General features: G+C 48.2%; 1 protein-coding gene and 2 non-coding genes across 3 annotated transcripts; 2 read left to right on the top strand and 1 right to left on the bottom strand.

The window, feature by feature from the left end:
- The first annotated feature begins 779 nt into the window (after positions 1–779).
- On the top strand, positions 780–35,118 carry RCSD1 (RCSD domain containing 1). Its single transcript, XM_009491231.2, has 7 exons — positions 780–905; positions 25,698–25,805; positions 28,235–28,324; positions 29,685–29,756; positions 31,094–31,297; positions 32,165–32,810; positions 33,673–35,118. Exons 1-6 carry the CDS (start codon positions 900–902, stop codon positions 32,795–32,797), a joined length of 1,113 nt encoding a protein of 370 aa, XP_009489506.2. The 5' UTR covers positions 780–899; the 3' UTR covers positions 32,798–32,810; positions 33,673–35,118.
- A 4,181-nt stretch (positions 35,119–39,299) lies between these two features.
- TRNAP-CGG (transfer RNA proline (anticodon CGG)) lies at positions 39,300–39,371 on the top strand. Its single transcript has one exon. It is a non-coding gene; the product is annotated as a tRNA-Pro (tRNA).
- Positions 39,372–39,850: 479 nt separating this feature from the next.
- On the bottom strand, positions 39,851–39,922 carry TRNAP-AGG (transfer RNA proline (anticodon AGG)). Its single transcript has one exon. It is a non-coding gene; the product is annotated as a tRNA-Pro (tRNA).
- Positions 39,923–60,601: the final 20,679 nt, after the last annotated feature.

The raw sequence follows: 60,601 nt of genomic DNA, 5'->3' as shown, positions 1-60,601 counted from the left end.
AAGGAGCTAGTCCTGCTTACAGCTAGCCAGTGACACCTTGCATGGGGTCCCTCTGCTTGTGCCCAGATTTGTGCAGCGCCCTTCCCAGTGGAGCCCTGCTCTCTCATTGGGGAATCACCCAGCGGCAGGGTAGTGCTGCTGCTATTACTGTCATCCCTGCGAGTCCCAGCCGTGCACCAAGACACCAAAGCATTAAATTCTGTTCAAACGCACTAATCACCCGCTCTCTGCTCCTCTTCTGCCCCCCTAACCACTCTGAAGACAGCCCACTGCTGATTGCAATGACATTAAAGTGTGAAGCAAGAAGGGAAGCTGCAGTTAGAGGAAAAAAGATCCTCCTCGCAAATAAACATCAAGGGAGAGATCCTGCAGACTTGGAGAGGGACGAGCAACAGGGGAGAGAGCCAGGCAGAGACACCGGGGGAGCAACTGCAAGCAATGGAGAGAAACAGAGGCAAAATGGGGCAAGGGAGGAAAAAAATAGACATAAGGTGATAGAAAATATGAAGGGGAGAAAGAAAGGAAGGGGCAAAATACACACATGGTATCCCCAGTTTTGGGCACAGCAGCAGAGTTCGCTGCTTGTTGTCTCATGAGCCCAGCACTCCGGGAAGGACAGTATCTCTTTAGATTTGTGTCTAAATTTAAACCCTGATTGCCTTGCCTCCCCCTCCTCTCCCCTCCCTCCCTTCCTCTCACCCACCCGCCCTTCTTCCTTGTTTGTAGTGCAGGGCCACTCGCTGGGCTCTGTCAGTTTTCAAGCTGAGCAGGAGCTTGGATATTACATACCCTCCACAGCAGCGCGATTTTGCTCTGGCTCGGCTGAAGTTTTCCCACAGATAAGAGGGAAAGGGGTGGGGAAGAAAGAGTGCCCCGAGGACACCTCTCTCTTGCAGGACATGGAGGTAAAGAAAACTTTTATTTCCACTAGCTTGTGACTGGCTCCTCGATCTGCGTTAGCTCCACCTTGCAAAGCAACTTCTCACTAAAGACAGCTCAAAATATCTCTTCGCTGAGGTTCAGATAAATGTCTTTTTCCCCCCACCCCAGCCCCTGCCGTGCACCTCTGAATATTTTGCAGGTTTTAGTCCAGATTTGGAAAGCAGGGGGGTGGTATGGGGAGAAATTACATCTGTGAAAGGAGAAAGAGGAAGGACTGCCATTTACTTTTTTAGTCTCTGAGGCGGGAAAGAGAGTTACATTTTAAGAGGTATCATTTTAAAAGGAGGTTTTAAAAAAACAGTAAAAATAGGGACACAAGGAGAAGTGAACAAACAATACAGGATTCGCAGGCTCCTTGGGCTTGATTCCTACCCAACCCATGCAGCAGCAGCTGTGATTTGGACCCTAAGCAGTGTGTGTCCCCGTTCCACGTGGATCGTGCGGTCTCACTTTCGTTATTGATAGAGCATTTGGGTTCAGGAAAGAGGAGCCGAGAACCTTGAGTTGCTTCAGTGAGGTAAATGGCTAGCACATCCCCAGAGGGTTTCCTGTGCCTTTCTCCATGCTGTGCTTCAGGAGAGTCAGAGTTCTTGTCTCTGGGTGGGCACATGGCTGGTGGACAGGGGTGTAGAAGCAGGAGTCAGGCTTCCCTGGCGTTGAAGTCCAAGCCTTCTCCTGTGTAGCACCCTCTTGGGCAAGGCAGTTCACCTCCCCTTGCATCTTTTCCCATTCATATGAAATGGGAGCGATGGTGCTTGCTTCCCTCATGTCAGACCAGATTCACTAGCTTTTCAAACAGCTTTTTAAGTGGCAGAGGTAAAAAAATACTTATTTTTAGGAGGGGCATGGGAGACAGAAAGGCGATTACAACATTGGCAAAACCTCAAATGACGAAAGAGGACTTTTGGTATTTCTCTCAGCTAAACACAGATCTCACTAAACACTTGATATTATCTTCCCAGAGAAGCTTTTTTCTGTGTCGGTGCAGCCCCAACAGCAGGGGACATGCAACAAAGCCAGGGAACAGTGTGCTTGAGGCACCACTACGATTTTTCTTTGAAGATTTCCAGTGCATAGCTCAGCTGGGCAGTTCTGATAATGCCTAGGTGCTAACATCGCAGTCCCTGTTATCTATGCTGGCCTGCCCTAGGGGCGAGGGTAGAGAACAGGCATGTTCATTACAAGAAAGGTCCTCAACAGACTATCTAAACAGATTTTGGTGTGGAGAAGGACCAAGCAGTGGTCAAACCAACTCGGCACAGACTACATGTGGCATGACGAATAGATAGCTTTATAAAGGTTTCTAGGTTTGATAGAGCCTGGATTGGAACTGTTAATGCTTGTTTTATTCTTTTTTGCTATATAGTATCCTGTGATGTCTTAGAGGGGAAGGGGAGTTGAGCTCTTAATTTAACTGCTGTGCACAGGAAGCCACATGTGGAGCAAAGAATATATGAGGGCTGAAGCATATGTTTTGTCATGTCGAGGACACTCTCTCCCACCCCCTCTCCTCTCCACACACAGAGGACTACACCCCTCGAGTATTTTCTGTTGTTTGCCACAGCGGTGTTTCAGAATAGAAAGGGACGGACCTGCCACTTCCTTCTGGGAGACACATGTGACACATACGGCAGGTCTGATGGTCAGGAAGCTTCTCTGAAATATTTGACCTAAGACTTTCTGGCTCTTGATTCTGTTCCTTTACCTCTGTTTCCCACTGTTTCCCCATGTTACTGCGTTTTCTGATCATCTGTAGATTGTTGCATCTGTTCTTATTTTTAAAACGTCTCAACTCCCAAGACATTTTTTAAGCAGTGCACTTGGTCTTCCCTTCCTGCCCCAACCCTCCAAAAAGGTGGTTAATATCCCAAAGGTAAGAAGATATTAGACCAAAATAGAGCCAACAGTAAAGACTTGAGTTCCCACCTGCCAATCCTCTGCTCTGTTTCATCCTGAGACCTTTTCACAGGCAGAGTGAGCAGGACCCAGAGACTCGCTACAGTCTTTTGTTTTAAAAAACAGACTTAATGGTCCTGTGCAACAGGAACGAGAAGTTCTGTCATTTCCCCATTTGCTTCATCAGTGGCAGGCAGAGCTGCTCTGTGCTTTGCTGCTGGCATAACTGGCAAGCTCTTTGCTCTAGTGAGACACATGAGGATTACCAGCATTAGGGAAAAAAGGGCAGAGGGCTGACCTCGGCAGCTGATTTCCATCACATCTCTGGCAGGAAGCCCCTATTTTTTAAAAACCCACAGAAGGAAGATAGTTGGGATCGCTTTCTTAGAGTGGTTAGTGTGGTTTTGTTGCTCCTTGGGAGCTAGTACCTACAGTCTTAGCCATTCTGCTGTCAGGAACGTGCCATGTTGAAAGCAGTAACTGTAACCTTTTAAGATCACGAAGAGGGAGAAAAAGGCAGCAAAACCCTGTTCTTGCAGTTCATGTAGTTTTGTGAGTCTGCTCATCTTCAGAGGTTTTTTGTGAAGACCCAGCTTCTTGATGCAAGATAGATTTGAGAAGCAGTTTTCTTTCCAGTGTTATGACTGATGAAAAGGACTTGAAATCATGAAGCTTTATATCACAGACTGTTAACATGAGGAGTTCATATTAAAAATGTGTAAAGCTGTCACTCCTGAAAGCTAAGGCACTTGTAAAAAAGCAGCCACTAAACCTTCTTTGCACTCATGGTACAAAAAGGATCAGAAATTACTGTGTTGGTTTGTTAGTTTACATCCTCAGATTTGGTTCAAGCTGTCTAATTCCCACAGCTGTACCAAACCTTGCTGCAGATGTTGTGAGTTAAGGCATCCACTGAAAGTGCTTGTGGCTTTCTGCAACCCATATTCAACATCAGCCAGGGCATTCCTCATCCCAGCCTCTCTGTAGGAGCTTGGGAACGTGGAGATGTTGAACTTTGCTCACCCAGCGTGGGGAAGCAATCCAAGACTGAGTTTCACTGTGGTGGCTCCCTATGGTGCGACGGGTTCCCTAAGCTGCAAAGGTGCAGCAACCAGGTTTATTTTGGGAAGGCTCCCCTCTTCTTTGTGCCTACCAACAGATTTAATTTCTTTATGCGACATCTCTTTTCTGCAACTAGCTGCTGCTAGACCTTCATTTTGCCTGTTTCTACACTGGCTCAGCAGAGGGAAAGCTTTTCCAGGGCTGAGAGCAGTTCTCTGCTCACTTCACCGCTTCCCTTCTGGGCAACCTACTGGACACGGCTCCAGCCGCAGGCCCTGTGCTCTCCCTACACTATGATGTCCTCACCTGGGACATTTGGGGAGTGATGGGGCCACTGCTTTTTTCAGTAAAGCTCCCTGCTGTGTCAGGTGAGGATACCACAAAGAGGCCCTGGGTCCTGCCCCGCTCCTCTAGCGAGCAGCAGAGCAGCGTGGAGCAAATTCTTCTGAGGCCTCCGTTGCCCATCTCACTGGGAGCCTGTAGAAACCTCCTGGGATTCAAACATGTTGCCTCTGTCACAGGCAAGGTCAGAAGCCATTGCTTCCTTTGTGCTGTGGTCAGCCAGACATCGTAGCTGAGCACATTTCCAGGTCTAGTATCCCAACTGCTGCATTCTTCCCGGAGCCATGGGGAATGATGCCCTTGTCCAAACTACAGGGCAGCTTGCTTTCAGCATAGGCACTTACCCTGTCCCTAGGAAATCTGCACTAAGGATATGTGCCCTGTCATGCAAGAGGACTGAAGTGGAGGAGGCAGAGGAAAGGGTCAGTGCAGCCGAGAGGGCTGAGATTGGTAACCTTGATGGTCCTCAGAGCAGCAGGACAGTAAGCCATGCAGAGGTGAGCTGGGCTGAGTGAAGTTTCTGTCCACCCTTGCAGCTGTGAAGCCAAGATTAAGTACAGGCATTACGCCATGGTTAGCTCTGCCAGGAAACAATTTCCCTTTCTCAGGAAGCTCTGCTGCTTGGCTTTCATTCCAAAAGTTAAAACATTCATTTTCCACTCTTCTTTTTTCTTTTTTCTTTTTGCTTAATAGAACATTTTAACCTCAAATACACTTGTTTTCAGCGTTTCCTCCCAAACTCATCAAAATGACACATTCACGCAGAGTGTCTGTGTAGATAAAGGGAAGGCTATTTAAATACACTAGGAGAGGTACCGTATGACCCCATTTTACTCCTCAGGGCTGGGCAGATTTAGGACCTGCCTGACAATAAAGATCATGTCTGCAGCAGAGGATCCTGGAAGGGATCAGTTTTGCCAGACATCTGCATCCCAGTGACTGGATGAGGCCTCTCTCTTGAAGGACAGAAAGGAACAAACCCAAACGCCATGGGCTGTGTTGTGACCCTTACTTGTACTTAGCAGAGAAATGGTTTGCAGAATTAAACCTTTTGCTGTGTTGCTGGAGAAGAGATGATTCTTCTGAGCCCCTCCTCTCCCTCACTCCCCATTTTAACCTTTGGGAATCTGTATATCCCAGGTCATGGCGATAGCATTTTGGAAAAGCTTTCTGTCCTGTGTTCCACAGTGTAATTGGCAGGACATGTTACTGTTGAGCAGCATATTATGCATGCCTTCTCTGATACATTCCCAGGATCTGCTTATCTGAAGAACAGGGGAAAACATCAGCATTGCTTTATCACTAGGTGCTGCTAGGAAATTCTGCTGGTTTTTGTCATGGAAATGACCAAGCCCATACAAATTAGGGGTGGTTTTCCTCTCTGTTTCCAAGTGGTTGGTTAAGAGTTGTAGAGAGGTGGATGCTCCTTTTCCTAAAACACCAGCTCTACAGCATGAGTTTGGGATCTGAGATGGCAGCTGTACCCAGCAGCAAGAGAACCTGTTTGGAGGACTCATCTGTTTTACTGGTGAAGTCTTCTTGCTAGGTGTTGTAATACTACAGAAACACAGCTTGTCTTGGTGACTTATAGACAATTATATGACTTTAGCAGTTTGCAACATGGCATGCATAAGGATGAATTTGGTCTAGAGTCAGGAGATCTGTTGTGTAAGGAGAAGTTACTATTACACACTCACTGCACAGTTGCTTCACACCTAGTTATTGTCAGAGGCACAGGGCACTTTATTCTTACGGAGTCGCACGTAAGCACGGATTTAAGTCTCACTTCATCCAAGCCACAGCATATCCGGCTATGAGTCTTATGCCAGAAACGCTTTTACATTAACATCAACTCTGAGGCATATCTTTATGATATCTTATTGCCAGTATATGGGTCCCGGTAACGTACTGACAAGGACGAAGCCCATTAGTGCCAAATGAAGTTTTCACCTGTTAGAAAGAAAAAAAGACGTCAGACCGAATTCTTGTCAGGTATGAGCACATCACTTGCTAAAAACAAAGAGCCAGACCTCACCTGCCAGATTGGCAGCTGGTATAGATGCATGGCCTTTTTCTTTTGTTCTTCAGCATCAAATTTAAAAGAGCTCAAAACCCGCACAGCAGGCAGCAAGGCGGTAAGCTTGTTTTTGCATCCAAGTGTCCTTATGCAAATAAACCTGTTTATGCTTTGTAACAAGATGCGCACAGTGTTTTGGTCACTAGTGGCCAATCTGCAGAGGATGTTGATTTACTGCTGCCAGCTTCAACAAAGTCACTGTTCGTCTCAGGCTTCTCAAGTTCACGCTCTCAGCATGGTTGGACTGCAAGTCAAATTGGGTGTTAGGTATGGCATGCAGTTGTGCTTTTCTGAGCATCTTGAAGTACTTCACAAAATATAATACCTTTCCCTCACTCTATCACTGAACCAAGCTACGTGCTGCTTCTTAAGGCAAGAAATATATTGCTCACATAGATCGCAGCTTTTCAAGCACAGAGAATGGACACATGCAGTTTGGAAAGCCTTGCTATCTAAAGGATGCAGACCAACAACTTGGTGTTCAGAGAAAGACACAAAAATGCAAAGGCAAGGGAAAGCTGACTTAGAAGAATGGAGTTAAACAAGTCAGTGTGGCTTTGCAGTGAGACAGAGGACAGTAGTCTAAAACTTTTAACACAGAGATAACAGAACTAGTGCATCATAAAAGCAGTGCACCTAGGAATAATGGGATCCAATTAAAAGGGAAGATGTGTATCTCACCAAATAGCAGGAAGGACTTCTAGCAGAGAGGTCTCACAGGGTTTGGAATAGTGTAGTGGAAACCAAATGAAGTGGAAACATCTTTCCTGTGAAAGATTAAAAAATAGACTGGACAGAGCATTAGAAAGGTAACAGCAGGAGCGATGTCCTATTGCATTCAAGCAATCGTATTGATGGGGCCACCAGAGGGGCAGGACCACGCTGTTTCTGCAGTCCTTCCACGTGTGGAGCTGCTAGCAGAAGCTAGTGGCTAGTCAGCATCAGGCCCCAAAAGCGTTCATGATTCTGTCCTGCTACACCACATTGTTCAAGCTCTGCAAACTTCTGCCTCTGGGAAACTTAAGTCAAAATAAATTGGCATCATATCTGCAAGAGTCTGGGGACTGTTCTTCTGTTGCCTGTGTAAAACACAAAACCAATTTTGTTTGTATTCTTTCTTCCTGTTTTAAGAATAGGTTTCTTTATCCTTTAAAACTGTGTACTGTGACAGCAGTCATGGGTTATTCAAGTCAGTTGTCTTCAAATACCTTTCTGCTGAGTGCCATGTTCCCCTGATGTAAGTTCAAATGAAACAGGTCCACTTTGTTCCTCCCTTTTCATATACACACACTTGAGCTTGTGTGCCAGGTTTCCTGGGAATTTCACCCCTTGGGCCCTGCAGCTAGCATGTGTTTAACTTGTGAAACGTGCACAATACAATGTGGTTTCCTGCTTAGCCTTTACAAAGCACACAGAGTTGTCAACACTGTCCCTCCATGAAAACCCAGTGTTTTCATTCCCAGTTTCAAGGTATTCATTCCCAGTTAGAGGCAGAGGGACTGTCCACGCAAACAAGTACAGGCATGCACACCAGTCCTCTAGACAGCAGAGAGTGGAAGAAAAGGGAGGGATTGCTGAATACACTGGAGCGTGAGGTGGCAGGAGACGTAAAGGTAACAAGTCAGGCAGGTCACCCATACAGAAAGGAAACAGTCTTAGCACCTTCTCTTTCAACTCCCAGCTCAATACAAAGCTGCCTTTTCCACTCATATCAGGACTGCTAATCTCATGTAGTATCAAGTCCTGCTCTGTACAGGTCAAGAAGCCTTTGCCCACAGCCACCAAGGAATTTCTTCTCGGTCCTTCTCCTCCTGCCCTTTGGATGCACCGAGCATGGGACTCACCTTCCTTGACTCTGCCCTCCCACCCCAGTCCCCTGCCCTTGGCACTGGCACCTCACACTACTCCAGTTTGGACCTCAAGCGCCTGATGTGGGTGACCCACCAGCGATGCTCCCTGTGCCAGGGCCCGCAGGGCTTTGCTCAGGAGTGTTGATGCTCAGGCTCCAGTCTTACAGGGTCCATCCCCTGCAGCTTCACACTCTGATCCAGCAAACTGAAGCCTGCATCATCTATAGCAGCTCTTTGAGCCTCTGGAGCGGGCACCAGTTTAGGCCGTAGATTCTCAAAGGCCAAAGCTGGAAGCCTTTTCTTTTTGTAGCCCATGAGAAAGAAAAGCTATCAAGTAATGAAGATGTCATACTTCATTTCTTCTGCCTCTGCTCTGCAACTCAAAAGTTGCCAGATCATCCTCTTGTAAGTTGAATATAATTTTTCTTCTCAACACCTTTCATTTTAAAGGTCCGTGAATTCAGTGACATGCTGGCCAGAGCTTCCTAGTGCCTATTTACTCACTGAGCAAGTGGCGTGCAGGCACTGAGCCCACGCTTCCTGTACACCTGGTTCCGGTGGCCCAGCTTTAACCTGGAGAAACTGTGCCTGAGGTTGAAGGAACTTAGTCCGCCTTCTTGCCACAGAAGGAATATGTTAAGAGCTTCAATCAGCCATCAGAAAAAAGAAATAGAGCACTGAAGTAGGTAGGGTGCTTCAAACCTCTTGCAAACATTGGGTTTCTCCTTTACAGAGTCATTGCGAGAATTTTATAAGCAGGATAACTCAGAAACAGAGATAATTATCTTTCTCAGATAAAATCCATGTCAAAGGCTAAGCTGCAGCTCGAGAATTACTTGTGTGCATTTTTCTTAGGGTATATAGTAGTCGTTTACCTATGGAAATCACTAAATTCCTAATGCATCGTGAGAGCTGTTCCAGACTGGGCTGAAAATTCTGACAAGCATTTTCAAACATAACTGCAAATTACAGCTGCCTGGATTTGTTTGCCCAGTGTTGAGCCTGGTTTTCAAGGGTCTCGCAAACTGGAGACTCCAGATGGAGCCGAAGGGAGGGCAGCTGCCGAGAAAGCAGCCTCAGTGCCGCTGGGGCTGCTGAGCCTGCACGGTCCGGCTAAAAAGACATCTCTGTGGATATAGCTTAGCATTCACACCTCAAGCTGGCTGCTAGCTACGTGCTTACTATCACTTTCCTCTGCTCCATATGTGCGTATCTTTTTCGACTAAATTCCTGGCTCAGATAAATATGAACCTCCTTCTCTGACCTGCCTGTATCCAGTGTAGACCTAATTTAATAGCAATGTGTTACAAAGATAGCACAGTCCTAACTGATGAGTCCTGGAAGCTGCAGCAGTTGGGAGCTCTGTGTAGGCTCATTTACCCTTCTGATTTTCTGTTCCGAGCATGATAAATGAAGAGGAGTTCAATCCCTGCTGCTACAGCTAGACTGTCTCTAGTGCTGAGTTTAAATGGGGAGGTACCACAGTCTACTCAAAGCATTTAACTGAAGTATTTTGAATTGTCCCTCCTTTGACAGTTCAGTGACTTCAGTTTCTAATTTGACCTTCTGAATAGCTTCAGATTAGATAATTAATGAAGACTGCATATGCACCTGCTTAAAGTTCATCCTCTTTAACCATTCTGTCAGTCCAAGAGCGGTCCCTTCCTCATCCCACCTGAAGCATCTTGCATCTGAGCCTCCTCCTGTTGAAGTTCATCTTATTTCAGACCTCTACTAAAAGCAGGGCTTTTTTCCTCACCCCATGTGAGGCAAGCAAGGGAGAAGCTAAACTGAATAGCAGATGGAAGGTGATTCATTGGGCTGAGACCTTTCCTACTACAGGGGCTGTTCCATGCGCTCCATTTCCTTCAGAGCAGCTGCCCAAGCATCTCCGTGTCTGTGGGTGAGAGCAGGGTGCAGCCTCGCATCGTGTCTACAGCTACAGGGCTATGCAAGTGGCTTAAAGCAACACTGTGATTCATGTGGTTTAAGATAATGTTTTTCTGCAGGGCACATTTTAACAAAAAAAAAAAAAAGCTGTTAATCTCAAAGGCCTGTGTCAGATAACTGTGGTTCATGCATTCTTCTCCGCGCTTTCAAGTAGTATGCACGCATGCCCAGCCTTTCTGGCCATCTCTCTCCCTTGTGCCTCAGTCGAGGAGACTGGGCTCGCATGAGATGGGATGCACTTGCCCCACAGACTGCATTTCTTCCCCTCTCCCTGCGGGCAGCCTGGGAGGTTTTGCTGTTGTTCCTCCATTAGCTCACCCCTCATCCTTCTAGAGTAGCAAGAACTCCCCAGAACAAGGCCTGGAAGTACACACAGAGAGGCACCAATTAATTTGGAGAAAGTTGACAGGCTGTGTACAGTTCCCAGGCCATTAAGAAAAACAGACATCTGAGAGGGGAAACATTGGGAAGCTGAGAAGGATCCTGGGGAAAGCCCCGGCCAGGAACAGAGCTCTGTACAAGCAGCTGGTGCAAACAGCGTGCTAGGAAAGCAGCTACATCTTATGGTGGCCATCACTGCTCTTCTTCAGAACTACCATCTCACCCCTCCACCCATGGAAGCATTTGCTAGTAGTGTGAGTATCTCAAGGACAAATCCCAGATATTGGTTGTACAAGCTGCTAGAGACACACGGGAAGCAATACGCTCCAGTCCAGCCAGACCGCTGGCTTCATAACAGCTGTTGTCAGCTGTAGATTAAGACATCAGCATCACTCTACCAGGGATAGAGGTCAGCCCTTGGCTCCAAAGGAGCTATTCCACATCTGGAGTGTTTCTGGATTCCTAAAACAACACAACCTCATCAACTTACCTATTCAATAGATAATTTCTGAGAAATAACCCCTTTCTTTCCCCCACATGCCTTTCCCGTATATTATCTGTATTTTAGATATCTGCAGTAGCTCATGTCTGGTTGTATCAACCAAGTTCTCAGACAGCATTTGTTGCTAGAGGGCACCCATCAGATGGAGAGGAGTTAATGACAGGACTATGTATCCTGCCTGACACACCACAAAAGCCAGAGTTCTTCCTGAACTAAGTTGAATGCTGTATAGGTGTTCATCTAACTTAAGTTTGGAGAAATGAAAAGTGGTACTGCTTGAAACAGAGTGGGGATCTTCAGTTATTTAGGAAAGTAGTGCATTGGCTCTCAGATGACACTGAAATGTGCTGCCAAGTTAATGCCTACTAGCCTCCTTCCCTGTGACCTTCTTTGAGAGAGGAGCTGAGGGTTGTATTTGATGGGGCATTTCAGAGTAAGGGACCTTGTTTTCAGCATCCCAATCTAAATTTTCATAACCTTGAGTAACAGGAACACTCAGTGTATCTGCTGCAGGATTCTGGCTCACTGGCAGCACTCATGTTTTAGAGGCACAGAGTATTTCCCCCAAAACAATTAGAGTTATTGTAAACTTGAAGGAAGAAGACTGCAGAGGTGTCACTGGTGTTCACCTGGAGCAAGGGAAGAGCTCTGCAACATCAACATTGTTCTTTTAAGGTCAAATGCTCATTATAACAAGCAAAAAAATGAAAATAATTTTTGAAACTGTTCATTCCAGACAAATACAGACAGTATTTTTAAAACAGACAGATTCACTCAAAGGAATTAGCAGGACACTAAGTTCCCAGGACTTCACAAAGGGAGGGGACATGTTAATCTAGTCTTCTAGTGTAGTCAGACTTAGTAATTGCAGAGATCTTTGTTAAACTAGTTGCATCTTTGTATCTCAGTGCTTAAGGTTACTGATGGCTCAGCTCCAGTTTGCAGTGTACAGGGTACTGATGGGTAGTAGTTAGACAGTCTGAAATACATCACCACCTATGGTAGCCACATAGTAAACTATCAACTTTTGAATCTCGCTGTATTTCTTGTTTGTTTGGTTTTTTTTTTTTCCTTGAAGCTGTAGCATCTTAAATATTCCAGCCTCCTTTAAAAAGGCATGTCTTGCCCTCATCACAGCAAAGTCCTGAATGGAGACACTAGTGCACCTCAAAGACTCAGAAGGGAGAACCCTGTGTGGTATGTCTGGGCTTGAAACCCAGCACAGATGAGTTTTTGAAGCTGGTGCTGTTTCAGGTGACAGGAAGACCCGTCTTGCAAGGAGCTGCTCCAGAGAAAGGCTGCCATACTGCTTGTATGGGCACAGCCTCTGTGCCTTTCATTATTTTTCCACCTGTGTGGCTGGATATGACCGCATTCAGCCAGATATCAACTTTATCCAAAAGCCTTTTCCTGCTGCCTGAAATTATTTCCATGTTGGCTGCTTGGCCTGTCTGCAAGCAGCTGTGCTGGGCTGGTAATGAGGCAATTACGTACGCATGGCCCTTTTACAGGAAAGGCCGAGGCCATTTCTCCTTGAATTGATTGGACTCGTTAATGAGGCTTACCTGTTTTCCCTGCTCTCTCAGCCAGGCCAGTCATCCTGTCTGTAGGGAACTGGCCTGGTTGGCAATGTAGATTTTTGCCTCTGCACTTAGGCCTCCTACCCTTTCCTTTTCACTGTCTGCAAGCAAATGTTGTCATGTATCTTAAAAAGCTAGTAATCTTGACGATCACAATCTCTTCTTACTGTACATGGCACAGCTTCTTCTCCCCTGTAGTCTCAGGTCTCACTGGTACTTAACAGCCTTTTATTTCACCTTCCTACCTCTCATCCCAGCCTCCTGTCTTCTCATTGCAATAGGAGTCACCTTGCCTTTCAGGTATCTTTTGGACCTTTCCTCTTGAATAGTCTGTCTTCTGGCACTAAATCTTGTTTCGGTTGTTCTATTGTTGCTACTTTGAATATCTTTGAGCTTCTCCTTCCTCTTATATTGTTGACTTAGTGGTCTAGGGAAACCGTCATCTAAGTCTGCTTGCTGAGCCTACGCATGTTACTGTGCATAGACAATTGTTAGGGTACAGCTCTGCAGCTGCAGGCAGGAAGGGTAAGCTGAGCAAACAGGGGATGCATGTGACTGACATGTGAAATCTATTGTCTCACTAGCAAAGCGTCTTTAAGACACCCTTATAATCATGCTGGATATTATAAATTTTTAAAAAATCTTTAGAAACCAGAGTGAAATCCCAATAAGAAGATAGTTCACTGGGAGGGAATCAGTCCTTCGTGGGTGCTGGATTTCCTTAGGACTTGCTTAGGAAGAGTTTTGTGCTAACAGGTCATCTCAGTTAATATGTGCCCGAAGTACCCTGTACCACACAAAATCCAGATGGCTGCTTCTCACAGATACAGAGGTGAAATGCAGATACCTGGTCTGGGTACATGTTCATGCAGAGCTGTGACTGGGCTAATGATCCCTTTGGTGTGAGCACAGCACCAAACGAATGCATCCAGTTTCATGCCATCATGAGAAGTCGTGCAACACTGTGACTACGGAGCTCAGATCCCTTACTACAGGTTTCCTTGGGCTGCTCTGCATTACAGCATAGCTATCCTCAGATGTGTTGTAGAGAACCAGTGTGCCACAGAGGAGCAAGTGTCAAGGTGGAGCTTGTGAAGCCCCCGGACTAAAATTCTGTCCTGGATTTTGAGTAGCTGAGGGCAAGTTATTGTGTTCTAGATCAACTACAGGACTAATGCAGAACTGTAACACTGCAATCCACATCTTCAGCCTGGAAAAACCCCTTGTAATCACTGCCTGACTCTGCTGGCTCCTTTGCTTCACTAGGCATCCGCCTGCTCGACATTAAAATTCAACCAGTGCCCGGGGTTGCTGCTTCTGCACAAGCCTGGGATTGCCCCGCCTGACCTGTCCATGGGTGGTCTGCTGACCAGACCAAGCTGGCACTAGAAATTAGGCATTTCCCTGTTACATTTCCTCTGCGCCACATCCTCATCGCTCCTCTCCTCAGGGAGAATACTCTGAGCATGGTGAACACAAGCAAACAGGATCAGGCATCTCACAAAAAGCACTTCTCACAGAAAAGGAGACAGTGATACCCATGTGTTGCTGGAGGTTTCTGCAATCACCTCAGTCAAGGACTCCCAAAACACTATAGATGCACACATAATAATTGGTTTACATTTTAGACGGTCTGCCACCTCCTTCCCTGAGCAGCAAGTCATGGCTGAACAGCCAGACGCCTTATCCTGCACAGGGCACAGCAGAGCCAAGAGCTACTCGCATCTCCATAGGGGACGGGCTGAGGTTACATACGTGCTGCCCCTGCACAGGCACGCTGCCCAGCAGAGACCAGGTGCTCAGTTCGCTGCCTCTTTTGGTAACGATGGCGCTTGATCAAACCATTCTTGGCAGCCTTTGACAGACGCGATAAGACACTTGCTCAGGAAGTTGGTGGCCTGGGGTCCATTCTGTTCTCAGGGGGTGTGGGCTTCAAACCCTTTGGCCTGTCTAGCAGAGGTGATTTTTAATCCAGTCCTTAGGGCGAGCACTTGCCAGCCTGCCTCGTGAAGCCATGCCAACACGGAGCAAAGGATTCAAGGTTCCCTGAGGCAGAGGGGAGCTCACGCACCTGCCTGGTGATCCAAGTGCTCTCCTGATGGATAAAACCTTGGCTTCCCTTTGGGACCAGTTCTGTGGGGTACGCAGCAGTGTCTCCATAGACATTAAAATGCACAAGCCCATACGTTGCCCTCTCAGCAGAGGCTCCTGTGAAGGTTTGAGGTAATGCTGCTGTAATGAATCATCCCGTGCAGTGTTGGGAGCATGTAGGCGCTAGGCAATTGCCAAATATTGTCACTGTTAAAAGGGAGACTCAAGATCTTAGTTGTACCTTTCACAGTGATACTTGCTTGTTTTGCTAATCTCACCAGACAGTGCTTAGCAAGCACAGGCCAGGCACTCCTGAGAGCTGCATACCATGGCACAAAGAAAAGAACAACTTGTCATAAATCCAGCCTCAAAAATTTTCAACATCAGCCAAAGACTAGTGCGAGGTGGCTGGCATACCCTTCTTATATATAAGGGCCTATATAAGGGCCTTTCCAGCCTGGACTGTTGATGTTAGGACATGTTACTGACGAACTCCATGGAGGCAAACAGGAGGCTGCTTTCTCCACTTTGGGCCCGGGAGGCTGTGAGGACAGCAGCAGCAGTAGTCCCACCTCATCAAGTTAAACTGAGACTTCATGCAGTTACTCTGCTGAGGAGAGATGCCTTTTGGAAGATGTGGAGAAAGCTGGCATTGGTACCGCCCGTCTGTCATGAAAAACAATGCTACGTAACACAGCATCGCACACACTTTGCTAGCAGAAATGCGTCAAGAGCAAAGGGAGGGACTTCTCAGAGGGGAGGTTAAAAGTTATTATCTCATCTTATTTTCATTGTAGTCACTCTCTGAAACAGAAAGGAGATAGTGTATTCACCACTTCTAATTTCCTGATGTCTACAGATGCTTCCTGTAATTCTGTTGTGAAGGATACAGCTCCTCGCCTGCATGTCTGGCACTGGCTGCTCTCTGCTGCCTGTCTCCTCCTGCCCGGCAGTGCCTGGCTCTACTGACAGAGGCAGCCACAGCATCACTGGGGACAATGGAGAGACGCACCTGCACTTGCAGTGCTCTTGAACCACACCACCCAATTCCAGCCACCACCCAGTAGTCCCTGTTGCCCAGCCTGATTAGGGTGTTTTTTTACTCATGATAACCTTTTGCCTTGATGTTCAGGAGCTCTAGGCAGTCCTGACATTACTTGGAAGGAAGTACCAGAGAAGGACCCTGTGCAAGCTTCTGATCCAAACAGGCAGCAACGCTTTCTTGAGAAAAGTCTCACTCCAACCACTGTGCTAACTATCCAGGCCCTTTTACACATAGGCATGGGTAGCTCGAACCACTGAAAGAAAAGGAAAACCAGCAGGAGTTTCCCCTCTGCTTTTAGGAGGCAAGGGGGAGAGTACATGAACCATTTGTTTACAGTATAGTGGACAAGTTCAACACTGTCCCTTCCTTTGAAAAGCATTTGTCTCTTTATTAGTTTCTGGCTACATGATATCTCCCACATCCACCCAATTTCTGAATCTTGCTTTTGTGAGCCTTTAAATTTGGCAGATTTGAGTCTCTGTAGTTTGAAATTACTGCACTGTATTTGGGAGCTGCTTGCTGTCTTCTGGATGAAAGCTACTCATCATTGCTGAGCTGGAATATCCTTATATTACCCTTTGAGCAGTGCTTGACCCTGAGTGCCAAGATGGCAGCAGTTCACAAGGGAACTCTCAGAAGAAGAAAATCAAGACCAGACCACTGCAAGTCTTGACAAAAATGTTGCCCTAAAGCAAACTCTTTCCAAAGACAGGGAAATGTTACATATTTTTACATACTTTATGTAAAGTTGAGTTTTCCTGCCTCTTCTCCTAAAAACAAACAAACATGCAACCCTCCTTTGAAGTCCACATTCCTCATACTATTATGCACTGTGTTATAGTCAGAGCCCCTTCCTCTTCATCACCCTCATTCTAGCTATGCAATAGCCTTGCAATTGAGTTCAGATACACACTCAAACATTCATTCATCTGTGGTGCGATAAGCGTTGACCTGGGTACCACTCTGAGGAGGGATGTTGTACTTCTCAGAGTTGTTCTTGTGGCTAACTTATTCACAGACTTCAAGAGACAGGCCAGCAGTGATTTACACTCAGGCAAGAAGCTTGCTCTCCACTGAAAACGTTACAAAAAGGAAGAGCTTAAGAGGACACCTGACATCTGTGTTCCTGCAACGTGCATTTCGGTAGTTCTAGTCAAATCTTTGTTAGGGCTGCTGTGGGAGCTCCTGTTTTCATTAAGACTAGAACTGAAGAAAGCTGCTAGAGATCACTGGCGTCTAACAGCACTGACTGCCTTGAAGGTAGCATGTGTAATCAGGAGTCCTTACCTCCTCCTGCCTGTCCGCAAAACTTCCATGTCTAGTAGTTTTCGACTCTTTTTGGACATTTCTTAATTAGTGAGCACTCCCTCATCTGAAGGAAACCAGAATCTACAGCTACGTAGAGATACGTACAGAAGAGATGTGTACCTGAGTTAGGGGAGTCTTAAGCCCATCTTGTGGGCCCAGGAGCTCAGACTGGTCCCAAACCTAATCTGAGCTCCCGTTTTCACAGAGTGTTCAGAAATCTGGAGCCCAAACTCCAGCGTTCACAATATATTCCATAGGCTGCAGATTGCTTTCCCTGGAGCTGCAAGATTGAAGATTGAATCTGAAGATTGAATCTGATTGAACCAGATGCGGAGGCCACTCTGCACTGGCTGAGGCTTGACTTTAACGTAGAAAAAGGTTTATCTTGGAAGTGCAATGGTTCTGCACAGTTGTGCACAATCTCATGTGAGACTGACAGAGGCTTACCACTAATTCCTTTTGTTGCAAGTCAAACTAGAAACCTGTTTTCATGACCTTTAAAATGCCAGTCCCGGCAAACAACAGCCAAGGGTTTTGCAGAGCGTGCTGCGATCATCATTATACAGCTCAACATACCCTTATACTCTTTCACAGCTGGATGGTATGTCCTGATATCAGCCCCAGAATTCTCTTTGAATCTTTCAAATGGAAATCTTACTATCTTTGCTCAGCTTTCTGTTGTGTTTCACTGCTGCATCTTGGCCATGGGGGACCCATGACAGTTTGAGGCCAGTTATTCCTCTTTGCCCAGCCACCTGATGGCAGCTTGGAGGAACAGGGTGAGGACTCTGTGCACGCTGCCATTCATAAAGCTCGCAAAATTCTCATATGGGATGTGAAATGGATGTCTTTTAGTTTCTGGTAAAGGTTGATCAAAAAAAACCATAACAGAAAGAGAGAAGTAGAAAAAATACTATTTCTTTTCTAGCATTTAGGATACATCTGAAAGATCTGTGAGGTATTCTGGTCTTGTCCTCTCCTGGAAAGTAACTGCGATAAAGCTCTGATACACAAAAGTTCACAGAGCTAGCCTAGCCCCGAAGGCGCAGAACTGGCTCACACGGTAGCTTTTGCTCTGGTGGAGCACAGCATGGTAGTTATCAGTCCTGTTCCATAGCGAATGGTAGGAAATGCAGGCAGGAGCCTCGGCCTTGCATCGCAGGGTGCTACGGGCTACGTTGACACAATGGTGGACAGGCCTGGCTATAAGGTGTCACAGAGCCACAGCTGCAGCCACTTCTAGCTGGGGCTTCTGCCAATAATTAAAATTTACCACAACCAGACAAGGAGCAGCTTCACTGCCAGATAAGATGCCAAGTGAATAAATAAACCACATAAATGCCTCCTGAAACAGAGAGCTGGAAGGCCTCCAGTGAGAATGATTTGTAAAGAAGGGTAAAGAGAGAGATGGGAAGAAGGATGCTTCGCTGGGACAGAGGAGGGTCAGTGTAGCAAGAAGAGGTTTGTTTATTCAGGGCTTATATCTTGGGATGTGTTGCTTCTTGAGCCAGGGGCCCAGCGCGCTGCTGAGCTCCAGTCGGAACAAGCATCATGAGATTTCCTTCTAGGGATGTAAAAAATGGGCCAAGGCGAGTGTGGGCCCACCCACTTCCTGGGCAATCTGTGCTCAGCCTGCGTCGATGTTTTCGTGGATCATGAGGAGAATGAGCAGGCTCAGATTGTGGGTAGCAGCCTCTCCTGATTTTTGCTGCCCAGTTCCTCATGCTCTGATTCAGGTATTTTCCCACCCAGTTTGCTCCTTTGGGGGAGTTTGTGTTTTAAATCTACCCTGCTAACTTACCTCTCCCTTCCCAGTCCGAACAATGTTCCCCTTTCAATATGATCCTGATGCCACTGATGTACTCACATGGACACAGATAAACAAACTGGTTCAGGTTATGTTGGCAGGAGAGTGCAAACCAAGACTCCTCTAAATGGCAGATGCAGAGGCATGGCTTTGAAAGAAACTACAGACTACATATTAGAGATATTTTTCCATCAGTAACTTGGGTCCAATCCTAATCAAAAACTATTCTTGAGCTTTTTTTAGTTCATTTAAAGAGGAGTTCCTTATAAGCTGCCCATCTCATCTTATCTGCACTTACAAAATGTGAGAGCCAAAATAACTAGTGCCTGTAAGAAGAGGTTGAAAATGAAATTCAGTTACCTATTTCCGGCCATTGAACAAGACAGAAAGAGTGGCAGATTTGCCCACCCAGTTTAGTGAACCTAAACTTGTCCATTCTGTGCTATTCTCTGCTTTAAGGCTAAGACCCAGACCCAGGGACCCATTCCAGCTTTCTTTAGATTATATTCCTTGAACAATACATGAACCTAGGTAGGACTGGTCTGACACGCAGGCTGGTAATGAGGTGCATTCATGATGCATTCTCCAGAGCATAAATTCATGTCATCTCCAGATAGACAGGAACTGTACCTCAGGTGAATAGTCAGCAGCCTTTTGCCTCCAGCTGGCCTCAGTGGTCGAATAGAAGATGGGGCAAGGAGAAGGGATTAGCTCTTGCCTATGGAAATGGTCACCCCAAGTTGGTGGGGCAGTATGGGAGGAGCTAGTACTGTCATCACTTCTGCCGTGCTTGATTTGCAAGCGAGTAGGACATTTCTAGTTCATCAAACGCCATCTCTGCAGGGGAGTCTTTTCAGGAGAGAGGCTACAGCACCTCACTGCAAGGGTAGGAGACATTGACACCCCTCCTCCAGTCCCCGGGGAGCCCTGCAAGGAGGCACATTCCCTGCTACAGCTTAACGTGCCATTCCCAAAATGCTGCTTTCTGTGTCAGAAACAGATACTTCAGAAGTTTAAGAACGGCTCTTTTCAGCCAAGCTGATTGCAAGTGAGTTCAGTTATGCTGAAAAACAGGCACCTCTATCAGATTAAGGCTGTACTGCTCCCTGCGTGAGCTGAGAGAGTTACCCCATTGTATGTGGTATAAGCTTTCCCATGCAGGCAAGGCTTATGACCGGCTGGCTCCTCAAATCCTGCAGCTACCTTACTGAAAAATGAGAAGGGTAGGTGTCACGTCTGGGAAGGCTTTGCACAGAGAGCATGTCATTTGCCTTTGGAGGGCTGAGCCAGGCAGCAAAGAGGGGGTCTCAAGAGGCTCCGTTCCCTCCTGAAATCCAGTGTCTTGGTGAGGGTTGATGCTTTAATTTCGAAGGAAACCACAGCACTGCTTCCCAGAGTTTCTTCTGGCCTCCAGGCAGAGTGTGATGATGGTTTATTTTGACTTAAGTAGTTTCCTCCCCAGAGATGCGTCCCCCATCCCTTCCTTAGCTGAGCAGGCCCTACAGGTGTAGAGCTTTGCCTCTGCCATGCAGTGAGGAAAACCTGCTCCCCAGCCACCCGTGTGGCGGCTGCTGTTTGAAGTGGGGCTTCTGGAGATCTCTGACACGGTATTTGTGGAGCTGTTGTGGTGCTTAATGGAAACTTATTCCGAATCACTTGGCTGCTGGTAATGTGCTCCCCAGGACGGCTCGCAGGGGCTCCCTGGGTTCACAGCCTGCACTCGGCTGTGTCTCAGGTGGGAGGCAACAGATGTGCAAGGTGAAATACCAGTGCCAGGACCAGAACAGTCTTTACCAGCAGGCATGCAAAAATATGATTTTTCTGTCATATCAACCCTCTGAACAGGAGGACACATAAGGATGCAATTTCCTCAGCCTCTGGCCAGAGCGGTTAAAGGGAAGTTCTCACCCCTGGGCTGCAGTCTGCTCCTGCTACCCCTCCATCCCCTCCCGCCACAGCAGTGCAAGCGCCTGTCGGGCTGTACTGTGAACTCGATTGCTGAAATGATCTGGGTTAAAAATAACCTTGTAAAGAGTTAAGGGACCTATTTTTAGCCCAGATCATTTCAGTGATCTAGTTTACAGCACAGCCCCACAAACACACTGGTGCAAGGGAGGGGGGAAGGGGGGAAGGAAAGGTCAAGGGAGAATGAGCAGTTAGAAACATAAGCTGTCTTTCTGCCAAAACCAGGAACTTATGAAAGTGCACCCCAAAAGCACTGACCCTCTCTTGTTTTCATCTAGCATACTGACAACTGCCTTCTTGTGGCACGGTGTTGAGAGCTGGGTGCTGAGGTTCACTATTTCTGGATCCTGTTTGTGTAATGAAGACACTAGCCCTGAGCCTCGGATGCCTTATTGTGTCTGCCTCTGATACTCTATATTCATCGTTATTTTTGCCATATTTGCTTTTGCTGAGGTAGATTGTATGTGCAGCAATGAAAAAACCCATGAGAGTTACAGGGGAGCTTTGCAGAGCTTGTGCGAGCGCAGTGTATGGGAAGATGGCCGGCACGATGGACTGGTGTGAGAATGGGCTGCAGGGAATCATTCCTGCGAAGCTCTTTAGAAGCAAGGGAGGGATGTGGAGGTCAAGGACTGGCCTCAAAACCATGTCTAGATGCAGCTAAATGAGAATGGTGTGGAAAATGCACAGGACCAAACCCCAAAATTGTGTAACTGTCACGGACTTCATAGCTGCTGAGTACTCCAGCCTTGCAAAGTGCTGTGAAGGGCTTGCATCTCGGATAAAAGGTGCTCTATCTGGCCAAAATATCCCACCTGCAAAAGCAGGCAAGTCAGAGGATTCATAGAGGAGGGAAGGAGAGTAGGGCAGTACAGATCTCTGCTGTTTTCAGCTGGTATTTAAGTGCTGCTTAAGCCAAAACGCTCCACTGTATGGCAGCTAATAGACCTTTGCTCTTTTCATCAGCCAAACCAGGTGCACAAATCCAAACCTGAACTTCTCCTTCAGTATCTGCTTCTGACCCCCACTGGCACCCTTTCAGACTAGCTTTTCCAGTAGCATATTATGGACAGTGACAAAACTGGTGGGACACCAGTCCCGTGAGATGGAGTCATGATAGCTTTCAATTGCAAGGGAGTGGGTCATGACCAAAACTGCTCGCTGAGGGCTGTTGGAGCCAGTTTTGCACCTCTCCTAGCAGGACATTCAAATTCATCCCCAAAGCCACCCCTGGCTTTCCAGTTTTCCCCAGGAGTCTTTGCAGTTTTGATTTCATAAGAAACTTGTTGTCTTCAGTGACACTCCTTACCTGTAGCTTAAATCCATGATCCTTAAGAAAAGCTCTGTCTGAGTACCCAAATGGGATGCACAAAGAAACTCTTCAATCTCTTTACCTCTTTTCTGTGGGCCTTTAATATGCACTTTCTCTCACCTGGTGCCCACGGTGGGTCCATGGGGTGTAGCAGAATTGGCAAATGTCACTGAGCCAGGTAATGACACTGCTGTCCTGAGGGGCCCCCTCTGTGAGACGTTATTACTCCCACATCAAGGAGCCTTACTGGTCCTCGCATTTTCTGGTACATTAAATCACCAGTGAAGTTGGGATTGTTCTTCTCCAGTGCTGCCAAAGGGACCAGGTTCAGTTTTAAAAGCAGATGAAGAAAGATGGGGTTGAAAACCATTTTCAAATTTACTCAATTTTATAAATTTATTTGGAAGAGGAAAGTGAAATCCCTTACAGAGAACTTGCTAGTTGCACTTCCTCTTTCGCAGACAGTGCCATGCTTACATTGATGGTATAATTAAATTCCTGTTTTGCTGCTCTGTCTGATATTTTTCAGCATATGCAATGCTTAGACACTTATTTTTATGGAATAGTAAAAGACCTCAGAGTAGGAGTCACCAAATTACTGATGGACTAAGTCTTTTACCTTAGCTTGCTGGTTTTAGCCCATGCAGGCTCACCCTGCTTCTCTTCTGAAAAGGAAAAGAATCAGCAGTTGGCTGCAAAGACCACAAAATTAACATCTGAGTAATTTCACCTTTTTTGCCAAAAAAGACCAGACCTGCTCCTCTTCATCATTCATAAAAGTGGTGGGCTATGTCGCTGAGACAGGAAAAATGACCAGGAATGGGAGAGGTTGCATTAATATCATGGGGCAGGAGAGAGTCATCACTGAGCTCTTGGGTGAGAGGAGCAGACACGTGTCCTAGTCATGGAAGGGGCTGAGGGCTGGTACATGCTCTGCGGTGAGAGTGAGAAAGTGAGGCTTCCCACCTTCCTTCCAGTGGGAGGGAGACTGCCAGTCCAGCCCCTGGAAGTCAGGGTGACTGTGTTCTCCTTGCAGTGCAAGGAAGGGAACTTTTTGCATCTGAGTGCCCCAGTACGGCGCTTTCCCTTGACTAGAAGACATAGAGCCTGGCGCACCAGCTGGGAAAAGAAAAAGAAAGCTGTAGAAAAAGCTGGATACAGGACAGCAGTGTAATTGCCAGAAAGGATCTGAGAAAGGACTTTTCCTGTTGCAAAATGCGTAGCGTAATCAGAGAGTCTGCAGCTGGCAGTTTCGGGAGGACACAGCCCATGGGCTACTTGTGCTAATCTTAGAAAGGCATGTTCACTGCTTCCTGGGCCCCGGCCGGCGAGCTTCACGCCGGCAAGAGCCACGTTACAATCAATGCCTGCTACCAGCAAAACAAGAAACGCATGGAATCATTCCAGTGTCACAGCTTTGATGAAATGCAAAGAAAGGGAGCTGTGTTTTCAGACTGTAACTAAAAAAAAAAAAAAGAGAAAAAGAAAGAAAAAACACAACCACCCCAAAACAAGAGGTCAAAGAGGCCAAGAGGAAGTGCTTCTGGGTAAAGGTGAAGGGCTGTGAAAGAAGCTGTTGGAGAAAAAGGGACTATGAGGGAGGCAACCCTTCTACGACAGACACTGAGCACCTGCAGCTCCTCAGCCTCAACTGAGGGCTCAGCTCAGGTGTCCGTTCTGCCATACCCAGTTATCCTGGGAGCTGGTACGCTGAGCCAAGCCTCCCAATCCATCCTGCCTTCCCCAGGTTCATTCTTTGTTCTCTTCTCTTTCCAGCCTGCCCTCCCTTCACGGCAGGGAGCCAGCCTGCAGCTGGGAACCGCTCTCCCTCCCCACTTAGCCCAGCCATCATTTTTTGTGCACAGCAGGTTGCCCTGCTGATCTGCTTACCTCACCGTTTCTTCCGTTCCCCTTATCTGCCACTTCCCCTGCCTGCAAATACTCTAATGAAGGCAGAAAACATGGGGGCAAGGTGCTAGAAGTTCACTGAGAGGAGACAGCTTAATATGGCTTTTGTGGCTGGATGCAGGAAGGCTGGTCTGAAGTGTGAGGGAAGTTTAACGGGGGAGATGTAGGCAGGATCCTGGAAACAGGGAATAGCAGACATCTACCGGGGCTTGTGGGCCTGGGAGAAGGAAGATAGCATTTATTGGGAGCATTTATTTACAGCTTTCTGAGAAAGGGAAAGGCCCTTTTCCACAATGCAAACAGGCCTTAGCCATGCTGCTCTCTACCAGGCATTTCGGAGTAGAAAGTGCTGCAAGCTGCGGATGTTGAGATGATCCTTAATGTAACCTCCTCGATCTGCATTTAATCTAGAAACTAGGAGTCTAAAGAAATTCCTTCTTTAATATGATTTCAAGTTTCCACAGCTATTTCTCCAGCCCCTGTAATGTGGTGACCCAAAGGAAATGGTCCATGTGTGGGCCAGATTGGTGTTTTGAGGGCCTTTCACCTCCAGCAATGCTGAAGGAGTGGTTGTGTTAACAAGACAGCAGATCTGTCCCAGGCAGAGTGGCCTAAAGGGAGAAGGAAGGGCTCTGCTGGAGCCTTTGGAGAAACAGAAAGGTATTCCTCGAGCAATGACCTTTGGGGAAACTTTCTGACTGAGAAGCAGAGGAGTATTGAGGCAGAAGGGTGAGGAGTGTGGTGCTGGTCATGCGTTCATGGTGGTGGTACAGGAAGCGGAGGTATGAGGTTCCTTGCTGATGGTTCGTAGCCTGGTTTGTTGTTTTGAGGTTTCCGCCTCGAACAAAACAAGGATTGTTGGTTAGTTGTTCATTTGTTCTCAGTTCTTCTGGTTTGGTTTTCCCTGGCATCAGATACTAGAGATGAAGAACAAAGGTTTCCTTTCATCAGCTTTGATTTCAAGGTGTTCTACTCATATTGCTTGATACACACACAGCAAAGAAAACAAGGTAAATGTGGGATGGCACCAGGGCTGTGTGCTGTGGGAAGAGCCGCAGCACCCCATCTCCAACAAGCCTCCCGCTCCTCAGCCTGTTGTCAACCCAGGGGAGGGGAAGCTTCTCTCAGCCCTGGTATTTCCTCCCTCCCCCCACCCGCCTGAGTATTTCACTGCCAAAAAAGCAGAACAGCACAGGGACATCCCCAAGCAGATGTCGGCTTCCTGCGAGGACAAGGAATGGCTTCTTGCAGCAGAACCGCTGGAAAAGGAAGGGCGCTGGTGACCAGGGCAGTGAAAAAGGGATGGGAGGGCTGAGAAGATGTATGGGAACGTCCTTTACTGCCCTGCTCCATCTGCTCACTGTGAGGAAAAGATGGGGAGCAGACACTTGGCTTGAAATACTTAGTTTGCTTCCAGTGAAAAATATTGAGTGTAGGCTCTTCAGCTAGAGCTGAAAGGCTCTGCATGAATTACTAGTTTTCTGGGATATTTGAAAATGCTGCTAGGTCCTGTCTTCCCAAACCTTTTGCTCTCAGACTGGATGATTGATGCCAGATGTGAGAAACTCTGCTTTAAGTCCCTGCTTACTCCTGAACTTTATAACACATACGTAGGCTTCTCTCTAGCCTGCTTGCTTTTCCTAGCCTTTGCTCATAACTTGTTGTTCCTGCTTTGTCAGAACAGGCCAGCAGAGACCAACTCAGAGGTGGACAAGTCAGCATCACCCTCAGTGGCTGAGCTAGCAGGGAAATTCAAAGAGCAAGCAGCCAATATCACTGGAAAAGAGGTAAGGAGCTCTGCAGCCACCAGCAGGTAATCAAGTGGGAAATGAGGCACTCGCCTCTGCCTGTAGAAGTTAGAGCATCAGTGATCTGAGCATGAATCCACCTTGATTTTGAAACTTCGCAAAGGCTTTGTCTCCTAGTGCAATGCAAGCTGTGACAGTATCTTCCATGCACTGCCGACTTGTGGATGAGTGTTTTGGTAGAGCCATGCCTCAGGACAAGTAGACACTGTAACTCAGACACTGTAAAGCTTGGTAGGGTACACATATATACCTAACAGTTGCAGACAGCAATGCACGTACTATCTGGGCTGGCTTTTGTGGGCAGAGGGCAACAATGAATAATGAAATAGCTAATATTGAGCCACAGAAAAAGAAAGCAAACAATAGATTATGCAGTGTAGAAGCCAGTGGCATGTCACCAGCACCTTGTTCAGAAAAGGACAAGGTTTCTTCCAGGTAATTCCTTCTGTATGGGTCTGAGAGAGAAAGCTGTCTCTTTACTTGCCTTCATTACCTCTTCTCAATGACATTTCAGACTCTGTGCCTATCTCTAGCATGCTGAAATTTTATTGAAAGCCCACTATGCCAAGCATTACCTCACAAGCTGTCTTTCACCAGATAAGCAAAATACTAGAGTACCTCTCTTAGGAAGAAAGGAAGGCCAGAGTGTTTATGGATGGAGATTGACATTTTAGGAAAGCTCCTTGTATCATTTATGCACTTTCTTAGATGGATAAATGTTTACTGGTGGCCCTCTTCACTCAGTGGGTGCCCCTTTAAAACTGAACTGCTTCCTTCTGCTGCTCAGCTGATTTCAGCATGCAGGGCTGGCACGCCACCGTCTATCAGAGGTTAGCACTCCCATAGCTGAGCCCCAGGATGGGAATAGACAATCTCTTCCCAAGCACTTTTTTTTTTTTTCCCTCTAGTCACCAGTGCACCACTCCCTCCGTCCCATTACAGTCATTTCCTCTCTTTAAGGTATGGGATTTAATTGCACTAAGTCCCTCACCCTTCAGAAGGCAGCAAGTTCCCAGACCTCTCTTGTGTTATCTGCAGACCTCTGCTGCTCCCAAGCCAAGGCAGTGTGGAAGGGCCTCACAGTGGGGGGAAACTCATTTTCTCCAGAGACAGAGGAGGACAAAGTTTCCTGTCTTTTCTCTCCAAGCCATCTGTCACTTCCCCACCGGCTTTCTCAAGCTGGCTTCAGATTAATGGCTGAGTGGATGGTCTTTAACCCTTGCTTGATCCATGCCAACAAAGGAGAACCTATCAACCAGGGAACCTCTGATACATTCACTGTGGCACAGCACAGCATTTCATGGTCACAAAATGGTGAGGTTTCAGTAAGACCTGATAATATTACTTCCTAGCACAACATAAGGATAAGGGCAGGGCTGCCCTTGGCTCCTTAGAGACACAGCATTGCCGTGGCTGGGTGCAGCAATACCAGAAGTTAAGTGACATCAAATCTACGGGTCCTCCAAGGCAGCCAACTCTACAGAGGGCAAAAACACCATAATCCAACTTTTCACATGCCTGCCTGTTAGAAGGTAACAAAAATATCCAAATATTATATTGTGGATATTATGCAAGATCCACAATATTATCAGTCTTTTGTCTGTTAACACATAAAAAGTGTGTTAACAGCTTGGCAGGAGACTACAAACTTGGCATAAAAATAGAGACAGCTTGGCTCCAAGACCAGAGCAATAGTTATAAAGGAGCAACTCCATAGGTGCTGTGCTATGCGTCTCTTGCTTCCTAGTGAGCACTCTTGTACTTCTGAGAGCCCGTGGATGTTCAGAAGGAACCAGTGTCCCTGCTGTTAAGTTGCCTTTTTCCTTCTCCCCTGGAGAATCTGTTTCTTAGTCAAATTAAAGGTTACAGCTGAGGACTTGTCTCTGCGAGCTGCTCTTCTTCATTAGAAAGAAACGAATGGGGCTGTAGGGCATGTTGCAAAAGTCAGAATTCCCCTTTTTGCCCCTAAAATATATCAGATGCAAAATAGGAAAATCACGAATGAGGTAGGCAGCTGAGACTCATTAAAAGGAAATTCTGGTAATAAGACAGGAAAGAGAACAATAACAAGCTATTCCAGTGTGAGGGGGTTTCCAGCAGGATGCTTTGAAGAGAAGAGTGTCCTTTGCACAAAGCCTGAAGTGTCATGGTTTATGCTGCAGGAAGAGATACAGACTACTTTTCCAACACTAGGACTGGGCTTGAGATGCTGCAAGCACACCTAGCATGCTGGCCACATGCCCATATGCTAATATCTTGTGCCACCTTTGGATGACTCCTTTGGGCAAGCTGAGCCCTGCCATCTAAGCAGGTCATTTACAGAGCATGCCCTTTGGTGCTTGAATTTCACTTCCTTTTTTAAAAAAACTGATTTCCCTGCTGATGAGTTTGTTGTTTTCTTCTCTTAGGTACCACCACATAAGCCAACTCGGAGGAAACCACCATGCTCCCTTCCATTGTATTCCCACAAAACTGAGACAAGTGACAATGGTGAGCAAGTAAGTATCAATTTAATAGGGGCACAAGGTCTCTCCTCTCTGCAATCTGTTCTCTCCTGAGACATGAGCTTGGAGGTAGCAGAGAGGTCAGGTTGTGCAGCAAAAGACATCAATCATGCAGCATCAAACCTTCCCCTGCTCACACACACGTGCTGACTCAGAGTCAGCTCCACGCTGTTTCCCACTCCTGTAGCATGGATACAGGTCCCATGTCTACTGCTTTTGTTCTTACCCTTAGAGCACTGACGGATCCACCCAGTTACCACCTTTCAAGTCTTTTTCAAGTGTTTTAAAGCAGAAACTGCTGGCATTTATTAGATTTGAACAGCGCTTAGCACAGGGAGCATCCATGCTGTTTGTTGCCTTCAGATGAACTCTAGAGGTTTGAGTATAATGGTGTAATAGTTCTGCTCTTGAGATTTTTCCTTCTTCAGAAAAAGGGAATAATTAATCCAGAGTGAAGAGGGGTTTTGTCAGCAATACCCACAGAATATTGTCTTGAGGTGTCCTCCATACAGCACCCTTGAATGAGCAGGTCCCGGTAACCTGGCTGCTACTCACTAAAGTTTATACTCAGGCCCTTTCCAGTCACTTCTATCCTTCTGTATTTCAGGGTATGAGGTCTACCCACCAAATTTCACATTGTCACCTGCCCTTAACAAGGGGGTTATTCTTTGTCCTTCTTTTCTGACAGCTCCACGCGTTTGCTGCCTCCATGCCAAAGGAGCACAAGCTTTAAAATCTTAGGTTCCTTCCTTTTCCTTTGGACCTGAAAAAGCAATATGCCCCTTCTCAAAGCAATGCTCTCCCTTTCTCAAACTGTTTTCAGCCTTTCATAGCTCTACCTTTCCAGCCACTTAGGCCTTTCCTGCCCATGCTAATTGGATACCCTTTAGCTCTGTTAGTCAAGTGGTGGCAGAAAGTCTTTCCTGTCACAAAAAGTTCACAATGTCTGCCAACATTAAGGCTTATACCTTTTAAGAGGTAGAATTTTAATCTTTCTGGTCCTGAAATAATACCAGGGGAAACTGTGTCATAGGTTAGATACCATAGTGAAGGCCATGTAGCAGCAGGGCCATTACACACCACCTAACTCAGATACTTCAGCCAGAAAGCAGACAATCACCCTTTCTTGCAGAGGAAGGATACATGTATGTAGAGCCCTAAGATGGCTGGATAACAAAAGGGGAGCAGGGTCAGGAAAGAAGAAAGCAAACTTTTGTGAGGACAATATATGAGACTTCATTTGCTCCCTTACTTGCACTTTCTGCTTATCTCTTCCAAGTTTTCTGCCTTCATTGCATTTCCTCTTTTTCACCTACTTTACTGTGACTTTTTCATGTTTCATTTTATTTTGCAGAAGCGGTCTCCAAATGCTTGCCCCATCCCCAAGGTCAAGGTGAAAAGCTCTCCCATGATTGAAAAGTTGCAGGTAGGTCCTGGAAGAGCCCACATGGCTGCCCCAGCAAATTAAAACTGATTGGCATTTATCATAGCTACTTCCCTTGCGGAGCAGCCACAGGGGAAGGGTATCCAGGAGCCAAGGGTGACAGCTAGGTAAGCAGGGCAGTGGCCTCACCGATGAGGGCCCAGTCCCACAATACACAAACAAGGAAGGCAGAGCAGATCTGGTAATGGTAACCAGCGTCAGAAACAGTCCAGCGATCCTCAGGCACGTCCATAGGCAGGTCAGTGCATGGGTCAGGATCATTTGGATCTGGCGGGGTATATGGCTGGGCCTAGTCGTGGCAGCAGCACAGCTCAGATAGGGAGCAGGGGCAGGAGCCTCAGTTTAAATGCAGCTCGCAAGAGAAAGTGAGGGAAGCCCTGGCTGAGACTTCTACCAGCTCTTTCTTCAAAGCACTCTAAATCAGAGTCACCTGCACCCTACCGGGGAGCTGGCCCTGAGCTCAGGCAGCTACAATCCTGGCAGTGGGGAGTGTGCTCCAGGCTCTGGCACTCCCCTGCGCATGCCTAGAAGCTCTGCGCTTCCCTTGCCTCGATTCCCCCAGTTATGTACAAACACACCCAGTGCTTCTTGCCCTTTTTGTATCTCTCCGTGGTGCCTGATTCATGCCGCTGAGGGCAGCTCAGCACTCGATAGCCCGTTGACACAGTGCCCTGCCGCTGCCAGCTGCCTCTCCTGGCGGCACGTGCGACTCCAGAGCTCAATGCCTCCTGGGTGCCCTGACACAACATAAGCCTGTTCATAGCCCTGTCCCTCTGAATGCATCCAAGGACATTTGCCTACAAGAGCTTCTCAGTGAACAGGCCAGCAGGAAGAGTTTTATCACAGTTAATCACAAGCTTGCTTTTTCCATGGTCTTCTCACTCCTCATGACTGCACAGATCGTTCAGAAGACCTGCAGACCAGGCTTGAAAATGTGAGGTCTGCTTGGGCACGCACGGGGATGGTTTAAAACTCGAAGTGATTGCTGGTTGCTTGTTCAGACTTTCTCCCGGCTCAGCCACTGTAGACTGTGCTGGCTTGGCTGGGTCACTGGAAAATCCCAAAAGGCCTCAGGATGACAAAAGGACACGTCCTGAGATCCAGCTGCTGGGGAAGGGCAAATGTCCAGTCATAACTTCTCTGCCCGGACTTGTTTGTTGACAGTGTCACCAGGAGAGACCCGTAACCAGAAGGTATGTGGGTTGTGACAGCAGAGATGTGGCAGCTCCCGTGGCAAGAGCAAGGGTTCCTCCGTGTGGTCACCGCATGTAGTACATGCCGGTGTCATGCGCGCCCGTGACGGGGCTTTTTCTTTGCAGGCCAATCTGGCTTTTGCTCCAGCTGCTCTGCTGCCGGGAGCATCTCCCAAAAGCCCTGGTCTGAAAGTCCTGGTTTCTCCGTTCAGCACCCCTCCCTCAACACCCAGCAGCCCGGGGATTCAGTCCCAGCCCAGTGAAACGAATGAGACACCGGTCAGCTTTGATCAACCGCCAGAAGGCACTCAGCTGCAATGCTATAATAAGGTAGGGTATGTGCTAGATTTCTCCATCGCAGCAGGATAAGGCTTCCTTATCACTTGGGGATGAGGAGGAAGAGGAGGCTGTAGCCCTCAGTCCTGCCGTAACAGTGTGCATTTGTAGCCAAGGGAGGAGACCTATGCATCGGGTTCGAAGCAGCCTTTCAGTGTAGCTCTGTAGAGTATCCTCTCTGCTTGCCTGCACATGGAGCTTCATGGTCCAGCAGCTCCAGCAGCCTTCCTGGCCAGATGGGTAAAGGGAAGGGGTGAAGTGGTGGGACCCAGTCACTTCAGCTCAGCAGGAACAGGGTGGCCGGTACCTGGGCAGGGAGCAGTGTGACCAAGTGGTGCCACGTGCCAGTAAACGTCAAATGTGGCTGAGGTGCATCTTAGGAAGCCATGTAGAGCTCGACGGTTTGCCAGGTGTCCCACAGAGTGCACAGCACTTAAATGGGGAGCTGTCACCTGCGTTCACCATCATGAACTGGAGTGCAGACTCCTTCCTCAACCAACAAACTGCCAAGAGCAGAAAAAGCTGAGACATCCAAAGTCAGCAGCATCTGCATAATGAATGCAGCATCCCTGGGTTTTGGGTCTAACTTGGACAAGGAGCTGCAGTTTAAGTTGGATCAATGATCTCCAGCACCAGCTTTACCAAAGGAAAGGAGGCATGTATTAGGGAGCTGCTTGTCCTCTAAAGTAGTCCCTGAGGGGCAGGAGCCCCCGTCTCCCTACTTTTCAGTAGCAGAGCAGGAAAAGCGAGGCCCCCAGCATAGCAATCAAGTTTCCCATGGTATTTTCCTCTGTTGTGCTTTCCTGCTTTGCAGTACCACTCTCTTTGTCTGCTTCAATGTCTGCTTTTCCTGCCTCCAAGGTGCGGACACGGGGATCGATAAAGCGCAGGCCTCCCTCCAGGAAGTTCCGAAGATCTCTGTCTGAGTATGGAGATGAGGAAGATTTAGGGGTCAACATATCCTCTCCAGAAAATGGTTCCAAGGAAGATGGGGATGAGGCGTTTGGGCCCAAGGGCAAGACAGAGGAGGGAGAAGCAGGGAGCAAAGAGCAAAAGAAACAGACAGGGTCTGATGAGAAGCCCCCGTCAAGGAGAGGATCCAGCAGATCAGAAGATGAAGAAAAAGAGGAAAAACAGGCAGAGGAAATTACTCCTTGCAAGAGTAATGCAGGGGATACAAAGGAGGAGGAAGTGTGTTGTGGTGCCCCAGGAGAGGAGAACTCTCCCCAGCCCTCCTCTGGAAACGAGGAGAAGGTGTGCGAGGGTCCCCAGGGAGAAGAGCAGGAAGGCAGTGCCTGTGAACAGGAAAAGGGGGACAAGGAGAAGGAAGAAGCTGAAGCTGAAGCAAAGGAGACCGGTGAGAGCACAGACACACAGAGAACGTCAGACACTGAAGAAACACCACTGGCACCTGAACCGCTGCAGGACGCAGTGGGCTTAGGGACTGCCAGTGAGCCTTCAACCTCAGCCACGCAGGACCAGGGCACAGCATAACTGTGACGCACAGGTAAGACGGGTCAGCATGATGATGGCGCCTAAAATACCAGAGGGTTTTGCTTATTAATAAGAATGGCAACTGTAACAGAACACACCAACTTTTTTGCTGCTCCCCACACCTCAAAAGTATCAAATCTCAGGCCTGCAGAGGGTGCAAGGCAGGGTATTTAAAACAACCAGCCCTCCTGGGTGGTGTTACAGAGAGCGAGGACGGAGAAGAAGCAAAGCCGATTCTGGATTCAGTAAAACAGAAAGGCTCTGCTCACCAGGAACCCTGCTCAATTGCTGTTTTGAAAGCAATTTGAAAGTACTTACAGTAAAAAGCGCTTTTCCCCAGCAGTAACCATGTATATACTATCTCAATATGCCTCCTTACATACACATATTTATATGTATATATGTGCACACGTCGTATATATACATGCATACATATAGATTCTCTCTCTCTCTCTATGTGTTTAGCTTGTTAGCTTTGTCAGCAAAAATAGTGTTTGCACACATACCAGTTTCACGATCAGCCCTGGAAGCACGCAAACACAGGCCTCTGCCACTTGAAATAAAAGAGGATTTCCACTGGTTAAAGCGGGGCTTGCTCCATGTAGCTTCTTACGTATTCTCTAACCACTGATAATGTAGCCACAGATGCCTGAGGAACTATCCCATTCCACCTCAACCACCTGTCCCCTCTTCAAATGCCTCCTTGGTTTGTCAGGGAGCAAGGGAAGGAAGCAGGCTGGTGCTCAGGCTGCAGCTCGCCTTTGCCTCCTAGCATGGAAACTACCAAAGTACCCCCAGGTCACAGACTCCCCACTCCTGCATTTACTTAGACCCATGATTATTTTTCATAATTTCCTCTTTTCCCCTCTCAAAAGGACAGACCCAATCAGGGCACAGGAGACTTAACGTGAATAGGAGCCATCTAACCCAATCAAGGTGGAAGCTACTGGAAAACCTTCAGTGGCAGGAGAGGAGCAGAATACGGATATCCCCTGAGGTCCAGACTCATCCCGGAGTTGAGTGGCTGCTCGCTGGCTCTCTGCTTCGCACCATCGTGTTTTGGGACAGTCAGAACAAGAGACTAGCTTGCAGTCACTTCGGAGTTCAAAACTGAGGTGCTGGCTGATATTCCCCCTTGGTGATATTCAGGGACTGAGAGACCTGATACGTGCTGCCCTGGAGCCAACAGCCGCCACCACTCCTGGTCCCTGTGCTCCTTCATCCTGCTCCAAAATGTCTTTTTTCTTCTCCCCTGCTTTGGTCTTAGATGAAGTTCATCCGTTACATACATATATACATGTATGGTGCCTTTTTGGTAGCTTCTTTTGAAATATTTTGGGTTTTCAAGGTTCAGTAAATAATGTTTTAACAGTAGGGAAAAGTATGTTTTCTCCGTATATGCTGTATGGCAGACAATGTGAACCCTTGAACATGGGGAAAACTCTTAGAACATTGTTCATAAAGCATAAAATCCCTTTGAAGTGGGGGTCAAGCTGGCTGATCTGTGAAACAGCCAGCCGTGGTAGGCAATTTTTCTGTGTGCTTCAACTTTGGGGTGTTTTTAGTGCTGATGGAAAGTAACAATGAGCAGATCTGATGCACAGAAAAGATGTGCTGCATAGGTCAACAGGGCAAGTTTTCTTATCCGGCTCTGCGCTCCAGTCCAGATTTAGAAGGGTCGCCTGTCCGTCAGTCTTTCTCACTTCCAGACTCTATCCAATCTTTTGATTCTCTTTTGAAACTTTCAGTGTGTGGCCACCGAGTGCCACTTGTGATAGAAAGTATCCTGGCTTACTGGAAACAGCTGCTTAATTTTGTGTAGGTCAAAGAAGAGGTCTTAGATGGCTGAGTTTCCAGTCATATGGCCTGACTGAATATGAATTGGTGAAGGTCAGATAGCCAGTCCCTCCTAAGTACTTGGGCATTGTACTAGATTTGCATTCACTCTTGAGGTACTAGTTAAGTCATGGGTCTAGCAGTTGCTAAGCCAAAAAAGCTTTTACATATGGAGAATATTTGTTGCCTGTAAGAAATAAGTTATTTGGGGAAAGATAGATAACAGACCCTCACCTGATCAGTTTCCTGACAGTAGCGCTTGAAGCTGTATCTGCAATACCAAATAAAAAGCTGCTCTGGCTCAAGGCCACGGCGTGACGTGGAGATGCGGACAAGTCTGGGCTCGCTGGAGACAGCGAGCCAGATTTCTCAAAAGAGGAGCCGAGGAGTCAGCTAGCTGTTAGGCGGCGTGAACGGTCAGAGGCCAGTGCTCGAACCTGCTGCCAGCCACCTAGTACCCAGCAACACAGATGCAGCTACAGAGATCAAGGAGATCAAGGGCAGAACCAGCCAGCTCCTCTTCATCCATCACAAAGCTCCTCCTAGCAAATGTTAAGCTGAGCAGAGTCGGAGGCTCAGCTTGTCACTGTCTCTCTGGACAGACACAAGCATTTTACGCCACACAGCCCACATCCGGCCCTTGAGTGGGCTCTGCAACACAGCAGCGTTACAAACCTGATGATTTTGATGGATATCCCTTTTCTGTTCACCAGCTCCAAAATCGTGAAGAAAGACGTGGCTCTGTGCCCTGCCTTTCTTTTTCCCAGGTAAGAGCACTGAGGTGTCATTTGCTGAGAGCCAGACGGCATTGACCCTTCTGCGTAGCATGGGCTTGTTGGCAAACATGACCCCCACATCCTTTTGAGCCATGTTGTGGAGCATTGTTGCCTTTGAATCCATTTAAATCTGTTTGTTAGACCTTCCAGGGCAGGCTGCAATCATTCGCTGTACCCTGTTTCTTCTCTCAGCAGTGTCCCATCTGGATGTGAATGATTGTGCCTTACTGTATATATAGATATTTGTGTGCCTGTTTAGAGAATGTGTGTCCCAAGCAAGGGAATGGAAATCCGAGGGAGAAACAGAAGAAATAAATGGTGGAATAAAACCAAACCAAACCAAAATCCGCGTGTTTCCTCCGGGGGAGATGAAGGAGGCTGAGGAAGGATGGAGAGAGCTGGTAGCAGCAGGCAAAATAGGGGTGGGATTTCCACTGCCGTTGGAACAGTTTAACATTCCATTTTAATTTGTGGTATTTTTTACTTTTGGGCAACAGCAATAACCAATGTGCTTAATCCACAAAGGAAGGTGTTCTTTGGGGCAAGCAGTGACACTGGAGACTGCCACACTCCCTGCCCCAGCCCTGCAGGTATCAGGTATCTAGGAACAGAAGAAAGCAAAGCCATTTAGCCTAGTGCCATTTCTCCAACAGCATCCCTGGTCAGGGGAAGCATAAAAAACCAAGGCGACACACGGTGATCCTTCCTGTGAGATTTCCCAGCTTCTGGCAATCAACAGTTTAGAGGCTTTCTGTGCCAGAAGCTGCATCACCATCTTCGTCCTTGATGGCTTCACAAGTTGCAGGAAAAAAGGTGCCTGTTTCTCAGCTGAAGGCATCCCTTCCAGGGCGATGCTCGCTCAGGTGGCGCACATACCTTGTGTCACGAATGCAGGTTTGTGAATCCTGCTGATTATGTCGATTCACTATGAATGAGTGACTTCACACAGGTTGATTTAGTAAAAGTTAGAATTTACTTGTAGTGAATTGCAGAATTTGATTATAGTATTTTTAATAGCACTCAATCATCAATGATTAATAAAGTGATTAGACAAAATTGATCAAACAGTGACTTAGTTACAGATTCGAAGATGGCAAGGTTCACTCTATTACTACACAGAAGCGCATAAAAGAGAATTAAATCACAACAAGTTAAGATGATTCATAAAAGCATGGCGTATATATGGAATAAAGGCAAAAAAGGGGGGGGGGAGGTGAAAGGGGACCCTCCCATTGAGTCACAAGGTTCAGACTAGACCCCCTTGCTTTCTAAACTCCTTCTCAGAGAGGAGCCTAGGTGCGGCTAGGTCTAGTCTTAGTCTCAGACTTGGTCAACGGTTTAGGAGAGTAATGCCATAAGAATAATACAGCAATATAAAACTCCTTTTAAAATTAAATCATACATCTACAAACTACTTAAATTGATTCATGCATGCAACTTACAACTATAAATGCATATATGAAAATAGTATACCTGTTAAAAATTCCCCTCGAGTTTAGTGAAATACTCACGTCTAATGCCTTGGCATTTCTCAACGGGCGAGAGTAGAGTCTCGAGGAGTGAAGAATATCAGCAGCCCAGGCTCCGTTGTTGATCTCCGGCAATGGAGTTCTGGTGGCAGCAGACTTTCGGAGTCTGCTAGTTTTCGCTGACTCTGAGAGACATTTCGATCAGAGAGAGATGCTGGTGCAGCCTGTGGCGGTCCAGGAGAGCTCAAAAGGCCTCACTTAGGACTGCCGTTTTATAGGATTGTGAGATGATTGACTTTAATCACCAGTAAACTTCCATCCGAGCCACAATTTGGGTCGGCTTGTTGCTGGAATTCCAGCAGCGATGATACCACGTTTCAAGGCTGTCCAGGGTAGCTGTTTGTTCTCGCTCCCCTCGTTAGCCATAATATGAATCTTGGTAAGAACAGAGCCGCTCTCTGCTCCAGCCATGTAGGAGTTTCTGGTACAATTAAGGAGCGCTTAACTGGCCAACTCTCTACGCAAAAGCTGCGGCCTACGAATTCCTGAGATTGTAAAGCAGCCGAAGTAAAGGGGAAAAACAGGACAGAAAAAAAACAGGGGCAGGGGGAAGATGTACCACCACACCTTGCCCCGTCTGCAGGCCAAGTGAGAGCCATTTTAGAAAAGACTCTTTGGCCAGCGTTAGCATCGTGACACGGCAAAAGCAGAGGATACATGTGGGCATGTATCCCTGCCCCATCCATACTATCAGAAAACATTGGCTTGGGCAGCGTGGTCTTGTATCCGCAAAGTGTATGTACAGAGTCAAAAAGTTTTGACTGAAATGCAGACCACAGCTTGGCTTGGTATATAGGGTGGGGGCACCTATTCAGATCCATATGTATCTGTCAAATTCCTGAGGCAGGAGTGTATAATGTCAGGTGTAAGGACACTGATGGTCGAACAGGAAAATGCCCTCAGGAGGAAAAATCTGATATAATTTATGCAATTCCTCTGGTGTGGATGGTGCCTGAAAGATTAAAAAAAAGTAAAAGCACAAACCTTATGGCCACAGGACCTTTAAACTGGGGAGAAGGATGGAAAACAGAGCAAGAATAAATGTAAAGTGGAGAAGGGAATGCAGCACAAGAGCAAGGAGACTGTTGCAGTTGTGTTTGGCTGGGATCTTGTTGTTTTTATGGTTATTTTTTGATTGGACTGTGCTTAAACTGTAGCGTGAGCCACAAGGAAGCGTTGGATAAGGACACAGAGCAATTACTGATGGGAGGAACAGGGTTTTTTGAAAGATCTGGGATGCAAGGGCGGCTGGTACAGAGGTGTGGCAACATGAGGAAGAAGCATGAGGGTGACAGGGTATAGCACATCAAGAGATGAAGTGGGAGCCAAAGCAGCAGGGTGGAGTGGGTTCACAGATCAAAGGCATGGCTGGCTGGCTACTCTGGGCCCTGACACCCGAGTAACACACTACCAACGCTGAGGCACTTTTCCCACAATCCCAAGGCCCTGCGTTAAGGCGTTTCCCTCGCCGCCTCCGGCAGGCCCCAGCGCCCACCCTGGGGCCACTTGCTGGAGGGGAACCACCCGCTGCCTCGGAACAGGCCCGGCCGCCCCACAGGCCCTCGCCTCACCCACCTGCGGGCTGCCATGGGAGGCTCCGCACACGCCTGCATACGCAGTTACGTGTGTAACCGTGTGTAACCCCACACCTTAGCCCCACACGGCAGGAGGCTGGGGGCGGGGGACGGGCGACCCCGCCTGTCCGTCTGTCGCTCCGCCCGCCCCAGCGAGGAGCGGAACGCGCCGCCGCCGCCGCCGCCGCCGCCCTCACGCCTCCAGGGGGAGCAGCGCCCAACGGCTCGGCAAAGCGCGGGCCGGGATAAACCAAAGCCGTTCGGGGGAGGGAGGGGGCGTTTCTTATACCCCCCCCCCGTTCCCTCCGCTGAGAATGAGCTCGCCCGGCTTCGAGCTTCGCTGGCCGTGCCTGCCCGCCACGCGCCTCTGGCGGCCGGGGGACGGGGGGGGGGGCGTTCCTCCACCCCTCGGAAGAGCGCAGGAGCGGTATCTGCGGGGGGGGGGGGGGGAGGGCGCCGTGGGGGCCGCTGCTTCCCTCCCCCTCCCCGCGCGGACTTGGAATCGTCTCTACCAAGCGGAGTCGTAGGATCGGAGGAAGGGCGATGCCACGGGTTGCCCTGGCGGGGGGGGGGCGGGGGGGGGCAGCAGGGGGAAATCGCAGCAGCCTCCGTAGTTGGGGAGAGGAATGGTGTCTTCCGAAGCGGTGGGCAGAACCATCGGGAGTCTGGTGCGGGGGGGAGGAGGGCAGACCTATAAAGGCACTAGGGAGGGGAAGGTAGGCGGTGCTGGGCGGGAGGAGGTGGGAAGGGAGTGAAGTGCTGAGCTAGGGAGAAGGCAAGAGAGAGCGGCTCGTTGGTCTAGGGGTATGATTCTCGCTTCGGGTGCGAGAGGTCCCGGGTTCAAATCCCGGACGAGCCCGCTTCGGTAAGGGGGGCGTGGAGGCGCCTCCTGTTTTGCGGCCGCGGTGCCCCCCCACCTGGTTTTTGTTGCCTCGGGGGCGGCGGGAGGGTGGGCTCGGGGTAAGGGGCCGGAGGTGGTGCCGGGGCGAGCGGCGGGCAGCGCCGTGCGCAGGTGGGCCCGCGGGGAGGGGGAGCAGCCGCCCCTCAGCCCCGTCTCGGCGGGGTTTGGGGAAGGGGGGGGCGAAGAGGGGGCGCAAGGCGAGAGGGATGAGCCCTTCCCTGTGCGTTAGTAACGCTTACTATTTGGGCGACAAGGCAGCGTGTCTCGCTGCCCGGCCCCTGCCCCCTTCGCCGTCTGTGGGGGCCGCCGCTGCCTGCCGGAGGAGCGCAGCGGGGGGGACCGGGCGGCATCACTGGCGCTGGGTAGGGAGCGGGGCCGGGGAGCAGAGCGGGTGGGGGGGGGGAGAAAGAGAGGGGAAAAAAAGGAAGAAAAAAAGTGGGCTCGTCCGGGATTTGAACCCGGGACCTCTCGCACCCTAAGCGAGAATCATACCCCTAGACCAACGAGCCTCCATGAGAACGCGTTTTCCTCCCTTGCAGAGGAGGCTGGCTGCCGCCGCACGGCCCGGGCCCCGTCCCTGCCCCGGCGGCCCTGGGCGGCCCGCTCCCCCCGGCCCGGCGCCCGAGCGGCTGCGGGGCTGCTGCGGGGGGAGGCGGCGCAGGCCTGGGGCTGCGCCGGCGGCCGGAGCAGAAGCAGGCTGCGGGCAGGCACCGGCGTCTTCTGCCAGGCCTGAGCGTTCTCTCCTGCCTGCCCTCCCGTCACAGAGGCGGGCGAGGAGCCCCCCGGCAACAGCGTTACGCAAAGGCGAGGTGGCGAAGGCACAGCCAAGCGTCTGCAGCCGGCGCCCGTCCGTAACCCGACCGGAGGCGGTGGAGGCCGAAGCTTCGCGCCTCGCCTCAGCCCGGGGGGCGGCCGGCCCTGTGGCCCACCTCAGCCGGCGGCTGCCCGGGCAGGGGCGGCCCGTGAGGGGTACGGGTGCAGCGGCCCCGGCGGTGTGCGGCCGGGGAGCCCCGGGGAGCCCTCAGGCCTTTCGGGGACCGCTCTTCTGCAGTGGCCGCGTTGGGACAGCTCAAGCACACGGCAGCTGCGCGGCCTGCCCTGCTTTTTTTGCAGCGCTCCGTGTAACTGAGGAGGCACAGGCACTGTTAGGGTGCGCGCTGCTGCGCTCCGGCTTTCTTCCAGTCACTGCGGCAAGCCTGGCTACCTTTCATCTGCTTAATAGCTGTCTAGCCATTAACCGCAGCAGCCAAACCACAAACCCCGACCAAAAGAAGGGAAGTTCGCGGTTCATTTCCATCATTTAAAACTGTACGACAGCCAAGCAGTGGTGGCGTTACTTTACAGGGGATGATTTTATGCGCACCTGTTTAAATATCAGAGTCTTCTTACAACAAGCACTGATGCTGGTCAGGCTAGAGGTCAGTGCTACCGTGGCTCTTGTCTCTGTACAGTAACAGTCACTCAACTAATTTTGTCTATATTCCAAGAAACTGGGGGGAAGGTAGGAGGGAGAGACAGGAAAAACAATTGCTTTCTTTTTATGGGCTTTTTTGTATATCAAGATTATCAAGAATACTTGTGGCTCGAGCTGTTCCTTAGCATCAGTTCAGCACTGGAATACCTAGCTCATCATTAGCACCTTTTTCCTTTGTAAGGTTTCCTCAGAACACTTACCTTTGCATAGTGGGTGATCCAAGACATTCTTCTTAATCCAATTACGGAAAAATAATTATCAAACTCTTCAAGTACCATATGCAATTACTGTGCTGCTGCCAGCTCTGAGTTTTGAAAGGACCACTGTGTTTCTATGTAACCAGATTAAACATAAATGTATCTGCCAGTCACAATTTGTGGCTATCGATGGCTACAGGCTGTTCAGAAGGGACAGGTGAGGAAGGAGGGGCGGAGGCGTTGCCCTCTACGTAAAGAAATCAATACAGTATGAAGAGCTGTCCCTGAAGAATAGCCACGAGCAGGTCGAAAGCTTATGGGTAAGAGTCAGAGACAGAGGCAACAAAGGGAACCTTGTGGTTGCTGTCTACTACAGGCCACCTGATCAAGGGAAGCCTGCTGATGAAGCCTTCTTCCTCCAGCTCCAGGAGGCTTCGCGCTTGCAGACTCATCCTGCTGGGGGACTTCAACCACCCTGACATTTGCTGGAAAAGCAACACGCGAGCTGTAGGCAATCCAGGAGATTCCTGGAATGCATAGACGACAACTTCCTAAGCCAGGTAATAGACACACCTACCCGAGGGGACGCGGTACCGGACCTGATGGTCACCAATGCAACTGAGCTCATCGGTGATGTCAAGACTGGAGGCAGCTTGGGCTGCAGTGATCACGCATTGGTGGAGTTCACGCTCCGGAGGGACATGGGAAAAGCAAGGAGTACAGTCAGGACCCTAAATTTTAGGAAAGCAAACTTCCAGCTCTTCAAGGAGTCAGTCAGAAGGACCCCCTGGGAGACGGTCCTCAGGGACAGGGGAACGGAACAGAGTTGGCAGATCTTTAAGGACACCTTCCATAGAGCACAAGAGCTCTAAGTCCCCAAGTGTAAGAAATCAGGCAGGGAAAGGAAGAGACCAGCATGTCTGAGTTGAGACCTGCTGGTCAAACTAAAGAGTAAGAGGGAACTGCACAGGCAGTGGAAGCAGGGACAGGTGTCCTGGGGGGAATACAGGGAAACGGCCCGGTTGTGTAGGGAGGAGGTCAGGAAGGCCAAGGTGAGGGTGGAGCTGAATTTGGCAAGGGATGTAAAGAATAACAAGAAGGGCTTCTACAGGCATATCAACCAGAAAAGGAAGGTTAAAGAAAGCATACCCCCCCGATGAACAAGAAAGGCGAACTTGTATCAACGGACGAGGAGAAGGCTGAGGTACTCAACAACTTCTTTGCCTCAGTCTTCACCGGCAACTTCTCTCCTCACCCCTCCCGAATCGATGGACCAAAAGATGGGGACCAGGGGGGTAAAGCCCCTCCCACTGTAAGGGAAGATCAGGTTCGAGACCACCTAAAGAACCTCAATGTACACAAGTCTATGGGACCTGATGAGATGCATCCCAAAGTCCTGAGCGAATTGGCTGATGTAGTGGCCAAGCCACTCTCCATGATATTTGAAAAGTCATGGCAGTCAGGTGAAGTCCCTGCTGACTGGAAAAAGGGGAATGTTGTGCCCATTTTTAAAAAGGGAAGAAAGGAGGACCCTGGGAACTACTGACCTGTCAGCCTCACCTCTGTGCCTGGGAAGATCATGGAACAGATCCTCCTAGAAGCTATGCTCAAGCACATGGAGGACAGGGAGGTGATTCGAGACAGCCAGCACGGATTCACCAAGGGCAAGTCCTGCCTGACCAACCTAGTGGCTTTCTATGAAGGAGTAACTGCATCAGTGGACAAGGGAAAAGCAATGGATGTCATCTACTTGGATTTCTGTAAGGTGTTTGACACAGTCCCCCACAACATCCTTCTCTCTAAATTGGAGAGATATGGGTTTGATGGGTGGACTGTTTGATGGATAAGGAATTGGCTGGATGGTCGCATCCAGAGGGTCGTGGTCAATGGCTCGATGTCCACATGGAGACCGGTGACAAGTGGAGTCCCTCAGGGGTCCGTACTGGGACCGGTGCTATTTAACATCTTCATCAATGACATAGACAGTGGGATCGAGTGCACCCTCAGCAAGTTTGCAGACGACACCAAGCTGAGTGGTGCCATTGACACACCAGGAGGATGAGATGTCATCCAGAGGGACCTGGACAAGCTGGAGAGGTGGGCCTGTGTGAACCTCATGAGGTTCAACAAGGCCAAGTGCAAGGTCCTGCACCTGGGACGGGGCAACCCCCGGTATCAGTACAGGTTGGGGGATGAAGGGATTGAGAGCAGCCCTGCGGAGAAGGACTTGGGGGTACTGGTGGATGAAAAGCTGGACATGAGCCGGCAATGTGCACTTGCAACCCAGAAAGCCAACCGTATCCTGGGCTGCATCCAAAGCAGCGTGGCCAGCAGGTCGAGGGAGGTGATTCTGCCCCCCTACTCTGCTCTGGTGAGACCTCACCTGGAGCACTGCGTCCAGCTCTGGGGCCCTCAGCACAAGAAGGACATGGACCTGTTGGAGCGGGTCCAGAGGAGGGCCACAAAAATGATCCGAGGGCTGGAACACCTCTCCTATGAGGCCAGGCTGAGAGAGTTGGGATTGTTCAGCCTGGAGAAGAGAAGGCTGTGAGGAGACCTTATTGCGACCTTCCAATACTTAAAGGGGGCCTACAGGAAAAATGGGGAGAATCTTTTTAATAAGGCCTGTTGTGACAGGACAAGGAATAACGGATTTAAACTAAAGAAGAATAGATTTAGACTAGACATTAGAAAGAAGTTTTTTACAATGAGGGTGGTGAAGCACTGGCACAGGTTGCCCAGAGAGGTAGTAGAGGCCCCATCCCTGGCAACATTCCAGGTCAGGTTGGACGGGGCTCTGAGCACCCTGATCTGGTTAAAGCTGTCCCTGCTCCCTGCAGGGGGGGTGGGCTGGATGACCTCTAAAGGTCCCTTCCAACCCAAAGCATTCTATGATATGATTCTATGATTTCTCTCAACTTGCAGAGGAAAAAGTAATGTTGTAATAGACACCCATACTTCCTTTTACAAATAGAGCCAGTTCTTTCTTTCTCTCTCATGTTCTTCTCTTACTGTTTCAAAATGAGCATGTTGGGTGGGTTATTTTTTGCAGGAACGCATATCTCGGCGCACTAAACACTGTCTACTGTACAATTCCTCGAGGAGGTACAGAGATGCAGGCTAAATAGAAAACAGTCAAAACCATTAAAGATGTAAAATCAGTCTGAATATATTTGCTTTTCCTCCTGGAAGATGTTACCCTTATTTTGTTTGACATCATAATCCTGCTTGCTCTCTCTGGCAAGCTACTAGAGAGCTCCCCATAATAGTAGGATAACAAAGGTCTGAATTTCTAATGTAAGCAGCGACCAGGAAAAAATTTATTTAACCTCCTCCACAGTGACACACACTTTTTTAGATCTTCCTTTTGTGATAAGTGGAAACAAGACAGAAAAGCATTTTTCCTTCTCCTGTGGGACGGAATGCTGATTTTACAGCCTGTGAGAAAGCTCAGAAACTGGTTAGGCAACTTGACAGGAGCCTGTCGGGAGGCTGCTGTGGTCTCTCTTGCCCCACTGTCTGGGCAGTCCTGCTTTGTCACTGCGGCTTGTCTGACCTTATGGGGAATGGATTCAGCCTGAAGAAAAGTAACCCCCCACCTCTCCATACACAGACAGAAAAAATGAGTTTGTTGCTAGCTAAATGAGTTGAATTACTGAGAAATTTGATAAATACCAGTATTATTAGTAGACAGAGAGTAGAGTTGCATAGCTAGAGGAAAAAAAAGATGGCAGCAATTACACCTTTAATTGGGTTAGCTTATCAGGGAGTTGTGTGCTGAGATGAGTTAAGGAATTGTGTAGTACAGCTTGTAGCCTCTGCATTTAACAACTTACTCTGAGAAGTGTTCCCAGTTCTTTGTGTCATAACCTTAACAGTAACATGTCACAACGTACAAATGCGATACATGTTCCTCAGGACAAATTGGGTTTGCTCCGGCACCTCACTTCCTCTTCTGGAAATCACAGAAGACTATAATTTGATCAGTACTATCTGGAAAAAAAAACGAGGCTACAGTAAGTAGACCAGATACTCTCCCAGATGTTCTCTGTATTGAACAGTGGTACAACTACACAGCGAACGGGACACTTGTAGGGCTGTACCTGTGACAATGTGACCTCAGCTCTGTTGGGGAAAGGAGATAGTCTAGGAATCCTCTGGCAAGGGGCACATGTGGCTGAATCAGGCTTATTAGTGCATAAACAGAGAACGCTTGAGCTCTGTGAAGGACAGTAAATTTGAGAATAACAAAAAGGATTTTTTTTTTTTTAAACTTTAGGTTGGCTATCTTGAAAAAATGCCTAGAAAGACAAAGCTTGGCCCGTTCAGGGGATTGAACATTTTTAAACTGTGCAGTACCGAAGGACCTGAAGGTAAATAGTGAACTCTGGGTACTGAGGTGCCTCGGTGTTGGTAGAGCACTTCCAGACACTGAGGAGAGCTGTAAGGGTGGGTGGAATTTCCATGGAAAGGAAGAGCTCTGAGGGAATACTGAGGCAAAAGGGCTTGGGATGAAAGGCTCATCACTGCATATCAGTTTCTGCTCCATCTGGGAAGGGGAGGTTTTGATCAGTTGGCTGAAGACTCACCTGCAAGGGAAGTCAGAGGGACTAAATGAAGTGGCAGCCAAACAAGGTGATAATTCCCTGTGATACAAAGAGTTGCCTGTGTTGATCCTTATTCCCAATTGCTGCCCTGGATTTCTGGTAGCCTGGGTTTCTCGAAAACGTGTACAATGGTTAGCTGAGGGACACGCTCCAGAGCCTCCCCTAGGGCGTGAATAATGAATGCGTACGCCGTTGCATTTTAAATCCCATAAGAGCTGTGAACCTGGTGTCTGCATCACAGCTGGAAAATAAAAATCTGCTTGTGTTTTTGCAGGGGCTTGCTTTGTCATGGCCCTCCTCAACATGGCACGCAGTAGCGGGGCTTTCCTGTGGCCTCTTTCATCTGCAGATGTGATTAGGTTTCCAGAGAGTGGTAGGGAAACTATGGTGGCACATGCATGTGGGAGAGGACCAGCATCCATGGAGCACCGGGCAGGAGCAACCTGAGTACACTGCAGGCCTCTGAAGTCTCATGGGTGTGGTGAGCGACAGCCTTGTGATACGAGTAAGCTTGTGCAACCTCTTTAAAATACATAGCTTAGCAAAAGAAGACATGTACACAAATAGGTTCCCAAAAGAGAGGGAGTGAAGCAAGGAGGTAAAGAAGGAAGGGCAAAAGCGTGGTCTCAGGACGTCTCTAACAGCAGGCAGTCCAGTCTATAAGCTGGGGGAGAAATTCCAAGCAGGTATTTTCAGGCGAAAGGCAAAGGCGGTTCTGCAGTCAAGTGTAGCAGGAGAGCTTCTGAAGGAGCCTGTACTTACAGGCAACACGTGCCAAAACAGGCTCTCTGAGTTCACAGGGAAGAAGAAGGATCTCAGCGGAGGCGGGGGGAACCCACCCTCGTCCACGCTCGCAGCCTGCAGCAGTGCTCTCCCGCTTCCCCCGCGGCTTGGGACCAGCGCTCGGGGCGCACGCTCGTTAGCCGGTGCTGTGATGTTCGTCTGGGGGAACTCGCCAATGCCTGCGCAGAAGCTGGGGCACTAAATAAGCGCTGCAGTCTACTCCTATTGTTTCTCTTTAGAAACCTGGGCCTGGTAAATGCATGGCAGGAGATCCACATCGTAGAGACCGTCTGAGACACCACGCCACGCTGCGAACAGACTGAGTTCTGCTGTGCGCCTCGTGGGTCGCAACGGACTCGCCGCCCTGGTGTAGATCTTGACTAACAAATGCACAGCTCCATTTGTGCAACTGTCAGCTCATTTTAAGTTATTTTTTTAAAATGTAAAATAGGGAGGTCATTAGCGTGCCTCTGGAGGTAGTTGGTTAAGCTTTCCGCACAGGTGGTTAACTCTCAGGCAGCACCAGAGCCTGAGGCGAGGGTATTTGGAGCTGGGCTGCCCTGGGCTCCCTCGCTGCATCCCTACAGAGGCAGGGCAGCAAGGACGCAGGGCAGCGGGCACGGTGCGGGCGCGGTGCGGGCGCGGCGAAGGCCGGCGGCCGGCAGCGCGGGCAGGCTGCGGCCGTACGGGCTGATCCTGCTGCCTGCGAAGGCCGAAGCGTCTGTCAGCGGCGAGACCCAGCGCTTCCAGCCCTCTCCGCTGCCGATGTCCCGGATAAGGACGGGGACACCACCGCGCCTCCGTGCCCGGCTCCCCCCGGACTGCACCGAGGCGGCCGCAGGCCGCAACACCGCCCACCGGCGGCTGGGGCGGAGCTAGTTACGTGCCTGGCTCGGGGGGCGGGCCAGTAGGCGCCCCTGCTCTGATAGGACGTCTGGACTTGACGGATCGCTGCCTTGACCAATCCTCGGAGAGGAGCGGGGCAGCGCCGGGGCGGGGGCCGGGGGGGGGCGCAGAGGTGTGTGCGAGTGACAGCGGCGAGGCCCTATCCCGGCGAGGGAAGGGGGCTGCGGGGCGCGGGGGCGCGGAGCGGGGGCGGACAATGGGGGCGCGGGGAGGTGGCGGCAGGAAGATGGCAGCGGCCGGAGGCACTGCGGGGCGCCCGGCGGCCGCCGCTCCCGCGCGGCTCCCCTGCTCGGCGTGGCTGCTGGCCGCCGCCGCCGCGCTGACCGCCGGTGAGTGAGTGAGTGAGTGAGTGAGTGCGTGCGTGAGTGCGGCCCGGCCGCCGCCGCCGCCGCCGCTTGCCCCCCGCAGGGCTGCGCTCGTAGCCTGGGCGGATCTTGATGCGGCGCGGGGGAGCTGCCCGAGCTCGGGCCTGGGCCGTGCCCGGCGGGGGCCATCCGCGCTCGGGAGGAGGGGGACCGGCCCGGGCCGCGGAGGCGGCATCCACCCGGCCCTCGGGGTGAGGCAGGCGGCGGCGGGGCGGCCCTTGCCCGGCGCCGCTCGGGGAGCGAGGCCTCCCGGGGAGGGCGGGGGGTGACCCGCGCCCTGGGTCCAGCCGGTTCGTCCCTTGAAACGCCGCTCGCCGTCGCCGGCTTGCGGGAACGGAGGGCGATTTCGCGGGCGGGGAGCCCCGTCCGGGGAAAGGGGGGGGGGGGGGGTGCCTCCCCCGCCGGCCGTGCCGGGGGCAGGCCCGCCCACCCACCCACCCGCGGGTTTTCCGCGAGTGGCGGCCTGGCCTGGCCTGGCCCGGCGCTGCCACGGGTGCCCCGGGCGGGGTGCGTGGCGGCCCCGCAGCAGCGCTTGCCAGTTTTGTCTTGGCTGGTTCTGAAGTCAGGGGACGCGAATTGGCTTCGCTGAGGAAGGGCACGGCGCGGCCTGGAGGGGACCGGCAAATGGGGACGCTGGCGTTGTGGTAAATGACGTAGAAAACACCTTTGTTTTGGTCAGTGGTGAAGTATTTGGTCAGTGGCGAAGTATTTGGGTGGCGGAGCAGTTACATCAGCCAAAATGAAGTGCTTACGATTTGTGTAGATGGAGAGTAAGTACAAGGCTAAGGAGCCGTAGAAATGGCAAGGGTAACGCTTAATTTCGCTGTGGCTTGTACTCTTACGGGGCAAAAAGTCCGACGTTTCACATATCATTCTGCAACCAGAAGACCGTACACGTTTCCCAAGGTACCTCAGTGTGTGTAGGTACTAGGTGTGGACAGTGAGGGTACGGCACCCGAAGATATTTTTGGTTGGCAGTACTTGCTTAGTGGGTAAAACTTTGCAAAATATTTCAGTAGGAATCATTAAAGAAGCCTGATGCCTTCTCAGTTTGGATGTCTGGAAAACCATGTAAAAGCATAAGTCCATCTGGAAAGTGGTTTAATAATGAACTGTGCCAAGTAGTAAGAAACTTAAAACTTCTTATTTCCAAACAGCGTCGTCTGGATTTGTTTGAGATTACTGCATTTTGCAATAAACGTAAGTAGAGATTGCTAAGGCTTGCGGTGCATCTTCAGAGACAGCCTTAATATTTAGAATTAAGTACGTAGGTATGAGATATACATAGCTTACAGTAAAACTAACTTCTTTGAAAACAAATATGGAGACCAGAGAAGAAGGAAGCATATTTCCCCTGACCACAACAAAAGGTACAACTACAGTAATGCTATGGGTAGCTGGGAGTAGCGATCATTCTACAAAGTCTGAGGTATGTAACCAAACATAATATCTTAAAACCAAGCAAAGCTACAAGATACTCTTTTGGAAGAGACCCTCCCTAGGGTGGAGAGTATCTAAGAAGTGAGATTGCAATTTAAAGGAATAAATGGGTGTTAAAATCACTCTCTTACCTGTGTTGAACTGTGTTTCTGTTCCCATCCCTACAACTCTTGATTTTTTCCTAACTCCAAATCAGAAGTTATTCCCATGTTGGCTGCTTCTCTCTGTGCTTATACTGCACATCCTTAATCCTCTTGTTTGCTTTGAAAAGGCACTTTTATTTTTTTTTGTCTGTGTGTGGAGTTGGCACAAGGTTTACATCTTCACACGGGAATAAGTGACCAGAGTGCAGGCTCTTCACCTCTTTTGCATATGCAAAGTAGCTTGGTGATTGGTAGGGAAAAGGTGACCTTCTCTAGAGTTTGGGGTTGTAAGGAGTCCCGTGTTACAAATACTCTGCCTTTCGGCTTGCATGTGTCATTCTGGTTCCTGCTGTTTTCAAGGACCCTCTTTCCGTTCCTCTTTCCTCGTGCTGGATTTTCATCTAGTGAGAGGTTCAGAAATCAAAAACTACCAAGCAAAAGGGGAAGGGCAGAAGTGGCATTTTCAGAGGGCTGTTGCCGCTCAGCTGCTCGGATGTGATGTGTGGCCTGGTAACGTGTCGCGTAGCTTATCTGCCATGGCTTGTGGCTCCTCTTCTGCCTCTTCATATGCTCGATGGCAGACCTGTTTCCTGTGGCCGATAACCTGCAGCAAGATGGAAATATGACTTGGGGAGGCTCTGTTGTACAGGCCAGGTTTAACATCACAGTCTGCCAAGCCAAGCAGGTAACTGTTGTTTCACAGCTAAGTACAGGTAACGGGTTTTAAGCTTATTTTCTTGTGTGTACCTCCATGTGCGCATTAGAAATTCATCTTGCTTGTTTATGCTCAGTCATCTGAAAACCTGATTGCTTCATATATTTGCAAGAATGAAGGATCATTGTCAAATGTACTGTTTGTGATCCTGTGGACATTTGTGGCATAAGTAGTTCATCTAGGTATAATCTTTTGTATGGGTGGGTGAGCCGTGAACAACTTGTCAAGAGTATCAAGAAAACGGATTATTTTGCAATCCTGAATTTGTAAGCCACCAAAGTATCTCTTAAAGTGATAACGTGTCTGTGTTTACCATGAGGGTGGTGCCTGATTGCATCTGAAAGTCTTAAAGAATGTCTAGATATTACCGGAAAGAATATTGCTGATATTTTTACTATTCTTTTTGATGCCAATAAAGCCTGATCTTTTTTTTTCTTTTTCCCTTCTCCTACTACGCCTTTGATATACACTCACATATATGCACACGTGCACATACACACAGGTCAGTAACAAGCAGAGGAGTACTGGGATGCTAAATAGCTCAAGTGCCTACTACAGCTTTGAGCTCACCTGCACATTTCAGTTGCTGCTTGAAATGTTTCATGAAAATAACAGTGTCAGTCAGGGTTGCAATGCTCATTTCGTGTTTGTGCCAGGTTTAGTCAGAATTGCTATATTCACCCTGTCAGAAGCTGTTAGTTCTTTTAAGCTGAGCCCACTGATGCTGCAGGTAGGAGAACCTTCTTGCCTGCAGCACTAAGCAGGTTCTGCAAAGGGAAGAGGTGATGAGGTGGATAAACTCTTCTCTCTGCTGGTTGGGTTGAGGGTGGGACTGCTGCTCAGGGCACCTTGCAGCAGCAAGAAGTTCTTGAATATGTTGAAAAGACTGTAGCTTAATATTTTGGTGATAAAATGTGGTTTAGTGCCATCTTGTGAAATGGCTAGGTTCTTCATGACCCCAGCCACCCAACAGTCCTCTACATTTATGTAAATAACGATGCACATGGCTCTTTTGCTTGTTACCTGAATTGCAATTGATTGTGTTAAGCAGCAATTCCACTGTCTGTCTGTGGAGTTATCTTATCCTGACTGATAATAGTAGGTGGTGAATGTCTTGTGTACTACAGTACCTTCAGTCTAGATGGAAGAGTGAAGAAATGAAACCGAGTTTTAGAAGGCAGATGTCTCATACTGTTTGACTTGAAAGATTTTAATCTGAGTAGTATCTAGAGAATTATTATTTTGCTAGAGAGGTACTATATAGGTCATCATGAAGTCATCTATCTAAAGCTTATTATTAGCACCCATAGTGCGAGTTCTTTGAGTGTGATATGATGTGATGTGGTTTGATCATGTATGGCAGACAGGGCTCTTTCTACCACCTACATGTAATCAACTGATAAATCAACAAAGTAAACAGTCTTGTATGCAAAAAAAAAAAAAAAATTAAACTATTGCATGCTAACTCAGGATATCCTAGGAATACATCAGAAAGCTGGAAGCTCTGGGTATGAAAACATTTACATCCTTATGGTCTGTGTCTTTCTTTTTTTTGTGTGGTTTATTTATCTTCATTATTTTGCCAATCTGGGTTCCTGTGACCCCACATGTAGTGATTAGCACAATGGAGAGGATGCTAACGTCTTGTGTGAGAGGAAGCTGTGGCGGGAGAGGACAAGAAGTTCTGAACTGGCTTTGCTGCTGGTGAAGAGGCTTGGAGAACTCTAACTTCAGTGTTTTACTATCTCAAAACAGCAGTTACTTAGAAGAGCAAGTGTTTACTCAGACTAGGGTTTAGCAGTAAGCTGTACCCATAACACAAATGCTATGGGTATGCATCTTGAGGCAGGGGCAACATCAGTATTGTTTGCTGTCTGAGCTGGTTGAAAGGTGACCCTTCAGCAGGTGATTTCCCCTAGTTCCACTGATTATTATTCCCACCCCCCCCCCCCATCTCTTTTAACTTTAAAGTGGCAGGATCATTTTTACTTGTCCTGAATAAGCCTTTTTTTTTTTTTTTTTTAAATTGAAGATGTGTCTATCAAGTAACTGTATTGGTACTCCTTTTGGCTGCGATAGAGTTAATCTTCTTCATAGTAGCTTGTATGGTGCTATGTTTTGGATTTGTGATGAAAACAACCTTGATAACACACCAACGTTTTACATTGGTTACTTGTTTTACGTTGGCTTACACAGTGCCAAGGCCTTTTCTGCTTCTCACCCCACCCCACAAGCGAGGAGGCTGGGGGTGCACGAGGAGCTGGGAGGGGACACAGCTGGGACAGCTGACCCCAACTGACCAAAGGGATGTTCCACACCGTATGACATCATGCTCAGCATATAAAGCTGGGGGAAGAAGGAGGACAGGGGCAACATTTGGAGTGATGGCGTTTTGTCTTCCCCAGTCACAGTTCCACCTGATGGAGCCCTGCTTTCCTGGAGATGGCTGAACACCCGCGTGCTGGTGGGAGGCAGTGAATGAAAGTTTTTGCTTTACCTATTAAACTGTCTTTATCTCAACTCATGAGTTTTCTCACTTTGACCCTTCAATTCTCTCCCCCGTCCCGCTGGGGGGAGCGAGCAAGCGGCTGGGTTGCAGCTGAGCTGCGCGCTGGGGTTAGCCCACAACCCTTGTGTATTGTTCCCTTTTGCTAATGTGCCTTTCGGCTCCTGCATTTTTATTTAGCTGTTGAGTTGGCACTTCCCAATTGGAGCTGCTGCTAGGTTTTGGCTTAAAGTGCGTAAGGAAAACGGGAAAGCTAGTTGTTCTCATGAACTCTCTTACCTCCAATCCTGCAGAAAGTAATGCTTTGCGGTACATTTGCTGATGCTTTACACACGTGATGTTAAGGGGCATTAGAGGAGCTTGCCCTGAAACATTGGTTGCACCCTACCTTCAGTGTTTAAAATCAGATTGAGGTTCTGATCCTTAAGGGAGGGTTAAACTCTGGGCAGTGCAGCAGTTGTGTGGGTGGTGGCTGGTGGCACTTTCCTAAGTACTTTCACTTCATGAAGTGGAGGTAAATCAGGCAGGTGAAGTCCAGGTGGGTGAAATGGCCAGTGCCAGAGCTGTTTATCTTCAGCTGGCTGCTAGCCATCTGTTACGCTTTTCAGTAACATGTTTTTGTAATGCATGCGTGCAAGTGAAAGATGGTGAACAAGGCTCCCTCTTGGTAATAAACTCTATAAAGCCGTACGTTCAGCAGGATTTTTAAAATCTGACTGGTTACTACGTCTTGAAGTTTTCTGAGAGAGGTCTTGCAGGATTGCTTGACTCTTTCAGTGTTGAGATGATGGTTGCGTGGAGATGCTGCATGCCCTGCTGCTTGACAAAGTCAGCATAGGCGTGGGTGAAGATGCTGCTTTAATTACGGTTAGGGTGTTGGTCTGGTTTAAAAGAAAACAACGGAAAAAGGGCTCTTTTGAACACGGGTTAGTTCCTGGTCAGATGCATCACGTTATAAGTGGGCAGGGGAGCTATTTAAATTGGCACCACCACTGACAAATTTTTGTGAAACAATGCTTTGAAATACATAGCATGGGCTTTTTCTTTCGGTTTTGTGGTTGCGCTACTGCAGGTTATAGCTAGTTATGAGTTTGCTCAGCAAGTAAGTTAGCAAGTTTGGTTATCAAGTAAGTGTAAGATTGCTGTGAGCGAGGTGCTAGAGCTGGCTGCAGGCGTTCAGCAGTCAGTGGAGCAGTAAGGGATCTGATCCTCAGAGAGCTTTGGATTTGCTTGAACTGCTGAAAGTAAGTCTCTGGTCACACCAGAGCAGATTGGCCGTGTGACTGAGTACCCTGTTAGCTGAGGAAGATAATCACTTGGGTGACTTAATTTCAGCTGTCTCTATCTCCTTGCTCTGTTAAAGCAATGGGATTTTATTTAACAGGTTTTAATCGGGTCCCTCTGTACTCAGGAAAAAAACCCTGTGTTCACCTTTCAGGCTGGTGGAAATACCAATACTTGGCAAGAGATGGACATGATGCTGGGTCAGGAATGATGACAGGTGGGAGTGACTGGCCCCTCAATACAAGAAGGACATTGAGGTGCTGGAGCGTGTCCAGAGAAGGGCAACGAAGCTGGTGAAGGGTCTGGAACACAGGCCTTATGAGGAGCGGCTGAGGGAACTGGGGTTGTTTAGGCTGGAGAAGAGGAGGCTGAGGGGAGACCTTATCGCTCTCTACAACTACCTGAAAGGAGGTTGTAGTGAGGTGGGTGTTGGGCTCTTCTCCCAAGTAGTTAGCGCTAGGACAAGAGGAAATGAGCTCAAGCTGCACCAGGGGAGGTTTAGGTTGGATATTAGGAAAACTATTTTCACGGAAAGGGTAGTCGAGCATTGGAACAGGGTGCCCAGAGAGGTGGTGGAGTCCCCATCCCTGGAAGTGTTCAAAAAATGGGTAGATGTGGCACTTTGGGACATGGTTTAGTGGGCATGGTGGTGTTGGGTTGATGGTTGGACTGATGATCTTAGAGATCCTTTCCAACTTTAATGATTCCTAGTTTTTACTTTCATTATAAATAATCCAGCCACCAAGCCAGGAGGCGTGGGGTTGCTACTCTACTGTTAATTGGTTTAGTGGTGGACTTGGTAGTGTTAGGTTAATGGTTGGACTGGATGATCTTAAAGGTCTTTTCCAACCTAAACTATTCTATGGTTCTGTCCTGGTTTCGGCTGGGATAGAGTTAATTTTCTTCCTAGTAGCAGGCATAGTGCTGTGTTTTGGATTTAGTAGGAGAAGAATGTTGATAACACACTGATGTTTTTAGTTGTTGCTAAGTACTGCTTATGCTAGGCAAGGACTTTTCAGCTTCCCATGCTCTGCCAGGTGCACAAGAAACTGGGAAGGGGCACAGCCAAAATAGTTGATCCAAACTGACCAAAGGACTATTCCATACCATATGACGTCATGCTCAGTATAGAAACTGGGGGGGGTTGGCTGGGGAGCAGCGATTGCTGCTCGGGAACTGTCTGGGTATCGGTCGGCTGGTGGTGAGCAATTGCATTGTGCATCACTTTCTTTGTATATTGTTCTTGTTATTATTATCATTATTATCCTATTATTATTATCATTACTATTTTACTTTATTTCAATTATTAAACTGTTCTTATCTCAACCCAGGAGTGTTTCTCACTCTTACTCCTCCAATTCTCTCCCCCATCCAATCCGGGCAGGGGGAGTGAGCGAGCGGCTGCGTGGTGCTTAGTTGCTGGCTGGGGCTAAACCACGACAGGTTCTATGAAATGCTACTAATACCTTGGATGTTTCAAAGCGCATCTTCTGCAAATGTTTCTCAGTGTATATAGATTTGTTGTCACTGAGTTGGTTGCAACTTTGTGGACTGATTATTGTAAAAGGGGAAAAAAAGGGTAGCTTCTTACGTCTGTTTGATATGTAGCTTTTTGCACTCTATCTCCTCATGAAATTTGTGTATCCACATCCTAAATTCTGCTGCCTAGTTTGTTTTCGCAATTGGTAGTTTCCACGCTGCTAATGCTAGATTTCGTTAAAAAGATGCTGCATGCCATCAGCAGTTGGCAACATGACTGGTATTTTTAACACAGTTTCACTTTAAATACTACTAATAGCCAGTGCTGACCTAGAGGGAAGCTTTTGTTCCAGCCAGTGACATGTCCATCTCTACTGTCCATACCTTGGGTTTTTTTGTTGTTGTTGGTTGGTTGGCTGGGGTTTTTTCGCGTACAACTTCTGAGCCTTAATACTCTCATCTCTTTAGTAGACATTGTGACAGTTTTAATGGATTGCTATAGTAATTCTATGAAATGTTTGTAATGGTGGGGTGCTCTCTTCACTCTGTCTGCCATGTGTTGAGCATGTGTACCCAGCTTCTTCCAGTTCTTTAGTTAAGCAAGCTTAATTATGTCCTTTTTTTGTGGGAAAAATTTGGTGTGTTTCAAGGAGACTCTTCTAAGATGTACTCTTTATCTTCTTGTTCTGTGTAATTCTTCTTTAATCTTAATTCTCATTTTCTGGAACCTTTCCTTGTGCCCAAGGAGTAGTCTGCTGTGTTTGTTAGTGGCTATGTTAGTATTGCAAGATTAGAGGTAGAACAGTTGCCATCGGTGTTGCATTTACCCTTTGCACTTTGAATGAGTTTACTTAACTTGCCTCTGGGTTTTTCACTGTTTTGGTTTGACTTTGTCAACAAGAACTGTTTACTTGAATTTGAACGCTTGTAAACTTACTTGCTCATGGAAGGAAAACTGCCTAAGGGCTGTCAAACAGAAAAATATGATGTCTGGTTTGGAAAGTACCTGAGCTGCTGATTAGTGTCCCAGTCTCCGTCATAGGCAGGGAAGTATTGTTTTGTGATCCCTAAGGAAAACTTACTAGAACAGGGCTAGATGTTATTGGCCTTGAGACTAAATAAGCATCTGCCCAAACCTGACATATGACTCTCTAATTTACACATGAAGCAGTGCAACTATAATGCTTGCTTGTTTGTGGATCTCGGCACCTTTAAAAGCATCTCAATTTTATGCTTTCCAGGTTGAGAGTGTGATACACCAGTAAAATGATTTCCTTGGGATTGAACAAGAAATCTGTGGCCTGCCTGGCAAGGGAGGTCAGGTGTTCTTTGCTGTTTCTTATGCTTGTTCCTCATTTCTGGTTAAAAGCATGAGCTTTGGAAGTAAGTCTCAGCATAGGTTCTTCTGCTGCCCCTTCGTAGAACAGTGAGCAGCTCTGCGTCATGTGGAGGAGACCACTTGAAAAAATGACTCGATAGTGTGGGAGAAGAAGGTGGTACCAAAGCTTAGTGACTCTGAAGACTTGTCTTCGAGTTTTGTCAAAGTAGGTACACAGAGGTATGCAGGGCTGAGATACGTGGATGTTATTGACTGCTTTGACAGCTTTGCTACAACCTGCTTAAGGCTTCTCAGTGAAACTGTCTTCCTTTCACTTGGGGTGACAAGATGCTATTTTTTCCCTCATCGTTGAGGCAGGCAGAGCTTAGCTGAATGTGCAAAGAGGCCAAGAGAAAGTGAATGTTATGTTAGCAGATGCTCTGCTGAGCTTGTCTCTGCTCGGGGGATGAACGTTTCCAGCAGCAAGGCGGCAGGTGGTGGTAGGTGTTCATGGGCTAGGTGTCAGCTGCTTTTCTTCCTGCTTCGTAGAGCTGGTAGGGTGCTGCAGGACTGGCTGTGTTACTGAAGACAGGAAGCTCTCTTTCCTTCAGCAGCCTGAGTTACTTGACGAGATTGGCAACCTGGGGAGCTGTTGCGGCAGCAGCAAAAAGCTGTTCTGGTGATTGGCATTTGAGAGTGAAACTAAACTCTTCTGTCCTCCTTTGAGGCAGCGGAATTTAGTTTTAGTTGTGTTGAAACTTAGATGCCAAGATTGGTTGGTGTGACTTTGTCTAGTCATCATTTCTGTAGCTGATGTTGCTTTGTGTCATATATGAATGTATGGGGTGTAGACGTCAAGGTTTTGTGGTGGTGGGCTGCAGGGACAGTCTCTGTGAGGAGAGGCTGGGGCTGCCTCGTGCCTGACACAGCCAGTTCCAGCCAGCTCCACTGGACCCACCACAGCCGAGCTGGTGGCACCTCTGCGATAATGTTTAAGAAAGGCACCATAAAGAACCACGCAGGCAGTGAGGAGTAAGGAGAGAAAAAGTGTGAGGAACAACACTACAAACCCCAGGGTGAGAGAAGGCAGGGGGGGAGAAGGTGCTCTGGGCTCTGAGGCAGAGATTCCCCTGCAGCCCCTGGAAGTTTTGGGAGAGACCATGGTGGAGCAGGTATTCCCCTGCAGCATGTGGAGAGGACCACGCTGGAGCAGATATCCACACTGCGGCCCGTGCATGATCCCGGGCTGGAGTAAGTTCTCCTGAAGGACTGCAAGCTCATGGGAAGAACCCGTGCTGGAGCAGGGAAAGGTGTGAGGAGCAAGGAGCTGTTATGGACTGACCACAACCCTCCATCTCCCCTGGCTGCCTGGGAGTTGGGAGGAGGTAGAGGAGTTGGGAATGAAGGAATGAAGTTGAGCTGGGGGGAAGAAAGGGGTGGGGGAAAGGTATTTTAGTTTTTGTCTTTGTTTTGCACCATCCAACTCTGATTTGATTGGCAAGAAATGAAATGAATTTTCCCCAAGTCAAGTCTGTATTGCCTGGGACAGTAGTTGGTAAGTGATATCCCTGTTCTTATCTCTACCCATGAGCATTTTCATCTTATTTTCTCCCCTGTCCTGATTGCGATGGGATAGTGAGAGAGCAGCTGGATTGGACATCTGGCAGCCAGTCAAGGTTAACCCACCACAATGACGTGCAAGAACATACATGTAGAAATATATATGAATATATGCATTTTTATATCTATACACCTAATAAGACTTCAGATAACACCATGATGGATTTCTGGTGTGGAGACGGTCAGACAGTCTGTTTTTTGCTATGCTGACATATGTGGCTCCTTAATATTTGTATGTTGGCCTTACGAAATACAGCATGGTTTGCTCCTAGGTGGAATGGCTGGCACGGATTTCATTTCCATGTTAAGGCTAAATGATGTCAATGAATTCTTTGTGTGGAAATTTGATCCAGCGTCTGGATGCTTTAACAGATCTTGTGGAGTTTCAGAGGAACAATTTGGGCATGTCTACTCCTGTCTATTAAGACCATGAAAGCTAGGATTTCTCTACCAGGTGTTTTATCTACAGTGAAGAAATGATGGCCTGTGGGGACATAAGTGCCCATAATTGCAGTAGGGGACTATAACTTTGTGCTGGTTTTCTGAAATGTTTTGTAGGGGTCTTACTGCTGTTGTTTCATGCTGATTGTATGGGGAAGCTGTGCTTTTAACCCCAGCCAGCAACTAAGCACCGCACAGCCACTCACTCACTTGCCCTGCCCTAGTGGGATGGGGGAGAGAATCGGAAGAGTAAAAGTGATAAAACTCATGGGTTGAGGTAAGAACAGTTTAGTAATTGAAATAAAATAAAACAGTAGTAGTAATAATAACAACAATAATAATAATATACAAAGCAAGTGATGCATGATGCAGTTGCTCACCACCCCCTGACCGATGCCCAGCCAGTCCCCGAGCAGCGATTGCTGCCCATCAGACAGCTCCCTGCAGTTTATATACTGAGCATGACATCATATGGTATGGAATGGCCCTTTGGCCAGTTTGGGTCCTGGCTATGCCCCCTCCCAGTTTCTTGCTGTCAGGGCATGGGAAGCTGAAAAGTCTTTGACTAGTGTAAGCACTACTTAGCAACACCTAAAATATCAGTGTGTTATCAATGTTATTCTCATACTAAGTCCAAAACACAGCACTATGCCTGCTACTAGGAAGGAAATTAACTTTATCCCAGCTGAAACCAGGATGTTGTAGGGGGAAGCTGTGCTTTGTGGGAGAAAGAACCAAATGTCATGCAACTGTAGTTGAGAGTGGTGTCAACAGTAGACTTTGTTTCGCAACATGCTTGACATTAAGTAAGAGTATTTCTTAATGAAAGCACTGTTTCACAAGTGTATGTTGTTATTGTGACTTATGACCCCTAGTCATTAGAAAATCCTACATCCTCCTCTCTGATGAAACTTCTGGGCTGCTGCGGAAACCACAGTGAACATATCGATACACTGTCTTTTCTGTCATTTTATCAAGACCTTTAAATGTGAACTGCTCAGACTCTACTGTATTAATGCATTTCTTTCAATTTTCCTGATCTGCAACTCTGTCATCAACATATTACCTGCAGCAGCCCGTCTGAATCTTTTCATCTTTCTTTCATCAGACTTTTTGATTATTTCCTGATCTTTCATCCATTACAGACTTTATTTATAAATTATATAAACAACTGTATTACCAGGCATCTTTAAGATAAACAAAGAAAGTTGCTTGTATTAATTAATAAACTGATGATTAGCCATTTCAAGAGGAAGGGAGTGTAACACTTTTCCCAGTGTAGGATGGGAACTGTAGCAGCTGTAAGCATCCAGTATTTAGTGATCTGATAAAAGTTTCTGCTCAGGTTGTGTTTATGCTTGTGGAAATAAGATGCCCATGATTACAGCGTTAGTTTTTTGCATTCTTGGTTGTTAGGACTCCTAGTGATCAAGCTGAGTTGGATCCAGGGGAACTGAGTTTATTTTGGTGTGTTCATAGCCTTAATTAACAGAACTTTTTCACTGGATCCAAGATCTCAGTGGAGACTGTAGTCTGCAAATAAATTTTAATTAGCTGTGTGTTAATTAGTGTAAAACTTCAGTGCAAGGAAGGATTTCCTTGTGATGTGCTACCAAACCAAACATTCAACCTTTGCCTAGTAGGGTGGGGGCCTTATTTCTCTATACAAAAATGTAGAATAAACCCATTCTTGTCCAAAAGATTGTTTTTCTTTTTTAACCAGTATGAAACAAGTGTAAGCAACCAGGGGATACAAGTAAAACGAAAAGATACTTCAGCTTTAGTGGCCATTGGTCTCCAGCGCTGGCAGCTTAGGCACTGTTGGGTTTATACAGATGGTGTTACTAAATGTTTTGGAGGCACTGAAGAGAGCCTGAAGGAAGTGAAATAAGTTTGCAGTTTTTGCGCAG

The sequence above is a fragment of the Pelecanus crispus genome, chromosome 1, assembly GCF_030463565.1.
Source record: "Pelecanus crispus isolate bPelCri1 chromosome 1, bPelCri1.pri, whole genome shotgun sequence".
Taxonomy (NCBI): domain Eukaryota; kingdom Metazoa; phylum Chordata; class Aves; order Pelecaniformes; family Pelecanidae; genus Pelecanus; species Pelecanus crispus.
Note: the sequence above shows the minus strand (reverse complement) of the source record. Positions and strands in the feature narration are given on the sequence as shown.

Bases quoted from the DNA above. Each gene is read 5' to 3' on its own strand.
- RCSD1 (XM_009491231.2), top strand. The intron at 28,325-29,684 runs GTAAGTATCAAT...TTTATTTTGCAG, and splicing joins CAAGTGACAATGGTGAGCAA to AAGCGGTCTCCAAATGCTTG. The intron at 29,757-31,093 runs GTAGGTCCTGGA...TTTTCTTTGCAG, and splicing joins CCATGATTGAAAAGTTGCAG to GCCAATCTGGCTTTTGCTCC.